Genomic DNA, 60,948 nt, shown 5'->3' with positions numbered 1-60,948 from the left:
AGTATATGTCATGTAAAATTACATGTCAGTGTTCTTTATAAATTAAATTTTGTAAGCAAAAAGACATTTTAAATGATTCTACAATATTATTTGTATACCCTAAAAAGATAATATTATGCTCATTATTGGCTGACACGCTATTGGTGAATATAGCATGCAAAAGACTTGCTGTCCTGAAAAGTGTGTTGAATTTAAATATATACATTCACAGGCATGCACACAGACACACATACACACACACATACATACACCATACATAAGTACACACATTGCATTCCCTGTAGTAGTTTTTTCGCCAAAAATATGCTAAGAAAATTAGAAGTCAGACTCAGGCCAGTAAGAAGACTCAGGTGGTAAAGGTGCTCACCACCAGTCCCAACAGAGGAATCGTATCCTCAGGCTCCACACAGTAGAATCATAGGATGAACTTCTGCTGGTAGTCCTCTGACCTCCACAATGGCATGTGTACACACACACACACACACACACACACACACACACACACACACACACTCACAAAACACAATTAAAAAGCAATGAAGCCAGACTCTCCTACTCTTAGAGTGACAGTTTTGTGGCATTGAGTAGTAACTGTCTTGCCTCATGTTTTGTAACTTTGATTTATTACAGAACGTTTAGTTCCCACTTTTATCTACTTGAGGACGGGTCAGTTTGCATTTAAATGTATAAAGCAAACAATTCTGTTAAAGATCACAGACTTTATGCTTTTCCTGTTACATAAGATTATGAAAACATCAATTTTTGAAAAGTAAGTAGTTGGACAAATTAAAAATAGCTTTCTTATAAAAGAAGTTTGAATTTCAAGCATAAAAATGCCTAATCCATCAGTAGGGGAATACGACTGTGGAAGACGGATCAATAGACACTTATTGGAGGGAGCCTTTGGGAATAAGAGAAAAATAATGACTCCATTCCACATTTGACCTGTAACTCCCCTACATAAAATAAATAATTGATCTTTCCTCTCTATTACCACAATCATAATTCCCTACATCCCACTTGAAAATCTGTCAATACCTATAGATATTGTGCATCATGGTTAAGCACATCATTCTCACATCCATCTTTTATGCAATTGTGGTGATTTATATTAGCTGCAATTACAATCCAATTATTAAACAAAAATGGAATCACTATACAAAGAGGATAAAAAATAGGATTTTTAAGGTCTCTTTTATGACCTAAATGTAGAATTATTTATTTCTTCAAAACATGCTTTACAATATATAGTGGATTTATCCACTTTTTATTTTGTTGACAAGAGATTACTTCTACAGTAAATTCTCAGAAATGGATGCTTATTGTAACATTATATGTAAAATACTATAGAAATTGCCCTAGAATTGATGATTTCAGAGTATGTATGCTCAACATCATGGAACCTATGAGTTTGCCCCATGGTGTTTTGAAAATAGGATATTGAAGGTGTGGAAAGGCTGTAGAAATCCCAGAAGGCTGCACAACTGATCATTAGGAAGAGTCAGGACACAAACCATGAGGTTTCACAAGTGGTATTCATCAGGAGATGGCTACCTGGAAAAACTGGCAATGCTCAGGAAGCAGAGAAATCAGGGGTGAGATCAAAACTTTGGGCTCCAGTTACACAATCATCTAGGACCAAGTATGCGAACTTACTTAATACATGCTGAATTCTCTTTGAAGATGAAATCAGTGTCAGAAGTATCAGCAAGCTGCTTTCTAGATAATATTATAAGCTAAAAGAAACATAGCTTTCTGTATAAAAAGGGGATTTGATAAGAAGCAAATTCCTGAGATACTCTTGTAAAACTCGAGAAAATAAAATTTAATTAAGACATGTAGCATTACTTTTATCTTTGGAGCCTAATCTTGATTTTAAGAAGAGCTTCCACTATGGGTATATGAACATAGCATTCATTATAACAGTTTCTAATCACAAAAATAATATATATCTTTGTGATCAAGCAATGTTGATACTACCAGCTAACTTGGAAAAGAGAGTGAATATGTTTCTTAAAGTACAATAAAGCTCTTAATAGTAAACTACCAAGCTAAAGGTAGGAAAATGGAAGACCAAGAACTTGATTCATAAAATTAAAAAAAAATCAGTGGAGTAAGGCCTCAATTTTAACAGGGGACGAGAAAAATTAAGAGGACAAATGCAACCTGGATCTCAGAGGTGCAAGACCAAATGGGAAGATAAATTGAAGTGAAACCAAATTTGCTACAGGTGAGAAACTAAAGCAGCACGGAGATATTTCAGGCCAGCAGAAATGAGGACAGGAGCAGCTGCAGACAGCACCAAGGACAGTTAGTTACCAAGAGTAAGTGGGTAAGTAGGAGACAGCGGGAGAGGTGGTGGAGGGGAACACCTCCGGTGGTACTGCCATTGAAAACCAAGGATGCTTTTTCTATGCCTGTCTGTAACCTGCCTAATACACCAGCAAAGTCAGACTTGAGGGTCTGCTGGAGAAGGAAGGAATTCTTCAAATGAACGTTGACAGAACTAGCTGCTTGGTCTTCAATATCACAAAGGGGCAAAGATATTCATTTAATAACCATGGATTGTAGAGTACAGTACGGCTTCTTTAACTTGCATTGTTAGTAACCTTGGATTGTAGAGTATTGCCTCCTTAACTTGTATTACTGTAAAAATTTAAATTATTTTATGTATTTACTTTTGTGTGTTTATATAACATAGTCGCCACCCAACACCTCAGTTCAAGATTAATTCAAACTTGCCATTTGTCTTTGGTGTTAAAATACTTTATTTTGATTATTTTCTAAGCTAGCAGATGAGCTTTATTCAGTTGATTTTGATTTCACAGAAAATCCCCCAACTGTGAAGGTAACAAAATTTCCTAATTTCTTCTTTGTGACCTTCAAAACCAGCTGTTTTCGGTGGCTCTGCGTTACTTGTCTTCTCATTCCAGAGTCCAGCCATGAGGAGGAGCACTCTATCTGAGGCCTCAGCAAAAGTCATCACAGAAGCACCTTATGCAGCCCTCAGTTTGGTTTCTCCTCAGATATGTCTGTATGTTATGTTTCCTAGCACAGGGTTACCAAAGTTTGTCATGTCAAGATCAGCGTCAGTAAGACAGTTAAACTGTGGCTCCTTTGGGAGTTTCTTGGCTTCCTACATATCAGTAAATGAGTCAGGAAAAAAAGAGAAAAAAAAGGAAGGCGGGGAGAAGAAAAAGGAAAACCCAGATTTAAGCCTGAAAAGTATAATACAATAACTTCGCCCCATTAGATAGAAATATAGATTCAAAAATAAAAGGCCACAGTGAAATAAAGGCATGGTAAGTGATATTTGCTAGAGAAGAAGGGTCACAGACCCAGTCTACAGCATCCATTGAGATACAAGATTTAAGAGGACAAAACTAGTTTATAAACTCTTTAGAAAATATAAAAAAGCAAATAGAGTGGGAACATCACTGTTGGAAAGGAGGATCAGTTGCTTTGTATGTTTAACCTCCCCTGTCCAGAACACCAAACAGATAAAAACAATGGCAAAAATTCATAATCTAGTGTCTCACCAGCATATCCATGGACTCAGTTGTACCATTTTTATCATCATTTACAAGTATTTTACATACCCAAGGAGAAGCTTGCATTACTTAACACACACAGTGAGTAGCTTTTCTTATTCACCTCAGCATGTGGGTACATATGCAAGGCACATCATCTGCTTGAGAGCTAAGATCCCTTTTCATAAAGAGAGCAAATACAACTGTTCTTTGTTCTAAAGCAGTGGTTCTAATCCTTCCTAATGCTGCTACAGTTTAACACAGTTCCTCATGTGGTAGTGACCACCACCCCTCAATTGTTGATATGTTCATTGTTAGTTCATAATTGTAATTTTACTACTGATATGAATCATAATGTAAATATGTGATATGCAGGATATCTGAGACGTGACCCCCAAAAAAGTCACAATCCAAAGACCGAGAATGGATGCTCCAGAGTTTCTGTTTTAATTTTAATCCTTCCTCATTAGCACATTTGTTCTTTAGAATAATCTGGGTGTACCATTTCTTTGTAACTTCTTGACTCTTTCCTATATCTTGGCGTTTTTTTGCTCTTATTTCTCAAGTGTTTATTTGAGGAAACAACCACTGTTGGCACTGATTTCTAGACGGAGTGTTTCCTTCCTAGGACTTTGAGAGAACAAAACCAGCACAAAGGCTGTCCTGGAGTCTTTTACTTAGTCACATACCCTCATTAAATTAGTAACATTTTTTTTGTGTGGGAAATATTCTTCAGAAGTTTTCAGCATCAAATCAAGGACCCCAAATATCTCACTGATCAAATAGAAAAACTTAAACAGAGAGAAATTAGCTGTGAGCCCTCAGGTGTCCAAAAGCCAGAAGAACCAACTTATTCTCACTGTCTACTCAGAAAAGTAACTAATAACTTTTACTTTCATTTATGTAACTAACATTTAGTGGATATTTGCAATACATTCATCTTTAAGTATGTTTGGAGACTTAAATAACTTATATAATGTATATTTGCAAAGGATTAGGAGGTGTGGCCTTGCTGGGAAGAGGTGTGTCATTCTGGGCAGGCTGCGGGTTTATGAGATACTCAACCACATCTAATGCTCTCTTTCTGTCTCGTGGTTGTAGATTAAGATGTGAGTTCTCAATTAGTCCTTCACTCAGCCCTTGTGAACTCTGTAACCGTAAGCCGAACTTAACATTTTCTTTTATAAGGTGCCTTGGCCATGGTGAAAGGAGTTCTAACCATGCCTCACCATGGCCGAGCATGCCCTGGGGAGACACCTAGTCATTTCTGGGCTGTACATCCTAGTAATCCGTGAGCTGCATGGTCACGTAATTTGGGCTCAGCGTGATCTCTGTAATCTATGCACATGTCTGGTGTAGCCACGTGGGCCCATATGCGCATTCGTGGGGAGTATATGTGCATGTGCATGCACAGGGGTAGTCCATAAAAGGCGGATCCCATGCACCCTCCCCATCTCTGAATGTGTCTTTCAAATAGGCCTCATCACGCTCTTTTCTGTCTCTCCCTCCTCCTAACAAAACTTTCATAGTTGGTTTTGTTAGGCCTCCTGACTTTTCCTCGCAAGCTAAAGGCATTGCATAAAACCAGCACATGGTGTTTTATTTACCACAGCAACAGAAGAGCAACCAACACAGAAGTGTATTTATTTATGTGTATCAGTGTTTTATTTGTTTGTATGTGCATTACCTGAATGCCTGGTACATGCACAGGACAATACAAGGTAACAGACCTCCTGGAACTACAACAAACACATACTACTACGTGTGCAAACCATACTTGGCAATACTTGGCTGGTTTTTATTTTACGCATACGATTTTGAAAAAAAAATTTTAAATTTTGTCTTTCCTGAAATATTTGTCAGTATTGTTTGGATATTGGACTTAAGTAAAATCATAAAAATAATTTTCAAAATAATCTCTCTGATTTTTAAGAAAATAATTTAATAAAGGTATTTTTTGTATATATTGAATATCATTCACCATTTTACTTGTAGAAACATTTCAAACTAATCATTTTATGGAGCCACTAATGATAATATGGAGCCACAGCCAATATTTGTGGATTTTTGAATCTATTTTATTTTGCAAAGAATTTGTTAATTTCATATGTAGAGTCACATTGTTACAAAGTTGTATTTATTATGTTCTTACTACCTACCTGCCTTTTTTGGCATCCTATTTAATTTATTGGCTAATTGTAGAACGTAAGTATCTACAGCTTTAAATTTCTTTTTATACATTGCATTACAGTTTTTATGTGTAATTTTGTTTTGGTTTTGCTTAACTTGGTTTATTTTTTAGATAAAATCATGCTATGTAACCCAAGCTGGATGTATAAATGTTCAATTATAAACATCTATCACAATATCTAGCTGATGTTTTGTTTTGATTCCAATTTTGCTAGTAATGCATCATAGGCATACAGTTCTGCCTCCACTATATTAATCTTTATACATATTATGAGACTTGGATAATGTCAGTGTTTAGTGTGCCATGATTAGTGTTTAATCATGTACTTGAAAAAGTTGTGCACCCTTTAGTTATATGAAAGTGTGTATGTTTTCTGTACCCTGTAGGTTAAGTAGACAGTTTGCATTGATCTGTTTCTTCTGTTGGTTTTGTTCTACAGTGTCTGACATGGATCTGGAACTGACCTAGACACCTATAAAGCCAGGCTTAACTGACTGAAGCTAGAGGATCATAATTTGAATGCTGCATGGGATATATAGTAAGACCTTTTCTAAATCAATCCATCCATCAACAAACCAGCCAATCAATCAAACAGGCTAATGTTAACAGAGACAATCATTACTGGTAACTTGGCACCTGTTCCGTTACTCTCTTACGTGTTATTTTTTTTCCTAAACATACTTTAAAGTCTAATCTAGAAGGCATGAGAATCTTTATTTTTCTGTTCCTATTAGGTATCTCATTATTACTTATTTATTTTATTTTAATTTTAATTTAATTTTATTTTATAATTTAATTTAATTTTATTTTATTTATCAGCCATGGATTCCTCTGTCCTCCCTCCTCCTGCCCTCCCCCCAGCACGCCCCTCCCCATACCCATCTCCTCCAGGGCAAGAACTCCCCTGGGGATTCAGCTCAGCCTGGTAGATTCAGTTAAGGCAGCTCCAGTCCCCTCATCCCTTCACCAGGCTGAGCAAAGTGTCCTTGCATAGGGCCCAGGCTCCAAACAGCCAGCTCATGCACTAAAGACAGGTCTGGGTTCCACTGCCTGGGGGCCTCCCAAACAGTTCAAGCTAATCGATTGTCTCACTTATCCAGACGGCCTGATCCAGTTGGGGGCTCCTCAAAAGCTATTGATTCATAGTTCATGTGTTTCCACTAGTTTGGTTATTTGTCCCTGTGCTTTTTCCAATCACGGTCTCAACAATTTTCGCTCATACAATCCCTCCTCTTTCTCACTGATTGGACTCCCGGATCTCCACCTGGGGCCTGGCTGTGGATCTCTTCATCCGCTTCCATCAGTCATTGGATGAGAGTTATACCACGACAGTTAGGGTGTTTGGCCATCCGATCACCAGAGTAGGTCAGTTTGGGCTTTCTCTCGACCATTGCCAGTAGTCTATTGTGGAGGTATCTTTTGTGGATTTCTGGGGAACTGTCTAGCACTTTGCTTCTTCCTAATCCCATGGGGTCTTCATTTATCATGGTCTCTTTTCCCTTGTTCTCCCTCTCTGTTCTTGATCCAGCTGGGATCTCCCGCTCTCCAAGCTCTCTTTCCCCCAACCCTTGCCCGTCCAGTTTGCTCATGTAGATCTCGTCCATTTCTCTGTCGTTGGGTGATCCCTGTGTCTTTCTTAGGGTCCTCTTTTCTAGGTAGCCTCCCTGGAGTTGGGAATAGCAGTCTAGTTAGTCATCCTTTGTTTTACAACTAGTATCCACCTAGGAGTGAGTACATACCATGTTTGTATTTCTGAGTCTGGGTTACCTCACTCAGGATGATTTTTTTCTAGTTCCATCCATTTGCCTGCAAACCCCATTGATGTCATTGTTATTCTCTCAAAGCCAGCCTCCAAAGTGACACATTTTCTCCAACTAAACCACACCTACTCCCATAAGGCCACACTTCCCAGTAGTGCCACTCCCTTTGAGCATCATTTTCTCTCAATTCACCACATCAACCTTCTCTAGAAACTGATTCCTGAGCTAGAAACTCCTTTTTCCTTGGAATTTTAGTTCATGGACATTATAAGATGCCATAGATGCTCTTTCAATTTTTTACTTTAGCTCCAGTGATGATTAATCACATATACTTTTTTTTAATGATTATCTGTGATGTTGCTCAGTAGTAATATATAATTTGATTTCCGTTAGCCCCTAAAAGATAGAGAGAATGTAAATTTGGCATTCATTCACTTGTACCAGCATACCATCACAACTCCAAACAAGTGATAGTGTTAATAACTGCCCTCCTATAAATCCAGTTTTTACCTTCTGCTAATTATGGCATTTTCCTTGTCAACAAACCATCCTTCTAATATCATAGAAAAATGTGCTAACTTTGACGATCATACCAATGGGGTAGCCAAATTCATCAATTCTTTTCACTGGAAACTTCATGGTTGGAAGAATGTTTATCAGCACTTTCAAAACCAACATTGTTAGATCTTAATTCCTAGATTAGAGAAATATAAAAAGCTTAACCTTAAAGCAGTCACAAAGATGGCTCCTGTAGTTGCATAGCAAGTGTGCAGAATCATCTATCTTGTCTGAAGACAAGACAGCTATACCAGTAAACTCTAATTCAGAAAATGAGTAGGCTTTCATGATTTGAGGGACTTTGATTCAAGTGTTGATGATCTTTTAAGGTCAAGAAAATATCAAGACAGGGCCTGAACTCCTGACAGTTCCTTAAGGCAGGCAGAAGAGTTTCTCAATGGGAGGAGGTTGGTTTTTATACCATATTATCCATCATATAGAGTTATTGTATATAACACAATATTGCTTATGCCTCAAAATCATGCTTATAACAACTTCAGGGTCTTTTATTTCATATTCTCCACATAACTGTCTGAGGGATGTGGACTGAGCCGTTCCTTATACGTTCCTCCATTGTCATTAATGGAGACACACATGATGGATATTTTCAGACAATATAGGATTCTGTTATTTTCATTTCTTTGAGAGGTACATTATTTTAAGAAATCCACAACTCCATGGCAAAAAGAATTTCAGTCATGTTTCTAGCACCTAACTTCAGGATATTGAACATCACTGAAGTCTTTAGGAAAATAAGTGTGCTGAAGTGATTCTTGTAGGCTTATAGGAAAATAAATGAACTAGAAGAATAACAAAAATCACTAGGAATTTTTATTGAAAAAATTATTTTTATACAATATATTCTGATCACAGTTCCCCCTACCTCAACTCCCTGGTCCTCTCTGCCTCCCAACCTATAGAGCTGCATACTCTTACTTTTTCTCTCTCTTTAAAAAAACTAAACAAACAGGAAAACAAAAAAACAAACAAACCAGAATAAACATCGAGGAAAAACACAAAGTAAATGTATGCATGTACACACATATACCATAGAAATACAAAATTGGAAAAAATAATATACAAACGACATATCAGTTAGACTAAAAATGCCCAAACAGAGCAATATAAAATCAAAAATAAGTATGCAAAAGTACCACTGAGTTCATTTTGTGCTGGCCATCTACTGATGTGCATAAGGCCTACCCTTAAATGTGGTTAATACACCTGGTGAGACTGCACTGGAAAAAACTAATTATTCCTTTATAAGCAGTTGTCCGTTGGAGATAGCTTCTTGGCTAGGAATGGGATCTTGTGCCCACTTCCCCCTCTCAGTGCTGGTACAACATCTGTCTTGAAATTTGGCAAGCCTTATACATGCTGTCATAGTCTCTCTGAGTTCATATGTGTGTCCCGTTTTGTCTGGAAGACATTGTTTCTTTGGTGTTGTCCATCACCTCTGGATCTTACAATATTTCTACCTCCTCCTGCACATAGTTTCTTGAACTTTGAAGGGTGGTGTTTGCTGGAGACATACCATTTGCGACTGAATGTCCCAGGGTCTCTTACTTTCTCTATATTGTCCAGCTGTGGGTCTTTGTGTTAGCTCCCATCTACTGTGAGAGGAAGCTTCTCTTATTATGGCTAAGTGAGCAATCTATAGGTATAGTAGAATATCATTGGGGATCATTTTGTATCTATGTTCTTTTAGCAGAACAATATGATTTGTTTTTCCCCTCGATAGGTCCATGACCTATCTAGTCATAGGTTCTTAGCTACCCAAGCAGTATCAGACATGTGTTCCTTCTCATGGAGTAGGCTTCAAATCCTCTCAGAGAGTGATTGCTTATTCCCAGAATGCTTGTGCCTGCATTTCATCAGCTTATCATGCAGGAAGGCCATCATTGTAGATCACAGGATCTGAAGCTGGCTTGATGGTCATCTTTCTCTTCTGGTAGCCTGCAGAGTAACTTCCAGTCCTGTGAACATGAGTCCATAGGGTTCTAGGTATGAACCAGCTGAACTTTTCTATATTCAGTGAGTTACATGAGTGTTGTCTTCAGCAGCAGAGCCTTACGTCAGTTTGTGGAGAGCAAACTATAGCCTGAAATGTTCAGAAGTTTCCATGAGGTCCCTTTATCTAATGAATCAACTACATGTAACCTATTTCTGGCACTGGAGGTTTCATTTGATGTTGAAAAATGCCCTGTTGGGGCATTATTTTCTGAACTATTTGGTGACTCCATTTAGATTTCCTTCATATATGTTTATATTTAAGAGGTTTCTACAGTAGTAGATTTTCATATGACCATTCAAATGGCCTTTAGTGTTAGTTGTCCCTCCAAGTATTCCCTACATACTCCTGTCTTCCATCTGCCTCCCCATTTAATCCTCCTGCTCCAGTCTCCCCCATGTCTCTCCATAACTCTAGATTTTATTTCTCATGTCCTTGGAGATCCTCCCCTGCCCACTATGCCTTTACTCTTTACATAACCTCTGTAGCTATATAGATTGTAAGCTTGCCCATTGAAGGCTTGGAATCTAACATCCACATAAAAGAGAATACATATTAAATTTGTTATTTAGGGTCTTGATAACCTCATTTGGTATGATTTTTTTCTAACTCCAATCACTTACCTGCAAATTTCATGATTCCATTTTTAAACAGCAAGATAACATTTCATTGTATGAATTCACCACATTTTTCTTATCCACTCATCTCTTGATGAGATCTAGACTATTTCCAATTTCTGGCTATTATGAAGAAAACTGCAATGAACATGGATAAGCAAACGTCTCTATAGAAGGATTCAGAGTCCTTAGGATATATGCCCAAGAATGGAATAGCTGGATCTTGAACTAGATCTACTCCTAGCTTCCTGAGGAAATATCACACTGATTTACATAGATGCTGTAAAAGTTTTTACTACCTCCAGCAATGAATGAGTGTTCCTCTTTTCCCACATCCTTGCCAATGTGTGCTATCATTTGCTTTATTGATCTTGGCCATTCTGACTGCAGTAAGATGAAATCTCAAACTAGTTTTAATTTGCATTTCGCTGCTGACTAAGGATGTTGAATATTTCTTTAAGTGTTTCTCATCCATTTGTGTCTCATCTTTTGAGATCTCTCTGCTTAGTTCTGTACCATACTTTTAATTGGGTTTCTACTTTTCTTGATGTCCAGTTTTTTAGTTCTTTATATATTTTGGATATTAACCCTCTATAAGATGTATAATTTTCTAGATCATTTTCCATTCTGTAGCCTGCCTGAATGATGGTGTCCTTTGCCATATGTAATTTTTTAGTTCCATAAGGTTCTAGCTATTAATAGTTGTTTTAGTGCATGTGCTATTGATGTCCTAGTCAGAAAGTTTTCTTCATGCCTGTTGATTAAAGACTACTTACTGTAGCAGGAATCGTTAGAAGGTCTTATTAATAAGAGCAAACCTGGAGCCAGGTATTAGGGTGAATTGGAAGATCAGAGAGGCAGAACAAGCCACAGCTAACCTCACCTGGCCAACTTCTCAGCTGATCTCGTTTCCTCAGACTGGAAGCCTCTGTGTCCTCATATCCGAATGGCTCTCAGCTGAACTGTGCTGCTCAAAACCTAAAAGCTTAACCAGCCAAATGCTTAACTAGCCAAATGCTTCTAGTTCCTGGTCCTCACTCCTTATATATCTTTCTGCCTTCTACCATCACTCCCTGGGATTAAAGGCTCACTCCCTGGGATTAAAGGCGTGTGTCACCATGCCTGGCTGTTTCCAATGTGGCCTTGAACTCACAGAGATCCCAAATGGATTTCTGCCTCTGGAATGCTAGGATTAAAGGCGTGAATGTCAGCATTTTCTAGCCTAAGTATCTCTCTGCTTTCTGTATTTATCAGACTCAGTGTATCTGGCCTTATATTGAGGTCCTTGATCCATTAGATTTCAGTTTCGTGGAGGGTCATAAATATAGATCTGATTGCATTCTTCTACACACAGCCATCCAGTTTCACAAGCACTTTGTTGAAAATGCTGTTTTATCCAGTTTGTAGTCGGAAATTTTTCTCCAGCCCCACCAAGCCCTGGCAGTCCCATGGCCCACTTATAAAATAATCACTCAGAAGCTTATTTAATTATAACTGCTTGGCCATTATCTCAGGCTTATTACTGTCTAACTATTACACTTAAATTAACCCATAATTCTTTCTATGTTTAGCCATGTGGCTTGGTACCTTTTCTCAGTTCTGCCTTGACATCTTGCTTCCTCTGTGTCTGGCGGGAGACTCCTCACTCAGCCCTCCCTCTTCCCCAAATTCTTCTCATCTGCTCACCCTGCCTATACTTCCTGACTGGCTGCTGGCCAATCAGCATTATACTTATCAATCAATCAGAGCAACATATATTCACAGCATACAAAATGACATCCCACAGCACCAGTTTGTAGTTTTGACTTCTTTATATATAAAAAAAGTGATCTTAGGTGTGTTGAATCATATTAATGTCTTTAATTCAATTCTATTGATTAATATGCCTGATTTTAGTCAATACCATGATGTTTTAATACTGTAGCTTGCTAGTACAACTTGGAAGTAGGATGACGATACCTCCAGCAACTCATTTATTATTCAAGATTATTTTAGCTATCCTTCAATAGCAATTTTAAGTGAAATTTTGTTTATCTTTTTGTTGGAAACATGTCTCTGTTCATTTGGACTTGTTATGGAATTTAACTTTAAGATCTCCTTGAATGTCAGTGATATTTGCTGTCTGGATGGAACAATCCAAGTAAGAATATTTGTCTTCAAGCAAGCATCCCTGTTCTACTAATTTCTATGAAATGGGTAATAAAGCCCAGCTCCACTTACCAGTATGTAAGAGCATCACATGGCTTATAGCACACTATCCTGAAGATGATGTGCAGAATCACACAGTAATAGGAATATTTAATAGCTCCATAGTAAGTTAATGTATAACATGATGATTGGAAAAAGGAATACTTTTAGTGAGAGATTGCACAAGGAGACATATTGAATGTTCAATATGGCATTTATTTGCATGAGCAATGAGGAATTCATATAAATATTCACAAATGATCACATGGATGCACATAATAGCATTCAGTGGCACTTACCTGAATGTTTCCACATTGCTCTGAGACACATTCATACAGCAAGCCTGAAAGCACATATTAGAATCTAAGAGAAATGTAAATAGGTCCTGTTTATAGTATTCCAGGATCATCTACCAGTGTAATTTTGTGTGGGACTCTCTATTGTCTTTAAAAAACACAAAATGTGAAATGAGAGCTTTAAGACTATTTTACAGGTCTATCCTGAAGATTTATGAAACAAAAACATAAAGGACTCAGCAGTCATGTTAGTATTTTTCCTAGTTTAATGAACTATAATAATAGACTTTTATTTAATGTTTTAGAAATTTGTAGAAACAGACATGACTCATTTACCTTGAAGTATCTGGAGAGTGCCAGTTATGTGCTGTGCTTGGCATGAAACACAAGTTCTGATTCCTTGTTCCCTCCATTCCACACATGCAGCCTCCTCCTTGGGACAAAGTACTCCTGTCACTGAGTGCAACCCTCAGGTGCTATGTGGAGGATGGCCATAACCAAGGGAGCACAGAAATTCCTGAAAAGAATCCTGCCGAGAAAAGAGAATTCCTCAAAAAAAAAAAAAGCAAAACAAACAAACAAAAGAAAAAAACACTTTACTTTGTTTTTTTCAGCTTTATTCATTATTTAAGTCTGTAATTTGTCAAGTAAACATGTTTATCATCTCATATGTTTATCATTTGTGTGTGTGTGAAAAAGCACTTAGAACAACCATTTTAACAAATTTCAAGTGTAAAATACAGTCAACTATGAGTAAAAGGCTCTATATTTTACCCCAGGATACATTCTTTTGCAGCTAAAACATCCCTCTTAACCACAACTACCACTCAACTCATTGCCCCTATGAATTTGTATATTTGAGATTTCACACAGATTTGGAATTATTCAGTTTTCTATGTCTACTTTATTTTTTAGTACAATGCTTTCCAAGTTCATACAAATAGTTTCTTGGCAACTTCTAAAGCTGAACAGTGCTTCACTGTACACACACGCATACACATACACTTAAACTTATTCCACATATCACATTTTCTTTATATTCAATTATCAATAATCAGGCAGATTGTTCTGTATCTTAGAAATTATGAATGATTTTGTTCTCTGTGACTCTTTACATACCTCTTTGGCATGCTGTTTTTGTCCTCTTTAGATATGTAGGTTTCTGAATCACCTGCACATATAAGAAACCCTGCTGTGGGATGTTCTGTATGGCAAATGTGTTGCTAATTAGTCAATAAATAAAACACTGATTGGCCATTGGCTAGGCAGGAAGTGTAGGCGGGACAAGGAGGAGAATAAAGCTGGGAAGTGGAAGGCTGAGGCAGAGAGACACTGCCAGCCGCCATGATGAGAAACAGCATGTGAAGATGCCGGTAAGCCACGAGCCATGTGGCAAGGTATAGATTAATGGAAATGGATTAATTTAAGCTGTAAGAACAGTTAGCAAGAAGCCTGCCACGGCCAAACAGTTTGTAACCAATATAAGTCTCTGTGTTTACTTGGTCGGGTCTGAGTGGCTGTGGGACTAGCAGGTGAGAGAGATTTACCCTGACTGTGGGCCAGGCAGGAAAACTTTAGCTACAAAACCCTCATTTTTTTTCCTTTATGAGTGGTATCAATTTATATACCCATCCACAGCATACAAAAATTCCTTTTTTGTCTGTGTCTTCACCAACATTTGTTATCTTTCACCTGCTTTGATTACAAACTCATTCTGAAAAGTGTGAGGTGATATCTCACCTGGATTAATTAACTTTCATTTCTCTGATGATACTGATCACTTTTCCATGTACTCGGTCATTTGTATGTCTCTTCTTCTAGAGACATCTGTTCAGGTTCCTTGCCCATGCCACCACATTCCATGATGCTAAAATATAATCACAGCAGCAAAGTGCTATCAATTCAAACAGACACAAAGTGCTGGAAAGTTGAGTCAACAGTGAAGAGCACTTGATGCTCTGGCAGAGGACCCATATTAAGTTCCCAGCACCCACATGGTGACTCATAACCATCCATGGCTCTAGTTTCATATGATTTGATGACTTCTTCTGACCTTTGTGGACACAACGCAAGCATGTGGTGCACTTACATATACATAGGCAAAACACTCACGGCCATAAAATGAAATTTAAAATTAGTTTTAAACAGATACATAAAATAATGAAAAAAAACTGAGTCCCCAAATAGATTCATATTTCTATGGATACCTGATATTGCTAAGGTTGGTGCCCCTCTCCAAAAAAAAAAAAAAAAAAAAAAAAAAAAAAAAAAAAAAAAAAAAACACTTGGGGAAAAGATAACCTGTTCAACAAAAGTTGGAGAAATTTTAATAGGTAGGAGGAAATTATAAACCTATCTTTTACCATATGCAGAAATCAACACAAGACAGATTAAAGACTTAAATGTATGCTTTGTAACTATCAAACAATTAACATGGAGGGAAAGTCTTTTTGAAATTGTGCTGGGCAATGATTTTTTTGATACAGTAGCAAAAATAGGCTGGTGAGATTCCCTCCAGACAAAAAGACTTCTGTATAGCATAAGATGGATAAATATTGTTAAAAAAAAAAAAAAAAAAGCCATGTGCGGAATGAGAATGGACTTGTGAATTATATATCTGAGAAGTAATTATTTTCCCAAAGATGTAAGAAAGTCATACAATGTAGTATCAAGAAGCAAGAAATGTATATTTTTAAAAGAACACTTATTCATTGATGCTTACTCTAAGGATGAATGAGAGATGGCTGGGTGGTTCAGAGCAATTGCTGACCTCACAGAGAACCTCAGTTTACTTCCCAGTTTACTCATATTCTGCAGCTCCTAATCTCCTCTAACTCCAGCTCCAGGGATTCTTCCAACCTCTTTTGACCTCTATGGTCAACTGCACACATGTGATACAGATACATATTTGCAAGTACTCACATATATACATAAAATTAAAAATAAATAAATTAAAGGTACTTAGGAGGCAGAGTCTGGTGGATCTCTGAGCCAGCCGAATCTACAGAGCTGGTTCCAGGAAAGCCAGAACTACACAGAGAAAGCCTCTCTTGAATGTCCCCGTACACATTTATAAATGATAGAAGAGTTTCAGGATAGATAAATAAATGAATAGGCAAATAAGATTTATCCATCTTTGGGCAGTAATACAAGATTGCATTTCATAGAGTACAATTGTTTAATTACTGTTGTATATAGTGTTGTTTTTTTTTTTGAGTGATGTTTACATCAAAATGTTTAATTTTTTCTTATTTTTATATAATTATAACTGTTAGGGAATTAACATATGCATTGTAGGGATTTCACCCATTTTTCTTTGAAATACCAGGAATTTGTGCTCCCGATGCTGTGGAATAATCCTTCTGTACACTGTAAAGATTCATTACTCTCATTTTTAATTAATAGTTGATTGGCCAATAGCTAGGCAGGTGGAGATGAGCCTGGAGAGCCAAACTGAGAGGAAGAAGAAGTGAGGAGTCAGGGGGTTGTCATCCAGCTGCAGAAGCATGTATGAAATGAGGTAACAAGCCATGAGCCATGTGGCAGCACATAAATAGATTGAAATGAGTTCATTTAAGTTGTAAAAGCTAGTTAGTAACAAGTCTTAGCTGTTGACCGAGCATTTATAATTAATAAAAAGTCTCTGTGTGGTTATTTGGGAGCCAGCTGGCAGGACCAAAAAACTTTGCCTACATCCCAACACTTACATTCTCACTGATAAAAGGCCTCTGGGACAGCAACAAGTAGTCCTGAGATTTACTAACAGAACACAGGGATTTTACCCTTGATTTTATTATCACAGCCTCTACCATACTTCACATTTTAATGCATTTCATCTAGTATTTTTCTTCCTTATCACCACCATCGCTTCTTCATTTAGCCTTATAATTTTTTTTTGTTTTACTGGTCACATCTTTTGTAATTTTAATATTATTTGACTATTTTAGTTATTAATAAAGAAATACAAATGTTATTTTTAAGGTAAATTTCTCAATTTAAGTGTGTCAGTTTAAAAGGTGACTTTGGATGAGGGTAACATTGAAGTTAGTTACCTTGGGAAGCATAGAGTGCACTCTCTAATGTAGTGGGCTTCATCATGAGCACTGAATAACTAAGCATAACAGAATCCAGGCCTTGGGAGCAGAAGGGATTCAGCAGCAGGAGCCTTTGCACTGTACCCATCCTGGATCTGAAGAGTTTCTATGTTGCTGGCTTTTGATTGGAGCTATATTATTGTCTCATCTAGGTCTCAGCTCTCCCAGTTCACATTATAAATTTTAGGTTTAGTCGCTTCAATAATAACCACACGAAGTAATGCCTTAGGATAGGTTAATCTATATCTCTATATACAATTATTTTATTGGTTCTTTTTTCCTGGAAATTGTGAGAGCTATCATATAAAACTTAGATGTTCACATTGAATTGGAAATTTGTCTATGATCAGATTGTTATCTTGTCTCTTTGCCTGTTTCCTAGGTCCTTTGCAGAGAGCATATATTTTGTAACTGAAAGACTAAGACTTACCTTGCCAGGAGAGGATTATTATTATATACAGACCATAGTTCTCAAAAATGGCAATGAAATCTATTTGTTTTATATTTGAAATCCCAGAGTACAAAAGTATCAATTGGAAAATGGAATAAAAAGATGACTAGAATGATAAGTAATATTACCTGTTTTAGGAAAAGGAGAACATGTGTGATTATAGAATGTCTAGATAAGGCAAAATCTCAGAAAGTCCCTGCTAAAACTTGACTCTCCCATCCCCCAAAATCTACTTAACATTGTTTACCTGGAGAATTATACATGCAACACAATTTTGAATTTAGTAACTTTTTAATATGACTTTAATCTCTAATGAGTAAATACAAACAATAGGCAAGAACATTTCATTAAAGAATTATTCTCAAGATTCTCTCAAAAGTAGAACATCATAATCTTAAAATATCAAAATCTTCACATACCATTGCCACTTTGTAAATGGTGCAAAGGAATGGTAATATAAATATGCTAATGTTTTAGCTGTATCTAAAGTTTTCCTCAGGAAAAATTGTATATATAATTAGTTTCATGAGAAAATGTTTCATCTTTAAAATTACATAGGAGACTTTGACTGTTAGGTAAAGTCTTATTTCATTTCATTATTAATTTGAAATTGAGATCAAATTTTTCTTTAGGCAGATTATATAGTGAAGGGGAAAAAAATCTCTAAGATTGCTCTAAATTCCAGAGTAGGGATGCCCAGTGCACAAGAGCTATAATAAATATTTTGACTTGAGATACTAGAATTTAGCATATGAAAATGTTGTACTGGAGGGAGGTATCTGAGCGCTTATCACTAATGAGGGGAGGTAAGAGAAGAGCTCTATAAATCTTTGCAGGGAGACCATGGCATCTTCAATTGATCATTAGTTTTCACATCAAAGTCAAATTCAATGAAGGCCATGCAAAGAAAAAAAATTGAAGGAAAAAACAATTTTTCAATACACATAAGCCAAATAATTCCTGCACCTCAAACTGTGCCTTGGCACTTTTATGTCCCTGCAAACAATGTAGAACAACTTTATTACACATGTGAGCATTAACAGAGAGACAAGAAACATCACATAATAACTAGACTATGCACTAATGTGGTGATATATTGTGTCCCCCAATAGATTGTGCATCCTAATAAACTTATCTGGGGTCAGAGGACAGAAGAGCCACTAGATAGACATAGAGGTCAGAAAATGGTGGCAACACACGCCTTTAATCCTATCACTTGGGAGACAGAGATCCATTCGATCTCTGTGAGTTTAAAGCCACACTGGAAACAGCCAGGTATGGTGACCCATGCCTTTAATCCCGGGAAGTGATGGCAGAAAGCAGAAAGGTATATAAAGCGAGAAAACCAGGAACTAGAGCTGGTTAAGTTTTTAGGCTTTTGAGCAGCAGTTCAGCTTAGATTCACTCAGAGGTTTCCAGTCTGAGGAAACAGGATCAGCTGAGGAATTGTAGAGGTGAGGAAGCTGTGGCTTGTCCTGCTTCTCTGATCTTCCAGCATTCACCCCAATACCTGGCCCCAGGTTTGTTTTTATTAATAAGACCTTTTAAGATTCATGCTACACACTAATCAAGTAAAAAGTAAAAAAAAAAGTAAGGCTACACAAAATGGATGCAACACAAGTTCAGGGCCTTAAAATTTTGAGGAGTTGAATATTTTTGAAATACCACATTATAAAACAATATGTAATCTTTAAAAAATGAAACAATTAAACCAGTTATAGCTTTGCTACAAATGCTAATACGATGTAGTTCATTGCATTACCACTTTGATTGTTAAGATTATGCAATTGGCTCTCTATGATTTACGGGTTCTATATCTCAGAAGTCTACTCACATAGCTTCATTCATGGACTGTATTCTGACAGGAAATCTTAAAACCAATCCTTCAGTGGATTTAATCTACATTTTTTTTTGAGGATATAAAATGACCACATTGGATTGGAAGATTTCTCTTTTGGGTTCTATGATGGTTTGTATGACAATGACTTCCATTGACTGATATATTTGAATATGTGGTCCTCATTAGGTGGAACTGTTTGGGAAGGGTTAGAAGGCATAGATTTGTTGGCAGAAATATGTTACTAGGGATGAGACATTGAGGTTTCCAAAGCCCAGGCAATTCCCCAGTTAGTTATGTCTCGCTCAGCCTCGTTTTTGTTGTATCTCAAGATATAAGGTCTCACCTATTGCTCCAGTGGCATGCCTACCTTCCTGCCGCCGTGCTCACCATCATGATGATCATGATCTCAACCACTCACCACCATGATGACCATGGACTCAACCCTTGGAACTCTAAGCCCACAATAACCTCATTATTATATAAATTGTGTTTGTCATGTGTTTCCACAGCAAAAAAAACATAACTGAGGCTCCATTTAATGATGTTGGTTCTATTGATTGTCTTATGTGATTGTGTGTGTTCTTTAATCAAGCGACATTCTAAAATAGTCGATTATAATGATTTAGTATTGGTTTCTTGTCATAATGTTGCTTAACTCCTTTCCCACACAGCAGTTATAAATTGCATAATGTCCAGTGGGTTGTATTTCTGGGTAGATATTAAATGCTATACTGTTTAGAGCATTATTTCTTTAAGCGAATGATGTCTGTTCTTTAGAAAATGTATCCCTGGAAGACTTTGGAGATTATTAGTCCATATGTTCCTTAAATATAATTAATATTTCTCCCCATAGACTACTACAAAAAAATTCACTTGACCTAACCAAAAGTCAAGAGTCTCCATTATGGCCATGTAGAAGATATATAAATAAAAACAATTAGTAATAAACAACATAAAAGTATTACAATGCGTAGTATAATATCAGTCTTTGAGAGCTGAGGAAAGATAAAATCTATGTCTAAAATACTCATTAAATCAGAATCTAAAAAGGGATGAGTGAGCATCATCTGTTTCCTACAAGGCTAGGATTTACTTGTTGGTAGGCTGTTTCCTGAGCTAATTGTGTATTTTTATGTAGAAATTTAAAATGCCATTATCTAACAAACTTCTTTTTGTTTAATGTTGCCAACATCAGCAATTAAAATTTGCAAGTAAAGAATTTTAAGTAATTAAAAAGAAACAGATAACATTAAAAATAAATAATATATGATATATAGAGGTTGGAAAATTTTGTGTGAGGTGTAGGCTCAAAAAAAAATGACTCCTCTTCAGTCTTTGTCATTTTCCTGTGCTTCCTACATGGCCATGTAGAGCTACACAAACACAAATTTCTAAATTTGGGACTTTAGCTTAATCATGACAATCATGACAGTAGTCAGAAGTTTAGACTACTTCCTGCTTCAGTACCCTCTACTTTCTCCTAAAGGGTAAAGAACTCCTCATGTCCTATTTCCACAACCAGTTCTATTTGTAGTTAACTTATTGACTTTACCAAAGTCTGTGGCCTGTGCCTATCAATTAAAATTTAACAAACCGGAACTGAACAGGTGACCAATAAAAAGTTTCACTGCTCCTAACTACTGTTCATGGTGCTGGTAGGTAATTTGCTCACCACCAGAGAAGAAAAGTAATAATCTATTTCATCTTGCTATAAGACCTAAGACATACGAAAGAAACTGCATGTAAGATATGCAGCCCTGGAGGCACAAGTGCTGTGGAAGTAACCAACTACTTTTTAAAAATTAGATATAAGGCCCAGTCCATGAGGCTGCGAATATAACCTAGAACCGAACAAAGACTGGATAGATCTTGGACCTAAGGAAAAAGCTACTACTATTATTCTACAATTATATATATATATATATATATATATATATATATATATATATAATAATTCCTAATGACACACTGGTATATCCATAGAACAGCATTGTTCTGTCCTAATCAAAGAAGCTTCTTCTTGCAGTAGATGGCAATTAACAAGGGGGTCTACCATAGGAATATGTGCAGACAGTGAGAGCTTTGGAGCGCTTAGGAACACTCATCCCTAAACATATATGTATTCATCGTACCCCTCCTCTAAAAGTGAAGGGACCACTGAGGAAAAGGAGGTAGAAATATTGTAAGAAACATAAGTGGTGGATGACTCCAAGAAAGCAGTGTCTTCAAGACACAACAGGACAGATACACATATAAACTCACGAAAACCATGGCAACATGGCCAAGACATGTTCAGGTTCAAATCAGACAAACTACCAACAATGAAAAGGGGAAGTGGGCACTGTTATATCAGGATTGATTGAGGCAATGTGAAAATAAAAGAAAGAATCCACCAACAGTAGCAAATTGTCCTTTAATCAGAACAATTCAGGGTGACATTCTCTCTGTTGGAATAGAGACTGTATGCATGTGGCACAGGGGCTTGGAGATTTTATAGGGCAGGAAAATAAGCTTTGAGGATGGATGATTCCATCTGCAGGTCAGTTCCCCTGTCAAAGTGTTAAATACCACAGAAGTTGGTGTGCATCCTCTTATCAGACACTTCCAGGATCTTGATAGCCCACAGGTGTTACCAGTGAGTCAATATTCCTGTCTGGAGTTTCTCAACCTGCCTGTGATTTTCAGTTCATTAACACATTATTCCAGAAACTGAGGAAAGATAAACAGAAGGAGGCAATGTATTCTTTCATTGGCTGCTTCCTATGAGGAGGGGAAACTGGGCCTCTCACAGACTTGTGGAACCTTAAAGCCTATCCCCACTGACACACCTCCTCCAAAATGGTCATACCTCCTAATCCTTTCTAAACAGCCCTCCAATTGGAAACCAAACAATCAAGTATATGAGACTATGGGGGCCATTCTCATTCAAGTCACCATTTATTTATGAATGAAATACTTAGTTCTAGGTTTTTGAAAGTTTTACATGTCAAGTACTACTTATCTGTACTGATTTATCCGTCGTCAGTTATTGAAATCCCTTACTGATCTCTTAGAGGCCAGCTTCATTTTGTCAAAATTCTTGCAATAAGTTTCCACTTGTGCCATTATACCTTCCTTCTATTTTCTTGAAAGAACATTCTTGTAACTTACAAAGTTAGTTCATAAGCTAATGATTTTATTATGATTAAATAATTTTGAATAACTACATGCCAAAACCAAACATTCCTTGATTTGCATCACTACTTTTCCTCTTATGCTGGAAATTTTATGTTCACACCATTAGAGTTGTTACTGGGATTCTTAAGAAAAGAATTTGCAGATTTAGACACACTGAATTAGTACTTTTTTTTTTTAGATTTCCTGAATTTTATGATATTTGTTCATATTTGTATACCTCAAAGTAGTTAAAATATTTTTGGAAGACTATGATACTCATTAATTTGTCAGAAAAGTCAGGCTTTATATATTTTTAATATCTACTTTATTGGCATCACAGCCAGTTTAAATTCAATGACTCTAATGCTATGCTCATCTTACACAATACTATTACTAAGTGAATTAACATGGAATATTACTATTAACATTAATTAATAGTAATTAATATTAATACAGAATGCCTATTGAATAGACATTTCACTTAAAGATTCTTTCCCTCTTTCTAAGACATATGGTAATGAAAATACAATACTTTAATTAAATATTATAATTTTACTTTTAGATAATGTATAGATTACCCACTAACATGAGTCATTGTATTTATATTTACTACAACATTCAATGTTTTTCCTAGATTATATAAGTCATGTCTGTTATCGGAAATGGTTACTACTGATATATAAACCTCTAACTTGCTCTTATCAAAGTTTTGTATCTTAAATTAATGTCATTTAACTTCAAGAGGATATATTATAATTATTTAATTATCATAATTAATTAAATTACTAATATATTTAAATTAAGTTCTAATATTTAGTTTGAGCAACAATGTAAATTATATCATTGTGATGATTTCTTTGATCTACTAAAGTACTAAGAAGCGTCATAATGCTAATTATGCCAGGTGGTTCTCTTATAATAAAAAGGCTTATCACTACACTGAATGAGTTTACTATAAAGAATGCTAGCAATTCCTGTCTAGTGAGTCATTAGTGTTTAAATTCCCTATGTTAATATGCTTTTAGTTTTAATCAATGGTGCTAAGGTGCCATCCAGAATTAAATGTTTAAGTGATACTGTGCATTTCTTCATTAAATGGAAGATTTAAAGAAGGCAAAAGAAACAATATCTAACAAATGTTCAGTCACATGAAAATTGGTGTTAGGGAAGTCAGTGTATATTCCATCTTGTAGAAATTGAAGAAATTGCTGAATTTCTTTAATAATACAAAATTGAACTCACCAAAATATAAGCAGTACTAATGACCACATGTTTAAATATCTCCCATTTTAGTATGCTAATTGTGTTCTAGGATATTTTCTACCTCAGTATCTCCTTACATACTGAGGAGTAGGCTGAAGAAATATAATCATGTTGCTCAAAATGTATTGTCATATATTGTTCAGTAACTGGGTTTGAGGAAAACTGCCCAAGATATAACACAAAATAAGTGTTTGAAGCATTCTCCCAATGCACCAAAAGCAGTACTTCATCAATTAAACACATTATGGCAGCATTTAAAACTTAAACTTATTTTCAAAATTTTTCTATGTGACCATTATGATAAAAACATGAAAGTATTTATTATTCAAGATAAAATAGTCATTACTTAATACATGCCACAATGGTAATAACTTCTTTCAGTAGAGGTTAGTTTTATTTATTTATTTATTTCTGAGATCAAACATTGCTATTTATCAGTCAGTATCTTATGTCTATCTGCTTCAACCTTCTACAGGCTCGTTATTTATCTTCAGGACCAGAACACTGTTTTTACTTTTACTTATTATTTCTTTTCATAGCATCTACTCTTGGTAAACTCATAAAGGAATATGAAATCTCTTAGGAGGACCCTAGGAGACACTAAATTTATCTAGAATGAAGATGCTGGCATCCGAATTGTTCTTCGACAAATGCCTTTGACTAAGAGGAGTTGGACCACCAATGATCAGGTAACACCTTCCAAAAGGGAAAATGATCCAGAGAATGTTAATGTGGGATTGAAGGAACCAGAGGACACGAATTTCCTTGCTGCACTTTAGATATTCTATGGGGTTCCCTGATGTTTCCATTCCCACTCTGTCCAAATTCTCTCCTTTCTCTTCTTAATACTGCTCTTGTATTCCCTTGCAGATATTGTGTCTCTAGATATAACTCAATATAGTACTTTTATATAAATCTATCTATTCATCCCTGTCTGCTCTGCAGAAAACAATAGTACTGTACAAAACTATTTCAAGCTTATCTTGCAAGAGACTGTCTATTTGGATTACATAAGAAATGCTAAGACCCAATATATGGTGCAGAATTCAATTTCAGTTTTAAACCCAGATAAAGGAAATATGTCTCTTGACATCACACTTAGCAAAGCAGGACCAGGAAGGAAGTGGGCAATTTCAAGTATAAAATATGTGCTTAACAGGCAAGCATACATACTGCTGTGGAAAATTACTGAAGTCAGTCAGTCAATCAGCATACTGCACAGAACTTCAGAGGGATGCAAATTCTCCTTGTAAATCAATTGATCTACATTTCCTGCAGGTTTATTTTTATGATTTCAAAGGCTAAGTATCTAGAGGTAATGGCTCATCATATCATTGTTAGAAGGAAGTGGATTACTGAAGTTGGAAAATTTGCTCAAACTTAATTAAAAACATAGTAAGTTCTTGCTATATTTTTAACACTACTCTACAAAGAAGCAAATTAATGTGATTTTCAAATGAAAACTCCACGGTTTCAAGTCAAACATCATGGGGTCATGTCTCCAGTCCCTTCTGAGAAAGCAGAATGTTTGAAAGCCGACTGGTAAACACAAAAAGACTCTGTTTCAAGAAAAGAAAAAAACAAAGACAAAAAAAAAGTTACGTTTCATTATGGATAATAAACATTAAAAAAAAAGAAGTAACTCTGGGTAGAATTCATGATTTAATTAGGGTTTTAAAAAAGGAATAGGTGGCATGCAAACGTGAATAAGAATTCCTGAAAAAAAGCTGTGTCTACAGAGCCTGACTGATTAAAACTTCAATGACCATGGAGAGGCTGGAACGGTGCTGGTTTAGATGCCTAATAATTTCTTTTAAGATATCTTTAGTTCCACAAATAGCCATTCCTTGCCGAGACTTAACATCCAGATAAACAGATGAAACCTTTGAAAGCTTTGATTTAACGAAACTCTGGTCTCTGCTAAAAGCTAGGAGTACTATCCAGTAATATCTGTAGTTGAGATCCCCTCATCCACTTGCTTCCAACAAAGTAAAATGCCTTGATAGGTACATTTATTGTTTCTGTTATTATAAAACTGCTTCCATGTTGGAAAACACGGAAATAGACTAAGCTAAATTTCTTTTCCACAACCATGATCGATCACTCAAATTCGTGCTCCAGAAGAAACTAGCTCTCTCTTACTCACTTTGAGTTGAGCTATTGTGTTGACATGAGCTATCATGTCGATAGTGTGATAGAGTGATGTCTACCACTAGATGTTATTTCATTTTGTTTGTGTACATACATTTGAATGAGTTCCAATTTTAGCAATTTTAAGTTAACTTGGTTTGAATATTCTTTTAGAAGTTTTGAGTTAACTGTATGACTACAGTTTTCCTTGTGACATATGTAGAAATAGACTAGTTGAACTCATACTGAAAATTAAAAATGAAATTATTAAAATAATGAAATGGGGACTTTTAGGAATACTAGTGTGAAACTTCCTAGTGATATGGAATGGAGAGTCTCTTATCTGTTTACTCCTTATCTATCTGTCATTTTGGGAACCCTTCACTTTCTTAGCTTATATCATAGCTAGCAATTGGGTAGACCTACCTTTCATGCCGATTTTTCAAATTTAATAATTAAATTTAAGTGCTATTTTTTGTCCACACTATTCTATTATATAATTGTGCAGAAAGATAAATCCAACTTCTTCATAATAATGTGGTTTCATTGTTCAATATATCTTGTAAAGTTGAATGTCTTATTCTGTACTTTTTAAAGTGTGTTTCTTTACTTTGTGTCATTACTTATATTCTCTTCATCTTATCTCCTAACTTTAGACACTATCCATCATTCCAGTAAAATTCTCTTTTCCAAAGTTGACTAGTATATACAATCTTCAAATATATAAGATTGCTTTCTTTACAACACAGGCATTAAAAATATCCTTATTTTTGTGTGTATCTTTGATAACTTTCATTGTCATATATTTATCCATTATTGGTTATTTCAAGTTTGTTTGTTTACATGCAATTGGGTAGTCTCAACTTTAGTGATACAAATTATTTTGGTATAAATATTCTTGTATAATTTTTATCTCAATAAACATTAGACTCTGTGTTCTTGATATCATTTGATCTTGTCAGTATTTCAACTCTCCTAATAAATATACAGTTGCATCTTATTATGGTTTAGTTTTCATTTCCCTGATTATTAATGATGTTCATTAGTTTTCATTGTTCATAGTCATTTATCTTTCTCTAGCAACTTACTTGTTCAAGTCTTCTGCCTATCTTAAAAATAATGAGCAACTTGCTTTTACATTATTAAGAATTTTTCCAGCTTTTTTGGGATATAAATATATATGTATATATATGAACACATACATGTGATGACTTAATATAGATATGAATTAGGAAACCATTGCCTTAGACAAAGCAATTTACATATGTGTTACCATAGTGGTTTACTAACATGGGTATAAGAAATTGAGACACTTAATATTTCCTTCCTTAGCAAATTTCAAGGAAACAGTACAGTGCTGACAACTAGTATCCATGCTGCACATACCCCTTTGTATCTGTGAAACACATTTCAACTGTTTGTCTGCTAATGTTTGCTTAAGTATATGAATATCTTGGATACTTTGTTACAGTGAACGTAAGAGTTGGCATACCTCTTCAACCATCTGGTTCCATGTCTAATTCCCTTGTCTATATAACTAGCCATGGGGCTGCTAGATGGAATGGTAGTGTTTTAAAGTCTTCATATAAACTACCTATTATTTTGTAAAGTACCTGTCATTACGGTTTAAATATAAAATGTCTTCCAAGAAGGCTCATGTATGAAAAAATTAGTCTCCAGTTGGTAGTGCTATTGAGAGTAAACTGGATAATGGGGGTTGTGGTAATTTGGCTAAGAAATGTCCCCTATAGGTTCAGGCGTCTGTCATTTGCTTGTTTGGTAAAGTCATGTGGCCTTTCTAGAAGAAGTCATGGCACTGTTTTGTAAAATCATGTAGCCTTTCTAGAAGAAATATGTCAAGGGGGCAGGCTTTGAGAGTTCGTAGCCTCATCCCACTGCCAGTTTGATCTCTCTACTCTGTGTTTGCAGCTGAATACATATACATATGTATATGACTATATGGTCAGTCCACTTCCTTCTTTGCCACCTCCTATCATCCTCTCTCACCGTTGTGGAGTCTCCTTCTAGAACTATCAGCCAAATAAACCGAACCTTCCTTGGGTTGCCTTTGGTCATGGCATTTTCTCATAGCAAGAGAAAAGGTAACTAACCCTGAAGTTGGCATCAAGAATTGGCTGTTACAGTAAGGAACCTGACAATGTGGGGCTTTGGAAGAATGTAAAAGACATTGAACTAGAAAAGCAGTTGAGTGCTGTTAAGAGAGCTTGATGGGTCTTTCTTAGAGGAGCCTAAAAGGCAGTAGTGTTGAGAGTAATATGGATGGTAAAGGTCAAACTCATGAGGTTTATAGAGGAAGCAAAGATTTTAACAGAAATTGAGCTAGAATCACACCTGCGATATTGTGACAAAAAAAAAAGAAATGGTTACCTTTGGTCTGTGTCCTAAAAACTTGCCTGAGGCTAAATTTCAAAGTAATAGCTAATTCCTTTGGCAGAGGGAATTTCAAGGTTTCATAATGTTGAGTCCCTGGTATGGTTATTACTGATTTATTTTCTGCAGATCCACAAAGAAAAAGAGCAAATGGGGTAGAAAAAAATGAATAAATATGCAGTTTGGAGAGAAAGAAGAGCACTAGGAAGCCATGTGTGCTTTGAAAGAGGCTGTAACTGTAGGGATCTATGCCTTTAAGGGGATCCTCCCGCTCAGCATTGGAAAGATAAGAAAAGGTGCCCAAAGGCAAGACCACATCCAAAAAAACTTCCTGTCACCTGGCTCTAGAAGTCAAAATCCTTATCAACTAATTCCAACCTCAGGTCCTATGGAGTTTAGTACCAGTTGATAATAGCCTGTCCTCTTGAGAGAGGAGCTTTATCACTTTACTTATATATTTTTACATTATTGTTTAACTTTACTTTGCATATTCTGAGGATCTTATCAAGAAACTTAAGTCACTCGGGTGTGGTGGATCATCCAGCACTCAGGAGGCAGGCAGATCCAGTTCCATATCGGCTTAATCTACATACTGGTTTTCTGGCCAGCTAGGACTACTAAGGGAGATCCTGGTTAAAATAAACAAACAAAAAACAGAAACAGAAGGCTTAATTAAATCTTGTGGAAATTTTTTCACGTAGAACCTTATAGTGGAGTTTGAGTATAAATAAACACCCAAACTTCTATGCAGGGACTGAACAGTACTTCTTCTAGTCCCTGTGTTTCATTTGCTGAACGTATTCTGGCTACAGTAATCCGTGTAGAGAAAAGAACCTTTGGGGGCTGGTAGCAGTCTTCTGTGCTGTGACAGCCACTATCCTGTGGCGTACAGACTACAGTTTGAGATCTTTCTAGGGTGGAAGCTCAAGGAGAGAAAATGTCTCTGCCAAGCCTAGAAAGACCAAGTTCTCCATCCTGCAGGGTCTTTCTCCGATGCAACAAAACACACCTTCACTGCTGTTTGATCTAATTAAAAGTTCGAAAGCTAAGAGATTCACCGCTGCTAGATGACAGGGATATTATCATTCCTTTTCTGGTCTTAAACTTCAGTAGGATTCTCACACCCCAAACAAACAACAACAACAACAAACATCTATCATTGCTGACCTGGGAAATTCCAGGAAGGATATAACATTTACATTGACCTATAGTATTTACAGTTGGACAAAAAGGACTTAAAGCTGCCCAAGCTTCCCTATCAAGGAGTCAGTACAATGATTGGTCAGTGGTGTTTGCTGTGTGTGAGGACAAGGAGAGCTCTTCTGTATGGAGATGCCACTACCTCTGCATAAATCACAGTGGATTTAGCAGTAATGAGATAACAGTGTCCTCAATGAGACCAGTTTCCAAGAACACAGGGATGAAAGCCAGGAAGAACACAATGGTTTCAGGAGTTTTAAAAAGAGCAATCAAAACAGAAAATATTTAGATGACTCTCCAGGAAAGTTTATTACTTAAAAATGATTCACAAAAGTAGCAAAATGGAGAAGAAAAGATTAGACTGAAGTTTTGTGTTTGTGAGATGAAAAGAAAAGTTTTAAAAGATTACAAGAAAGAACTGGGAAACAAGAAGACTTCTAATTCATAATTTAGGTTTCCTGCTGAGAAACAGGGTAGTGAATTCTGGAGCTCAGAATTCATGATGAACCTGAATGTAAGTGGCTGTGCAGATTCACTAGAAATTTTAAAATATCTAGTCAAAGAGTTTGTTCACTGGTGATTTTTGGTTTCCTCATAAAATGGTCTCCAATTCAGATATCGCTCAAGAGATGAGAGAATATTAATTTATCCTGAAGGGTCCTAAATATAGAAATACAAAATTGTAAACCTAAAAAAAAATAATAAACTGACTGTCATCAGCTCCATCAGCTACTAAAGGTTAACTTTTAACAACAGCCAGCTCCTCTATCGATAGCCAGGGGTTAACTTTTAACCCCCTTATCCCTTATAGCCCACAACTGCCATGGACCAAAGTTAACTTTTAATAGTTGTTTCTACATGACTCCTAGTATGCATTCCATGCCTGATGCTTACTTTTCGATATAAAAGGGGCTTGGAACCCACCCACTTGACCACAGCTTCAGAATCCCAGACTATGACTGTGGTCCCATTTAATTGGTAAGCTTTTTTGAAACAGTGAGTGAGAAGCCTTGTTGAGTTTGTATCAAGGTGCCCCACAGGGGGTGAGACACACCATGAAGGCATGGTTGCTGGTGTAGTGGAAGTTACTCACATGGCAGGAGAGAGAGAGAGGGGGGGGGAGGGAGGGAGGGAGAGGGAGAGGGAGAGGGAAAGGGAGAGGGGAGGGAGAGGGAGAGGGAGAGGGAGAGGGAGAGGGAGAGGGAGAGGGAGAGGGAGAGGGAGAGGGAGAGGGAGAGGTGAGCACTACCTCTGGCGAGAGCAAGGAAAGAAAGAGAGAGAGAGCAAAGGGTGAGTTTTCTTTCCTAAAGGGAATATGGTGATTTTTTTAAAAGATTTATTTATTATGCATACCATGTTCTGCCTGCATGTACACCTGCAGGCCAGAAGAGGGCACCAGATCTCATTACAGATGGTTGTGAGCCACCATGTGGTTGCTGGGAATTGAACTCAGGACCTCCGGAAGAGCAGCCAGTGCTCTTAACCACTGAGCCATCTCTCCAGTCCCGTGGTAATATTTTATTTATGCTGAAATGTGATTTTATTTCTATGATAATAAATAAAGTTGCCTGGGGATCAGAGCTAAAAGCAAGCCATTTAGCAGAAGTCCGTCTGGCGGTGGTGGCGCATACCCTTAATCCAATCACATGGCAGGCAGAGTCTCTGTGTGTTCAAGGACACAGCCAAGCGGTGACCCGAACCTTTAATCTCAGTACCAACCATAGAGACCTGGAGGTCTGTATAGATAGGCAGTGACAAGGAAATCATGTGGTTGGGTTTAGAGCCAATGAGAAGGTAGAACAGAAAGGCAATAAAAAGACAGGTCACAGGAAGAAGGACTCTCTCTCAGGGGAAGGACGGCAGTGAGTGGTAAGCTAAAGGCTGTTTGCTAGTGCTCTGATCTCTTGGGCTTTTAACTCTGTATTTGGCTGTGTTTCTTATTTAATAAGACCTTTTAGAATTTCGTCTACAAGGGAAATTTACATAAATTAACACCAGGGTGCTGGACAGGTCCCCAAGTGGTGGTACATAATACTTACATTCCTCTGTTTTGATTATTATAAAAAAGTGAGTTATAGATAATCGCAAGTGGGGATGAATGAGGGCACCAAAGTCTTGAGACTGTTTCCTGCGGACAAGGGCCAAAGTGGGGTGGGGGAAGTTAGGAGCCATGCACAAGGGGAGGTGTGAGTGAAGAAGCAGCTGTCATTGTGGAGATCTCAAGCATGGAGATTTTAGGCATCTGTTCCTTGAGGGAGCTGAGAAGGCAGGTCGCAGCAGTGACGTTTGAGGAGATTGGGGCAATGGCACACTAAGTCAGGAATACAGGAGCTGTCACTTCTGCTGTTTCTCTGGAAGTGGAAATGCTTCTATTCATCCTGTAAAAGGTGTCAATGAATTAGGAGATAACAGTTTTTATGAGTGGGCATATGGGTGAAGTTAACCTGCCAGTATTCACCCAGATGGAGTCCTTGGTTGGTGGTTGGGAACTTTGGAGCTGATGCAGAGGCTGGTGTATCTGGAGGAACCCTTGTGGATTGGCCTTGGCACAAGTCTGGCAGTGGAGGTGGATCTGTGTCAGGACCTGTAAGTGTCTATAAAGCAACTGGAACAGGTTTACATCATCTTGGTGTCATAGGAAAAGCTATGGCTTTGGGTTAAAGGTATGAACATTTCCTGACTTCAGCCCAATGCAATGTATCTTTAAATCTATAACCAGAGGAAATTTACTGAATGGAAGTGGTTGAGTGAGTGAAGGAGGAGAGAGGCTTCTCTAAACATCATCAGATCTGAGAAGGATATGTAAGTGAACAGAAGTGAGACAGCTTTCTTTTCTTCATATAAACAAACAAACCTTAAAGCTGTTTATTTTTATCTAATTTACCAGAGGATACCGAGAGCAGTCAATAGTAAAAAGTTACATTGAAATCTGTTCTGTGAGTTTATCTAATCTGGTAACAAGGTAAACTGTGTCCAGACCTAGCAGTAGCTCTAGGATAGGGAGACCTGTGACTTGAATTTTACACATAAAAAGAACTGAGAAGGCAGTTGAAGCCTTAGTTGCTGCCATTGAAAGGACAAAGCCTGGTTGTCAAGCAATATCAGATCAGAGATCTGAGAACAATCATTTTTTTTTTTTTTATGTCAGAGCTGAGGACCGAACCCAGGGCCTTGTGCTTGCTAGGCAAGCGCTCTACCACTGAGCTAAATCCCCAACCCACGATAAATTTTAACTGAGTTCGCAACTGAAAGTTGTTGTTCAAATTTCTAATTGTCTTATAACAAAAAACCTGGAGCCAGATATTGGAGTGAAAACTGAAAGATCAGAAAAGTAGAGCAAGCCACATCCAACCTCACCTCGTCAACTTTTCAGCCTATTCTGTTTCCATTAAACCTCAGATTGAAAGCCTTTGACTCCTCACCTGAAAAGGTCTCATCTGAATTGCCTTAGATACCTTTGTCTGCCCAGCCATGTCACTTTCTGGGATTAAAGGCATGTGTGCTTCCCAGTACTTGGATTAAAGGTGTGTGCCACCACTTCCTGGCTCTGTTTCCAGTGTGACCTTAAACTCACAGAGATCCAGACAGATCTCTGCCCCCCAAGTGATAGGATTAAGGGTGTGTGCCACCACTGCCAGACCTCTGTGTCTAATCTAGTGGCTGGTTCTGTCCTCTGATCCTCAGGCAAGTTTATTAGGGTACACAATAGATCACCACAGAAAGTGACAGAGGCTTAATTGCTGGATACCTAGGCTGCCACCCCAGGGTCCTCTTTGGTCATTGGGGCATAGTTCTCAGGGCAACAACATCAGCTTTTGCCTGCAAGGCCTAGACCTGGCAGGCCTCAGAAGATCCAACAGTTACGGGGTAGGAACTTGTGGGAAGTACCAGCCTACGTTGTCTAGGCAAAAGTGAGGCAATGGGTTCCCAGACTCCTGTTGTCCATGGTCTGAAGAAGGCCCTGACAGCAGACTAGGTCCTTCTGTGTCCATCTCAGTGGCTGGTGCTCCTCCCTCCCTCATGTCTTCCCAGTCCCTCCCCATAACTTCCTTCCCCCATCCACTCCTCCTTCTTTCTCTTCAGAAAAGGGCAGGCCTCCCATGTATATCAGCCAGCCATGGCATGTCAAGCTGCAGTAAGACTAGGCACCTCCTCTCCTATTAAGGCGGGATGAGGCAACCCAGTAGGAGAAAAGGGTCACAAAAGCAGGCAACAAGAGTCAAAGGCAGGCCCTGCTCCCACTGTTAGGAGTTCCATAAGAATACTAAGCTATACAACTGTCAGGTATATGCAGAGGACTCAAGTTTATCCCGTGCAAGCTTTCTGGTTGGTGGTTCAGTCTCTGTGAATCCTTATGATCCCAGGTTAGTTAATTCTGTGGGTTTTCTTGTCTTTGCCAACCCAAAGTCCCAAAGTCCTTTCACAGTCCTCCCTTAAAAATTTTTCAGGTCTATCACAGCACTAACCCATGAACCTTGTACCCATTTCTCTCTTAGTGTTTCTGTAGCTAGGCTAAGGCACCATGACTGAAGTAAATTGAGGATGAAAAGTTTGTCTCATCTGACAACTCGGATCTGAAGCAAATCAAGACAGAAACTCAAGGCAAGAACCTAGTGGCAGAAACTGAGAGGCCATGGAGGAATACCACTTACTGACTTGCTCCCAAAGCCTGGCTTAGCCTGCTTTCTTATACCATCCAGGACTATCTGCCCAGGGTAGAACCACACACAATGATTTGGACCCTAGAAAATAAATCAAGAAAATTCTCTACATTGTTTCCTCCTGGGCAATCTTTTGGAGGCATTTTTTTCAATTCCAGATATGTTTAAGTTTTTGTCAAATTAACAAAGTCTAACCACTGTCATTGATAAATTCCACCCAGAGGCCTTTTCTTCTTTCATTTTTCTGTCTTTGAGATTTTATGTGAGTGAAAAGAGGATTGTTTACATTTGACATATGAATTATGCTCATATGTATTCTCTAGATCATGTGTCTCGAGATTTTCCCTTCCTAGCAGAAAATTCTTCCTTTATCTACTTTTCTATTCTCAGTCACATTTTCTAGGGTATAGAATATGTGATATTCTCCCACACTGACATAGATCCAAAGGAAAGAAAAGATACGAAGATATGAAGAAAATGAAGTTTTTGTTGATGTTGTTTCTTTTATTTTGCTCTATATTTGTCTCAGTTTTAGTTCCCCAAATTTCACTTAGTATAGAGTACAGACTTTTTTCACTGTGGAACTGTTTATGTATCTCTGGCCTCCTGAATCTGCAGCTCCAAGAACTCCAATGGCTGGAGATACACATTTGTTTTTTTCTGTGTATATTTGGCTTGATCCTTAATCTTCTGTCTTTTATCAAGCATTATTGTCTTCTTGGGATGGAAGAATGGTATTAAATCATAAAAAAAACCCTCTATACTAAGATTTATAGGAAAAATATACTTAATGTGTTGAATCGTCCTGTTCTGAGTGGCCTGAGTGATAGCCATATTCTCATATTACCACTTTGGTTCCTAAGAGCTCCAGGCAATTCTTAGTGCATAGTTCATGAGTATGACTTCTTATTCAAGCTTCAGAAACTGACTTTTAATGCTGCCCAACAGTCAGAAAATACAGAACATGAAATAGATATTTATAGAATTAATTTTTCTTCTATGATATGACATTGTGTTCTGATCTTAAGTTAGAGACTGACATATCAGTAAGAATCAAGATATTTGTCTCTTGGTATGGCTTTTTATTTTGCTTTGTTTTGTTTTAGGAAGAAGTTTTAGACTAATTTTTAGAATATTAGATTCATTTTATGTTAGCAACCTATAATGAATTTCATTATCACAAACACAGGGGCATACAATGTATAGTAGCCTTTATTTATGTATAAATCAAAGAATTATCCAGTAGTTTACTTTTCCTATGAAAAATAAAAGTATCTCATTAGTTCCCAAGCATGCACTACATTTTGAAAATTAAGTACAGTAATGTTTTTTAAAGTAAACTTTCCATTATATTTCATTAGTTATGCTTGTTTAAATACTAGCTTTGCACACATTTATTTAAAATACATCCTTTGAACTTAATATACTGTAAAATACACTGCTATTTCTGTTACTCAAAGTCACTCTGCTTTCTTGTGCTTCGATATGTTTGTCTGTGTTGGAGTTTCAAATATGCTCTGGCTTTGGTTAAGTTCAATGTGATGTTTCAAAAGAAAGAATTCTTATATTCCATAGTGATTTAAAAAACTTAACTTCTATATATATTTCTGAAAAATGTTGAAAGATAAACACTGTTAATTTCTCTAATTATTTCAGAAAAAAAAATGTTCTTATTTACAATTCCCTAGTCTCCCCACACACCCTGACCCAGAGAAACTATATAGCCATCATATCGTAACATCATAATACTGGCCTTCAGAGCTCAAAGGACACCTGTTTATATAGCTTATATTATTCATATAACATCTTACTGTTGTGCTTATTTCAGCCTATACTTATAAGATACTGAAACCGTAGTGCCCCCTAAAGAGAAAACTTCAGGCATGCAAGGCATTAGCTCTTCTGATAAAGCCAGAACAAAGCTGTTACAATATATTTTCAAAGTAATACTTTTCTTTTGAAACAAAATACCACATTCAAATTAGCACATTACTGAATAATTGTCATGGTGGATGATGGGTCCAGATGTTTCATTTCCAATATAATTCTCAGTTGTTTACATTATTTTTTCATATGTGAGAAACAGACAAGATTGGTTGTGTTACAACATTTCACTAATGATTTCAATAAGCTTTTTTATTTTAGTGGAAAATTTTAATCATGTTTTTAGCTACTCGATACATAATTTAAAAAAAGAGAGGGATAATATTACTACATTATTTTTTTACTAGTTAATCTTATAATTTATCCAAATACTAGTCAATATTCAGAATATTACTGGACCCATATCAGGTCCTTTATTAAAAGCCTCCATTACATTTAAGATTTCCATTTAAAGTTTAATTTTCATTTTCATTTATATGCATATGTGACTGAGTGCCCTGTGAGTTACGGTGTTCAGGGTTGCCAGAAGTAGACCTGTATCCTCACAAGCTGGAGTTACATGCAGTTGTGAACCATCCAAATAAGCTATGAACTGAAATCTAGCCCTCTGGAAACACAAGAAGCACTCTTAACCTCTGAGCCATATGTCCAATCTTCATATTTTAGGTTTCAAATCATAAAAATATAATCATCTATAAGAACAGTTTTATAATGTCAACAGCTTTTTAACTCTATTTACTGACCCTTCAGTAAATCTAATTTGATTGCCTGCTACTATCACTTATTGGGTCTTATCACTCAGGAGTCTATGTCAGTGATATCTTCTGATAAAGTCTGTCATATCTACCAAGTTACTATTACATTCTCTTCCTCTCATGATTAATGGAATTTTCCCTACATCTTCATCGCAAGGGACCAATTCCACTGATAAGCAAGTGGCATCTCATCTTGCCTACTGACATCTTTGCACAGGATAATAAACATCCTTAAAGCTTTATGAGTAGCTTCTGTGCTTTCCTATGAGATCCAAATGTCCCAAGCTCCCAGGAAACAACACTTCTAAAACCCACAGTAGCCAGAGAACCAACTCTAGAAAGTGCAAAATTTGTCAATGGGAAGGACGATAAATAAAATGCACTAGACTGGGAATTCATGCTTAGGATCTTGGCCCCCTTCCTGACATCTATGAATATGTTATTTTACAAGACAAACAAGAATTAGAGTTACAGAGAAAAGTAAATTCCTAACATGATGATCTTTCAATGAGAAATCTTAGATAAACTTGGATGTTAAACATAACCATGGAATTTTTAAAGAACAAAGCATCAGCCCTGAAAACAAGCAACATTATGTGGAATGAACAGATTATATTTAGGAATATATGTTCATATGTATATGAATGTAATAATTAATAATTAGTGAAAAAAGAGACCATGAATTTGAAGAAGAGCATGGATGGATTTATGTGAGGGCTTGGAGGGAGAAAGTTAGGAGAGAAATGTTGCAATTGCATTATAATCTTAGAAAAAAGGAATTAAAAAGGCAGAACACTCAGAGAAGTGATGATTGACGAAGACTGAGACACCTACCAGGAGCTGAGGAGGACTCTACACTGTAGCTGACTGAAGATGGAAGAAGTAGGACATGAGATGAGGTAAGCATGACGTCTAAAATCTTGTTCACTGCCAGCAAAACTTCAGGCTTGAAAACACAAGGCTCTGAACTTTGTTGACTACTCAAAGGAGCAGCAAAAGGGACTGTCCCCTAGATTCTGGAGCCTAGTATTTCTAGAGAGAAATGCGGCTCTAATTTCTTCTAGAGTGTAGCCCCATGAGAATCTTCCCAACTTTGCAGCACGTGAAGATAACAGTGAGAGCTGGCAAGGACCACTGAATTGTGGTGGTCCTTCACTGCTGAAGGAACAGGTCTCACTTCTGAACAGGAATATGACTGTACGCTCCAGTAGTAACAGTTGACCATACAGAAAAACCGCGACAATGTTCCCTTTGATTCCAAACCCTCTTTTCTCTCCCTTTCACAAGGTCATCAATTTTCAGTTTTCATTTTTCCCAAGGATACAATGCTCCTAATTATTACCATTTTCTTCACATGGGATTTACAAGCTATCTCTTAGTCTATTGATATATGTTAATAGATACTCGGCTTTGTTTTCTGAAAGTTAATTTGTAACTTTGGAAGACTGCTTTCAAGAGAAACTTTTATGTGCACACTGAAGGCATGTTTTTATTTTTATTTTTTTTATTTCTTATGGCACCTATTTAAATGGGTCAATTTCATTTTTAAATTCATGACATATTACCACAGTTATATTAATTCTTACTTTAAAAATGATTTTATTTTAGATTTGGTTGGAATATGTTAATTTTACACATTAGTTGGGATTTAATGTGATATTTTAACACATGCACACAATGAGAAATAAAATCTGATCTATTATCTGTGTTCTGCCATTACATAATCATTTGTAACTTCTAGTTACTACATTTTAGTCTTTACATAGAAAAAATATATGTGGTATTTATCATTTTATATAAGGTTTACTTCTAGTCATATTTCCTATAGTTCCAGCTACCACACAAGTAACAAAATTTACTCTTCTTTATGGTTATCCAGCATTCTTTTGGGTAAATATACATTCATTCATTCATTCATTCATTCATTATCTCTTCATGAACATGTAGGTTGCTATTATGAATAAACAAGACAAAGATGGTGCACATTAAAATGTCTTTTTGCTATGCTTATTTTATTTCCTTTACACATAGAAAGACCATACTAAGCATTTGATGAATGGGGAAATGCTAGAAACATTTCAAGATCTAGAAAGAGACAAGGTGTCTATTTTCACTGTTTTAATTGTGTGAATGGCTAGAAGTGTAGCTGCAGCAATTAGGCAAGAAATAAATTAAAATTAAAACACCTCCAGATACAGGAGGAGGAAGTCAAATTATCCCTTTTTGTATGTGATAAGATTATATCTGGAGAAAAACCTAAAGATTGCATTCAATAGGATAAGCAAATTCAGTAAAGTTTCAGAATATGAAAATCAACATGCAAAATCCAGTAGCACGTTTATATATCAATAATGGATTTGCTGAGGAGGAAATAACAAGAATAATCCTATCACAAAAGCTAAAACCAAAACAAGGCCTAAAATACATGAGATATATTTAATAAACAAGTAAAGGACCACTGCAATGAGTATTATAAAATGCTCATGAGTAAAATTTTAATTGATGCATAAAAATACATAAACTTCCAAAATTAATGAATCAGAAAAGTAAGCATCCACACTACCCAAAGCCATTAATAGGCTCACTGAAGTCCACACTGGTATTTCTCACAGAACTAGAAAATTGTTGCATTCCTATTTATTTATTTTTTCTCATTTTCCTTTCCCTAGTTCTGTTCTTTCCCATGATCCATGTGAATAATCTTAGGAATGTCATTAAAATGACTTTTAGTAAGAATGTTTGTGAAAATACAGTTTTGCTTACAGTGTTACATGATATGCTGTTTTTTTTCCATCTTGCATCATGATTGTTTCCATGATATGTTTTGTCAGTATTGCTAGAAGGTATTTTTATCCATGACTTCAACTTTCTGCATAATGCACAAAACTTCTTCATCTGCACATTTCACTTTCTTTTGTCAATTCTTTGTATGATATTGTCTTCTCTTTTTTTCCTCATACTCATAGGCACACAAACACAGGAGAGTTTTACCTGCTCTTAGCTACAGCTACATTCCCCCTGGCTGAAAGTTTCTCCAAAAACAGTGTATTAACTTGTAATCTTCACAATGGGGAAAAAAGTGTACTTTTCCTCCTATTTAATAACACTGTATATTTTTTGACTTTATAGTTTTGATAAGCATATTTATAATCCAGTTATATTCTCTAACATATTTGTCTTTGCTTTTTTTGAGTTTTGAAAGTTTTTATTTAATTAATTAATTTATTTTTTCTTCATTAACAATTTTTTTATTCATTTTACATACCAACTACAGATCCCCCTCGCTTCCCTCCTCCCACTCCTTCCTACCCCCCCACAGCCTCCGCCCCCCAATCCATACTCCATTACCTCCTCCAAAAAGGTAAGGCCTCCCATGGGGAGTCAGCAAAGCCTGGTACATTCAGTTGAGGCTGTCCAAGTCCATCCCCCTGCATCAAGGCTGTGTGTTGTGGATATTGCTCTGTATAAATAAAACACTGGTTGGCCAGTAGCCAGACAGGAAGTATAGGTGGGACTAACAGAGAAGAGAATTGAGGGAACAGGAAGGCAGAGAGAGAGACACTGACAGCCGCCGCCAGGACAAGCAGCATGTGAAGATGCCCGTAAGCCACGAGCCATGTGGCAAGGTATAGATTTATAGAAATGGGTTAATTTAAGATATAAGAACAGTTAGCAGAAGCCTGCCACGGCCATACAGTTTATAAGCAGTATAAGTTTCTGTGTTTACTTGGTTGGGTCTGAGCGGCTGTGGGACTGGCGGGTGATAGAGATTTGTCCTGACTGTGGGCCAGGCAGGAAAACTCTAGCTACAGCTGTGCAAGGTGTCCCACCATAGATAATGGGCTCCAAAAAGGCAGCTCATGCACCAGGAACAGGTCCTGATCCTACGGCCAGGGGCCCTTTAAGCAGACCAAGTTACACAACTGTCTTGCTTATGCAGAGGGCCTAGTCCAGTCCCACGCAGGCTCCACAGCTATAGCAATAGTGGAGAGAGTGCCTGAGTGCTTCCCCTGGTAATCAGATTGGTGAATACCCTAACTGTCATCATAGAGCCTTCATCCAGTAACTAAGGGAAGCAGATGCTGAGATCCGAAGTCAAGCACCAGGCCGAGCTCCAGGAGTCCAGTTGAAGAGAGGGAAAAGGAATTCTATGAGCAAGGGGCATCAAGATCATGAACCTACAGAGACAATCAAACCAAACTAAGGGGAACTCATGAACTTTAGTTTTTTTAATATGAAGTTTTCATTGAACACGGTTTTACAGATATTTTCTCCTAGTTTGTAGCCCCTCATTTCAATCTTGTAACTATCTTTTATAGAACAAGGTTTTTTTTTTTTTTTTAGCTTTGATGAAATACAATTAATCAGTTTTTCTTTTAATATTTTTGGTATGGATCATGATTTTTGTCTGTTTTCTTTTGGAAGACATGTTACCCATGCTTCTATGATACATTTTAGTGTTTTGTAAAGTGAGAGATATAAGCTCAGGTGTTTTGTGTTGGTTTGCTCATTTCTTTCTTTCACGTAGCTGAGTAATTCTTTTGGTCTTATTCATTGTAAGAACGATCTTTTCTTGATGTTTGATACACAAAAGAGATTTTTTTTTTCTAGGTACACTCTCTTTAGGTAGCCCTTGTTAGCCTGGAATGTAGACTAGATTTGCCTCAAAGTCACAGAAATGTAACTGCATCTGTCACCCAAGTACTAGGATTAAAAGTATATGCCACCATCCCTTGCTATAAAACTTACTATGTTAGGATAATGAAAAACTGTCTTATATCCAATACAATTATGCATAAATTTTCTGATTTTGGTTAACTTTTTATAGAAATTTAAAAATTATTTTTTACAATCTCAGATATATTGGAATACCTGTAAGTTTTTCTTATGTTTAGCATATATTTAGATTTTAATTTCATTGTATTATTTGAATTTAGAGTAAATTTTTATGAATACCGTGAGGTATAAAATCTTTCTTTTCAACAATATATATTATTCTCAAAAGATGGTGTCTGTTCTCCTTGTCTCTTTCTATTTATAAAATAAAGGACTACTGTTCTTTTCTTGATCATTTCCTACTTACCAAGTTCAAATAAACTATTTAAATGTCTCTGAATAGCTACAATATGTTAATAGCAGTAGAAAATCATAGTTTGTTTCTTTATTATTAATGTATAAAATCAGCTTAGTATATATGATCTAAATTTAAAGTTTGTCAAAACTTTCTGTAATTTTGGTAGTGCCTTCCCAATAAACAGCCTGGTATCTTAAATACATGTTTTAAAAATGTATTCATGGTAACCAAACTCTACAACTATTTCCTCTTTGAGCTGTTTTGTAATTTAATAAAAACTTTAAATTCTAAGTCACAAGGAGAGTGACCTTACCTCTCATGTCACTGGGTTTCACCTCTGTTACTTCCTTAACTTATCATGATGTCCTCAGTGAGATTCCTCACTACTCTGCAATGGAGGCAAAGTAGGACTCTCATCTTGGTTCCTAGTAAGGCTAGTTAAATTTTTTACTCACAGCTAAAGATTAGATGCTGCCACAGGACAGCCCCTCAGAGAAAGGCTCGGTGTAGTGGCACAGATGATGTATACTCTATATTTGAGTTTACCTATCAGTCCTTAGTACATATCAATTTGATATATGAATATTTTAATTATCTGTCCTAATGAAATTTAATCTTCAGGAGAATACTATCATTAAATTATGAGATTCTCATTCAATACTGAATTTAATGAACAATTAGCTGTAGAATAATTCTGTGTAAGTAAAAATTAATGTATATGCAGACAATTTATTCATGAACACATAAGAGATTATACCTCCAAAAATATATGACTCGAAGATTTCTTTCTATGGACAGTACAAACATTTTAAACTCTTGTGTGCATATTTTGAGAAAATTTAGGCGGTAGCTTATACATAGTATGTACAGATCCTTCTTTGCTTTAAATAAGAAAATATTTTATAGTGAAAAAATGAGTAGATGTGGGAAAATAAATAGTAGATTTGGAAATAGGGGAAGGATAATAGCATGGAGATGTAAAAAGCAAAACCTGAATTTTATATCTTAAAAATTGAAACCAAGGTTGCTTATTAAAGAAACCCACACAATTTTTGAGCAGGAGAGTTAAGAGCACAATCTGTCATTTGACCTCTTTGCTACTTCCAAAAAAGTATTACAGCATGGTAATTGCAAATAGTAACACTCATTTGAATGTGTCATAACTGTTCAGTTTGTATAAATATATCTTCATGATCTCATGTTGAAGCAAATAACCTAATTCCCTAAGGATTTTTTTTGCCTTTCCAGAATTCCTTATCTATCTTTATTTATCATGCAAATCATACCACTAGTATCTTAGACAAAAGTAATTTGCTACATAGAATGCTGGAATAATTGAAAATTGATGAGTCAGAGGATGTGGTCATGCTACTCTGAAACACGTTGTGTTATTAATGATTGTATATGTTTGTTTCTTCGGTAGTTTATTTTCAAGCTCTAAACACAGAATATGGAGAGGCAAAAGCAGAAGGTAGTGAAAACTATTCCAGTTCATTCTTGAGGCTGGTGTGCTCTGTGACCAAGAATCTGTGGTGGTGTTCTTGATAAGCATGTCTTGTTTTAGACAGATACAAATGTATAGATTATTCATTACCAGAAAGAACTATCCAGGTTTCCTTATTTACATAAGCTTTTTTTTGTGTTGGGGAGTATTCTTTCTCAGCATATTTCCAATACAGATGTTATAAATTAGTAGAAAATTCTTTATGGCCCTTCCTAACCAATACAATAGTTTCAGATTCCTGTGACAGAGATAAATGTGGGTTTGGAAAGCGAGTTTTCAGAGTCATTCTAAATTCTTCATGCCAGTGTTTCACCCCACCCACTCTGTATTTACTACTCTATATACTTAGTGAAAATTGGTCATTGAGAACATTTAAAAACCTGAGTCTTGGGATCCTAGGTGTGTAGAAACAGCTGGGTGAGCAGCAGAAAGTGTTGCTCTGTAAGGAGGAAAACAAACATAAATAATCCATAATTAAAGATGATAAGGAACAGTTGCTATTGTTTCTTTTGTTTGGCAATTAGTAATCACATGAAATGAAAATTGTTTCCTTTCAGGCAGCTTTCGCATCATTTTTTTGTGTGGATTCACGTGCAGAGTTATTGATATATCATTGAGATCTTTTTAGGTCACTGTATTATCTTCAGTAAACCACACCTTTATGTAACTAAATGATCAGTGAAGGTCTTCAAGATGCAATACCTCAACATAAATGATAAAGAACAGAACATGTTAATTTTACTCTTACCTCATTATGTTTACTTTTGAGGGAGTGAAGTGATAAATCACATAAATGCATCCACTCTAATCCCAGAAATTCTGTAAAGCTGAAATGACATTCATTTCAAATCATAACAAAACACGTTCTGTGCTCTGTTGACAGCTCATTGCAGTTGACCCCTCCCTTGCACTACTCTACATTTTCACAATCGCTTTAGGACAAAGCACCTCATTTGCTTGTTTTGTTTTCCAAGTGCTTAAATAGGTCATAGTGGTCAACACCTATATAATGCACTGAGGAATCTAAGGTAAGAAGACCCTAAGTTTGAGGTCCCAGAAAGCTTGGGAAACCTAGCAAGACCTTCTTTCAATAAAAGAAAAAGAAACAAATGAAAATAAAATCAGGAATAATGTGCATTTATTGTCACTGTCACACATGGTAATATGTGAGTCCCTAGCTTCAAAATTCAGCAGCTAAAAGAAGAAAATGCTTCAGCGGTGAAAGTGTTCAAAGTCCTGATGTACTCTCAGCCTGGAGTGATCACTAAACCATTTGAGAAACATTATAGATGAATACATATAAATGAAGATTATTTGTGAAATTAAGATCAACATTTTACTATTGTATTTAAGCTTGAAAAACATTTGTACCAACACTTGTGGTTTTACTATGTTGATTTGTAAACAGACGTGATTAAAACTTATGTCATGTTTGGTACAAACACCAGTATTAAAATAGTTATAATAAGGCTGGAAACATAGCTTTGTGGTTAAGAGTGTGTACTGCTCCTGTAGATGACCAACACACATGTCAGGCACCCCCCCGCCAATGCCTGTAACTCCAGTTCTAGGGGATCCAGTGCCTGCTTTTCAACTCCACTGGCAGCTATGTAAATGGATGTTTCTCTCCTGCCTACCTATTCTCAAATACCAGCAGCAGCTTCCCAAATAATTGACTGGGAGGCTTAATACTACTTATAAATGCTTGGCCAATAGCTCAGGTTTGGTATTAGCAAATGCTTACTTTTAAATTAACCCATATTTCTATTTACAATCTGCCATGTGGTGATACCTTTACTAGCATGGTATGTTGTTTGTCTCTTGCTCCCTCTGCCTCTGGCTGGTGACTTCTCACTCTTCCCTTCTCCTTCTCAGTGTTCTCAGTTTGCCTCTCCTGCCTAACTATATTCTGTTCAGTGATTGGTCAGTCAGCTTGTTTATTAAACCAATCACAGTGACAAATCTTCACAGTGTACAAAGGGATTTTCCACAGCACAACTACACTCACATGTGCAAATATCCCCACCTAGACACACATATAAACATAAAGTATAGTAATACATCTTTAAATATTGCTATGATAATCAATCAAATAAATTTTATAATTTCCAAAACCTGTAATTAACTCTATGTGGTAAGGAAAGAACTTTAACAATACATAGGTCATATATTTCTATGAAATGGTCATGTGGAAAATCTTTTTCAATTTCAGTTCCACAATGCTTATTGCAATTATGTCTAATGTGATGTCAAATTTAAAATATTTTTTTCAAATAACTGCCAGGGATGGCATATAAGATGGCTGACGTGCTGCCAGCAGAGACTGGAGAAAAGGGGACCCAAGATTATAGACCATCAACCCTCCATTTGTTCCCCTCTGGATCTTCTGCTTAGCATGTCTGTAGAGGGCCAAGGCAAAAATGCCTATGTGTCCCAAGGTCATGCTTTATGGCATATACATGTCATGTCCTCCTCCATATAAATATTTCTTGTAATACTAGTCTTTTTCATCTCTCTGATCTTCAAGTTCTGTGTTCCTAGGTCAAGGAGTGAAGTAAATTTCACAGGAAATTATACAGAAATGATCACTCAGGCTGGGGCTAAGGCAGTTATGCGGTTCATGGGAAAGAACCTGCAGCCTGGGGAAGCTTTTGAGGCTTGGATAAAATGTACCAAATATGTGGTCAACTATAGCACATGGTATGATGTGTATCAACACACTGGACTTAAATTGGCCATGATGAATAATTCAGTTTCTGAGGATATTCCAAGGACATTGTGTAAAACTCGAGACCCTACGGGGTATTGGCTGAAGACTATGAATAGAGTAACATATAGAAAGGATGACAAACTAAAAGTGTGGGAACCTAGAATAGGAGAAAAATAGTGGCCTCCACTAAGAAAGATATATGGCAACTTTAATTCAGATACTTTTTACTCCTCCAGAAGGAATGTGGAAATAATTTGGCAATTGATGGAATGATTGCTCCAAGCTTTATTGGGTTCCAAGATTGAAAAGAGCTGCCAAGAAAGATGAACTTCCTTTCATAGAAGCTCTATAAATTAGATTAGGTCTTCCTTGAAATTGTTGGATATAGAAGGACAGAAGTTGCTGACTTGCAGGGACAGATTTCTTGTCTGAGGTCATTGTAGCCTACCAGTCATGGGGCTTAGTGTTTACAGAGGGCTGAGGAGGATCTTAGGCGGCTACAGGCGTCTTGAGGTTGGAGCAGACTGTGTGAGAAGGAAATGACTGGTACATTGACTTATTTTTACCTTTTTTGCGAAATTGCATGTTGCTAGCCTTTGGGTCAAGTGCTCAAAAAATTGTATAATCATTATTAATAAAAATAGATTATGCTTGCTTTGGTGTTAAGTCTGGGATAGTTCCTGTGTTTAGTAAAAGATAATGAAGAATATATTGGTGATTTTCTAAGAATAATTTTTGGAATCATGAGAACATTTTATATTGGGTGATTTCCCCTTTTCTTTCTGTTCCTCCTTTACTTATGATAATAAAAGACTGAGGTCACCAGGGCAAACGCAGAAGCTAAAGTAAGAGAAGTTATAGAAGTAGCTAAGAGAAGTTAGAGAACCTAAGAGAAGCTAAGAGAAGCCAGGGAAGCAAAAGAAACTTAGCAACTGCAAAAGCCCGAAGTGACCTGTCAGCTTGCACGAACATTGTCTCTGAGTCGTTATTGCACCTTCCAGGTATCCCATTCTTCAGACCTCCGAAACTGCTGAGGCTGGTCCCCGGCAATCAACATTAAAGACAGTTGAATGATGTATGTAGTTTATTAATTTCATATATTTATTCAAAATTTAGATATTAATGTACATTCATGCATGTGCATATATTACTCAATTTATTTTACAATATAATCACACTTTCAATAAAATTTGCTTTCAAAGAATGATCTCAACATCAGAGTTTCAGATTACACCTCTCAAGAAAACATTGATTTAAGGGCTAGAGAGACAGTTCAGCAATTAGGAGCACTGACTGCTTTTTCAGAGGACCCAGATTCAATTCTCAGGACCTACATGGTAGCTTACAACCATCTGTAACTCCACTTGCAAGAGATACCATGGCCTTTTCTGGCCTCCCCCAACACTGGGCAAGCATTTAGTGCACAGACATTCAGGCAGGAAGACCATCCATACACATAAAATAAAATAAAATAATTTTAAAAATAAAATGTTGATCTTACTGTTCTTAAATACAGTAATATTAAGCTGTTATATTGTTTATATAATCTTTTAAAATTAATAGAGTATTTGTTTTTGATGTTTGGGATTGAACTCAAGGTCTTTCACATGATAATCATACATTATATTATAGACTATAATCTAGCCATTCATTATCCCTAACTGATAAATATAAACCTAAAAGTAATTCATATTCATGGGCCATCACATGATGGTCTAACCCATGTCTCCTTTGTGCAGTATTTAAATTAGATTACATAGGTATTTCCTTGGACATTTATTATTCCATTATAATGTATCACTTTAAGCTTCTTTGTTTTAGTTTTTAGAGATGTATAGTAATCATTGTTACTATCATTTTTCTTCTGTGCATTACACACAGAAATATCTTAGACTAGCTTTTTATAACTTAGTAGTATTCATTTAGCATTTCCCAATCTGTTCTTCTTTTTACTCTCTCTGTCTTCAGACAATGACAACTCCATGAAGCTCCTTTGTGAGAACTCCTTCACACTTGTGCATGAGTGAGCTCATGCACCATCTGCTATCCTGAGCCTCAAAATATGGTGTCTTCACGCATATGTGAATGTTAGCTGTTAAGTCAATGATAACCAAGCTACAATCTGTAGAACTACAGAGGTTAATTATAGAGGAAGGGACTAGATAGGGGTGATAGATAGATCTCCCTGGGGAAGGGAAATAGAATAGATAGTTATGGATGGGGGTGGATTTGAATGGGATGATCAAATGGATAGAGAAGGGGAGAAGAATAAGAGAGGGAATGTAGCTGACATTTTCCTGTGCTTAACTGGCACCATGGTTCCACAGCCACTTATAAAATTCCTGTCTCCTACCTGGTCCTGTAACTGCTCAGACGCAAGAAAACACACAGAGGCTTATATTAATTAAAACTGCTCAGTCATTAGCTCAGGCTAACTACTGACTAGCTCTTATACTTAAACTCAGCCCATTTCTGTTAATCTATATGTCCCCACATGTTCTGTGGCTTTACCTGTATGCTATTACATGCTGCTCCCTGGACAGCGGGCTGGTGTCTCCTGACTCAGCCTTCCTCTTCCCAGAATTCTCCTTGTCTCCTTATCCTGCCTATACATCCTGCCTGGCTACTGGCCAATCAGCGTTTTATTAAACCAGTGTACAAAAGCATTATTCCACAGCAAGGGAATACAGGGAAATGCAGGGAATGCAGAGAATACAGCTAAAATTAAGGTCCATTAAAGGTTGGTATGGAAACTTAATACCACAGACACTTCTAAAACATATACATATAGGAAGGTAATCTAAATGAAATGAGCTAGACATCTCCTATTACCAAATAAAGCTTTCAGTACTGGGTACAGAGTACATCTAATTGAATTGTTTACCAATGGGTGCCCATGGAAAAGTCCAGACAACTTAGGCTTTTGCCAAGGCTGTTGTTTGCTCTCCACAAGCTGACATCAATGTTGTGTCACTGAAGATAGGACCTATACAACCCATTGAACACTGATTAGTCAAGCTGATTCCTACTTAAGCCTTAATCCCTACTGACTAATGTCCTTAGTATAGGAAGGTACTCTGCATACTACCAAAGGAGAAAACTAAACACTAATCCAACTAAAACCCTTTTGATCTACAATGGTGCCCTGCCTATAAGATATACTAGGGCAATGGTGCCTCAAGCTTGTGGAAGTAACCAACCAACATCTGATTTGACTTGAGGCCCACTCCATGATATGGAACCCATACCCCACAATGCTTGGATGACCAAGAACCTAAGACTAGATAGCCCAGGAACCTAGCGTAAGCCCAATTATTACTTCCAAAGAAATGTGGAATAAAATGACTCATAATGACATTCTGCTATACTAATAAATCAGTGCCTTACTCAGTCATTATCAGAGAACCTTCTTCCTGTAGCAGGTGAGAACAAATAGAGAGAGACCCACAGCCAGACAATATATAAACAGAGAACTAGGAACACTCAGCCATAAGTGGGATGTCTCCCCTCAGGGCTCAGGGAATGCTGTGGAAAAAAAGGCGTAAGGAGTTTAAGAGCCAGAGGGGATGGAGGACACCAAGGAAACAAGGCCTTTCAAACACAGCAGAAAGAATGCACATGTGAACTCACTGAGACTGAGGCTAGCATGAACAGGACCTGCAAAGATCTGCACTAGAGCAGAAGGGAAAATGAACATATGTCCCCATCCCTGACCGAGAAGCTATCTCCAATTGATAACCACTTGCATATGAAAATTTAACTTTCTCCAAGGCAGTCTTAGTGGAGAAATCAACTATTCTTAAGGTAGGCTGCATATCCAGAAAACAACTCACAGGCATCTTTGGAGGTTCCTTTTCTCATAGTGTCCTATCAGGGATTATTATTTTTTATTTCTTTCCTTTTAAAATTAATTTATCTCTTCTATTTATTGTACAGGTCCTTTGGATATATATTATGGCTTCCAGTTCTGTGTTTTTAATGGGGTTCTTGAGTGTTCAAATGATGATTCTCTGATCTCATATCTGATGTTTGTGCCTTTTCTTAGGTTCTTTACCTTCTGTTTGTTTTGTCTTGTGCTGATGTGTTTGTTTTTGTTTTGTCTTACTATATAATATTTTATTTTATTATTATCCCTCAAATGCCTGTTTGTTTTCTAAGGAGAGATCAAAAGTGGGTGGCTCTGGAAGGGAGGGGAGGTGGGAAGGAATTGGGTGGAGCAGAGGGAGAGGAAACAGTAATCAGGAAATATTATTTAAAAAAGTAGCCCAACTATTTTCAATAAAAGTAAACATCTGTCATAAAGCCTTAAACAGTAGCATTTCTTTAGAGTTAAAGAATCTAGGTTATACTGCGACCCTCCAATCACAATCTAAAGGATGACAAATGAGTCATTCTGTCATTATTGTGTCAGGAGGGGACTGAGCCTGTCCTAAACATCTCTGGCTAAAGCCGTAGATGTCAAAACTTACTGCATCCCTCTCACCGTACATGACGTTGAGATGCCCTATTAACACAGTCTCCTGAGTGTTTGTTTTTCCTCATCTCAGAAAAGCCCTTTGATACTTTGCCTCTCAACCTATTGATTTTGAGGAGTGGTGAGCAAGGGATGGAAGGCTTATTGGATAAACTCATATATATTCATACAAGAGGGACTTGTCATTAAATATAGAAGTGGGCACATTTCTGAGCATGCTGGGTTAAAGATCACCTGTCTCATTTAAAATAATGGCAAATCGAAAGGCTTCAGGTAGAAAATTTGTAATTACACAGGCAAAATGAAATCTAAGTCACCTAGTAAAAGCATGCATTTATAACTTCATTATTTGGGAGGGCTCTTTTAATTTCTCTGAAAGACTTTATCTAAAATAAAAACAACAAAAATAAGGCAACTTGTAAAGCCCATTGGCTCACTTAAAGTAGCAGCTAATTCCTACCATTCAGGGTACAAGCCTAAGCAGAGGATGACATTCATTCAAACCCATGAGGGACATTCGGTCAATCTAACATTTGCAATCATGGCAAAGCAATTTAGAAAATGATTCTTTTCTTTTTTTGTGTGTGTTTTTGAGACAGGGTTTCTCTGTGTAGCTTTTGCACCTTTCCTGGAACTCACTTTTCTTTATAACATTCTTTTCTTTTAATTCCTTGTGCAATACTAGAATATTTTTATTTTCCATATGCGTGCTTTTCATATTCTTTCCAATTCCCCATAAATTCTGGTTATTGTGTGACTAGTAAAATACTTATTTTAGTACTTAATATGGTTTTACTTATATTATTGGTAATGAGCCTAGCCTATAAGGTCTGAGCCATGTCTCCAGCAATCCCTGAGCCTGCATGGGTCAGCCGTAAGTTCTTTGCATATGTGTTGTGGTTGTTGACTTGGTGTTTTATGGGGACTCTTGACAGTGGGAGTAGGGGTGTCTCTGACTCTTTTGCCTGCCCTTGGGATCCTTTTCCTCCTAGTCGGTTGCCTCGCCCAGCCTTGATTTGAGAGTTTGTGTTTGGTTTTATTGTACCTTGTTGTGCCATATTTTGTTGATGTCCCTGGGAGGCCTTCTCTTTTCTGGGGGGAGGTTGGGGGTGGATCTAGGGAAGAGGGGACATCACAGTAGTGGGGGAGGTAAACTGGGAGGAATGGATGGAGGGGAAGCAGCTGTAGGGATGTATTGCATAACAGAGAAAAGAATCATGTAATGAAAAAACAAGCAAGAAAACAAACCAACAAAAACACTTTGAGGTGTATTTTCTTGAAACACTAGTTTGCTTTTAAACCGTTACTTCTAACTAAAAAAGCATTCTCATTTCTGATAAAGATCATGTGATCTAAATTTGTGTTTTAAGTATTACATTTAAAACGTTGAAAAAAGATAAAAATGTAAAACACATGAACTTATTCTCTCACACAATAGAAAGAAAATAATGAATGATTCAACATAAAAATAGTGGTTTTACTTTCTAGAGGAAAACTTTTTAGTATTTGATGAAGTGTTTTAACCCATAGTTAAATTTTTAAATTACCATATGACCACAATGTAGAATTATTATGTACTATCTAATAAATGTCACTGGTATATCAGAAACAAAGAAACTCATAATTGTTATTTTCATGTATCAATTAATTATCTAATATCTAAGAAAATTTCCTTCCTGTTCCTTTAAGTATAAATAATTATCAATAACATTTTTGCAGGGACAGTTTGTCCTCCATTTGCTTAACTTCCATTACTAAAATTGAATTGGGAAAACTACAAAGTTAACACAGAATTTGAACACATTAATTTTTAAAGCTTCCAATGATAATGATTAATAATAATCTATATGATGTGAATGTCAATAAAGTATTCCTTATCATACTTGAATATAGAACTCTATTTTGAAACTCTGAACATGTTAGCAATTACTGTTTAACTAACGTGTCCCTTAAATCTGCCATATTTTTAAAATATATGTGAGTATTCACAGATTTCTGACTATTGCTTATCAAGATAATATAGTATTAATTCTGTATGCAGTAACTGCACACTACACACATACACAGAATAAGTAAATGAATGTCATACCCCTCTTCCTTGATCTTTGGATTGGCAATGTATATTCTGTGCCTTTTTGTTAGAAGAATGTAATTTGCTTTTTGATTTCACCAGGGGTAACAGCTAGGAGCTTGGCTTGAGCCTCAGAAGACATGATAGTCTTTTAAATTTTTAATAGTGCTGAGACTGTGAAAGACTGTGACAGTTGTTGAAGTTTAACTAAATGCATTTTGTGTTATGAGGCCATGAGGCTATAGGCCAGGAGTGGGATGTGGTTGTTTGAATGAGAGATGTCTCCCATAGGCCCACATATTTGAATACTGGGTCCCCAGTCAAAGTGCTGGTGCTGTTGTGGAAGGAGAAACAGCCTTGACGAGGAGAACTGGGGCCCATAATCTCCTCCTCCTTCCAGCCCTCTCAGTACTTTCTGTCTCTGGTTGAAGACATGATCTCTCAGCTTCCTTCTCTTGCTGCCATGCCTGCTGCTTGCCACTGGTTTTCGCAGGCCTGATGGGCACTATTCCTCTGGAACAACATGCCAGAACAAACTCTTTCTTCCATAATTTGCTTTTGGTTACGGTGTTTTATGATAGCACTTGGAAAGTAACTAACATGTCAGGTATTGTTTGATTTCCATATTGCAGAATATGGAATTCCAGAACATTTTCTCTCTTACTTTGGAGCCTACATTAGTGGTAGTAATAATGGCACCAGCAGCAGTTTTTTCTTTGGTTATAAAAATTGAGTTCACACAGATAATTTCTCATGGAAACAATGAGTAGTTTCTGTTTGTTTACCTAAATATTAAGGGAACACACACACACTCCCACATTTGTACACCACACACACACACACACACAGATACATACAGACACACATACAGTCATAGAAATAAAATAAGTGCACTGGTTTGTAGAAGTAACCGTCTTATTCAATAAGATACAGAGCCAATACGGAGATGAAAGCCAAGAGGTCAGAGCAATAGCTAAGAGCTAAAAACCTTACCCTTCACTGTCGCTGTACCTCTCCAAAGAGACTTACTTCCTGTGTCTCTCTTTTTTATAGTGTTTCTGTTCTGCCTTTTCATTGGTTGTAAACCCAACCACATGACCTTCTAGTCACTGCCTGTTTGTACAGACCTCCAGGTCTTCTATGGTTGGTATTGAGATTAAAGGCGTGTGTCTCCAATGCTGGCTGTATCCTTGAACACACAGAGATCTACCTAGCTCTGCCTACCAAGTTCTGGGATTAAAGGCATGCACCACCACCGCCCAGCTTTCGCTATGGCTTGCTAATAGCTCTGACCCCCGGGCAACTTTATTTATTAACATACAAATAAAATCACATTTCAGTACAAATAAAATATCACCATACTGGTTTGCTTGCACTGTGTGTGTTTTGAATGTTTGTAGTCAGAGAGATATGGAATTGCAGCTGTGCACTAAGGACACACTTCTCACTTTCTTGCTGAAACACAATTTTCAATTTTTAGAAAACTGTATGTTATATCTCTGTAAGGATGAAAGTATAGAAAGTGCATAAAATCTCTGCTTCATATTACTGTCATAAATAAATTTTGTGACAGGCAGAAGGGGAACAGTTGCTATCATTATGTTAGCATTGAAATTAAGCAAGATGTTAATAACCCTCTTTATGTTTCTGTAAAAGTAATACTTTGTTTGTCTGACAAATTTAACTGAATCTTATGACATTCAGTAGATGGATTAAAAATAATGAAAACACAGATGTGTGATCTGGTTGAGTTCCTGAATATCATTTTGACAGGTAATAAATAAGCCGCAGACAGTAAACAGGAAGATGTACTTAAGTAAGTGCGGCTTTGAAAATGTGTTCACAAATGGCTTGAACCAATAGAAGGCAAACCACATTCAACAAGGATGCAATAAATGAAAACAATAAACACTGAATTCATGGAAATCAGACTAATTTTATGTAAATGATTTTATTTAGTAAGATAGAATCAAGAAATAGGTGCTATTCTGAGTAAATTAAATTGAGTCTAAATATTCAGTTTTTTGTAAATATGTGGTCTATTTGAAAAATGGGTATGATTTTTTAAATTTCAATTTTTTTTACTAAAAAAAATTCCTCTGTGCATAATCTACATACTTCCTTCAATTTCTTGATGAGATTTAAGAACACCTGCATGAATTATAATTCTCTGAGTTGATTTCAGTATAAACATATTATATTTTATAGGACAATCCATTTGTTCTTTTAAACATTTTATCTTTAGTGGACAGAAAAATTGAGTAAAAATTAGATGACAATTTAAAAATTACCTCAAGATCATTGAAACAAATGTGAATGTACATCCCTAAGCTGTACTATGGATATTATTTTTGATAATTTTAATGTGTGTTTATGCATAATTTGTTTATATCATGTGCACATGTATGTGATTACATGTGTCCATGAGAGTGTGTTTGTGAGTGTGTGCACTTGCCTGCCCCAGCATCCACATGGAAGACAAAGGATGCCCTCCCTTGTCACTTGACATTCTCTCCCTCCCTCCTTGTTTGGGGTGAGGCCTCATTCACTGCTATAGGCTCCTCAGCTCCCAAGTTTCTAGGTGTTGCCCTATCTCTGTCATCTATCTTGTCCCAGGCATGTTAGGATTACATGGATGTATGCTCCTCACCTGGCTTTGTGGAGGTTCTGAGACTGTCAGTCCGTCTGATGTAGAAAGTACTTTGTGCTCTGGTCCACCTCTCCAGCCCTGGTGATTTTTTTAATAAGCAGTTTGGAAACATTGTGATTTTAATAGAGTACTAGATTCAAAAGGACAACCAGCCAAGCTGCAGATAATAAGAGATGAGCAGAATGTTCATCCTTCAAGGGAATATGTATTCAACCCTCTGCCCCAAGGCTCAGGAGTAATCGCCGAAGACTGAGAAGAAAGAATGTAAGAGCCAGTGGTGGTGGAAAACCACAGGACACATTATCTTCTGTATGCAATGGGGTAGCTGTATATACAAATACAGAGCCTTTGAAGTAGCCAGCATAAAACTGGAGCAAGTCCAAACCAAACCAAATTCAAGCTGCAGAATAGACACACAATTGCACGTCCAGCCATGCAGATATCAGCCATTATTCACTGTGTTTTAGAGACAGACAGAAAGACAGACAGAGTTACAGAGACAGAAATGGAAAGCCATTTTGCTTTAAGAGTGTGACACCTGGTAAGTTTATCACTTTCCAGGGGAATATACAAATCTAATAACCTTTGGGCAGGACTGGTCTTGAAGATTCACAAAAGACACAAAGTTAGGTGGATACAGAAAGGGAAGTGGATCTGGGAAGAAACAAAATTAAGTGAAATGTCCCCCAGAATTATAAAAAGTTATTGTTAGAAAATAGTAGTACAAATAACTCATTTAACAAATTCCCCTGAATTAGAAAAATTAAAATTGGAAAAAAAATACAAAATTTTAATCAGGGCAATTAGTTATAAATGACATTATTCCTCAGATATTTTTAATATTATGCTTTTGAAAAATCTGTACTACCAAATCTTAATTTTTTGAATGGTATATTAATTCATGAATTAAGAGTTTGAGGATTTCCAAGTTTTGTTTTTGCCATGATGTTGATTCTATGGAAATATTCCTTATTCTAAAAATGTTGGATTTCCACACATAATTTGTCATCTATTTTAATCTTTGAAATTATTTTATTTCCATATTTTGCCAGGAGCCATCCCCAGTGGTGGTGGATGGGTCCTGCAGAGGGTGTAAGAAGTTGGCGGGGGAAGGAAATGAGCCAGGCCATGGTGGTCGGGAGAATCTTGCAGCCTGACTGACTAGCAGCCAGAGTGTTTATTTATTTATACAGAATTTAGTAAGCATGGATACATTCATGATGTTTCAAAACATAGATCATATCATTTTTGTTTTTGGACATGTGTTTTACTTTCTTTTGCTCATCTTTTAGTCATCATTGATAAACTATGACAGAACAGAATTATCATTTCCAATCATTTTCCCTCAAGTTTTGACAACACTGATAAACAGAGTTATCCTTCTTACTCATTAACCCCATAACCCAATTTTTGAGAATCTAGAGGCATATTACCACCTAGTCTCAGGCTGGTTGCTTTGTTTGTTTCAAGGACACTAGACCAAAACAAAATCTTCAACCACCCTGGGCATTTTGCCATGTCCCAAGCAGTGTATTATAAACTCTTAGTGGTCAGAGTGCCCAGAAAATATCCTCAGGCTAAAGTTGCTTCAGTTATTATTCAAGTTCTGGCATAATACAATGTTTATATTTTATATCTTTATAGAATTTGTCTATATGTCTAATCTTGGCATTCTGTTGTTCCTTGGTCATATGACATTATAGTGTCTCTTCATGAGCTAACTTCTAAGAGGGGGAGGTCCTAACACCTCATTTTTTTTAATTTATTTTAATTTATTTTGCAATACAATTCAGTTCTACATATCAGCCACGGATTCCCTTGTTCTCCCCCCTCCCGTCCCCCTCACCTTCCCCCCAACCCCCCCCCCCCCCCCATTCCCATCTCCTCCAGGGCAAAGCCTTCCCCACAGACTGAGGTCAACCTGGTAGACTCAGTCCAGGTAGGTCTAGTCCCCTCCTCCCAGGCCGAGCCAAACAATCCTGCATAGGCCCCAGGTTTCAAACAGCCAACTCATGCAATGAGCACAAGAACTGGTCCCACTGCCTGGATGCCTCCCAAACAGATCAAGCCAATCAACTGTCTTACCCATTCGGAGGGCCTGATCCAGTGGGGACCCCTCAGCCATTGGTTCATAGTTCATGTGTTTCCATTCATTTGGCTATTTGTCCCTGTGCTTTATCCAACCTTGGTCTCAACAATTCTCGCTCATATAACCCCTCCTCATTCTTGCTAATTGGACTCCCAGAGATCCACCTGGGGCCTAGTCATGGATCTCTGCATCCAGATCCCTCAGTAGTTGGATGAGGTTTCTAGCACAACAATTAGGGTGTTTGGCCATCCCATCACCAGAGTAGGTCAGTTCGGGCTGTCTCTCGACCATTGCCAGCAGTCTGTTGTGTGGGTATCTTTGTGGATTTCTGTGGGCCTCTCTAGCACTTTGCTTCTTCCTATTCTCATGTGGTCTTCATTTACCATGGTCTCCTATTCCTTGTTCTCCCTCTCTGTTGTTGATCCAGCTGGGATCTCCCGCTCCCCCAAGCTCTCTTTCCCTCAACCCTCGCCTTTCATTACCCCCACTCATGTCCAGGCTGTTCAAGTAGATCTCATTCCATTTCTCTGTCATTGGGCGATCCCTGTGTCTTTCTTGGGGTCCTGTTTTCCAGGTAGCCTCCCTGGTGATGTGAGTAGCAGACAAGTCATCCTTGTTTCATGTCTAGTATCCTGCTATGAGTGAGTACATACCATGTTTGTCTTTCTGAGTCTGGGTTACCTCACTCAGGATGATTTTTTGTAGATCCATCCATTTGTCTGCAAACCTCATGATGCCATTGTTTTTCTCTGCTGAGTAGTATTCCATTGTGTATATGTACCACATTTTGTTTATCCATTCTTCAGTTGAAGGGCATCTGGGTTGTTTCCATGTTCTGGCTATTACAAACAATGCTGATATGAACATAGCTGAACAAGTGCTCTTATGGTGTGGTTGAGCATTTCTTGGATATATGCCCAAGAGTGGTATAGCTGGATCTTGGGGGAGATTGATTCCCAATTTTCTAAGAAAGCGCCATATTGATTTCCAAAGTGGTTGTACAAGCTTGCATTCCCACCAGCAGTGGAGGAGAGTTCCCCTAGCTCCACATCCTCTCCAGCATAAGGTGTCTTCAGTGTTTTTGATCTTAGCCATTCTGACAGGCGTAAGGTGGTATCTCAGAGTTGTTTTGATTTGCATTTCCCTGATGATTAGGGATGTTGAGCAATTCCTTAAATGTCTTTCGGCCATTTGAGTTTCCTCTGTTGAGAATTCTCTGTTTAGTTCTATAGCCCATTTCTTAATTGGACTGTTGGGCATTTTGATGTCTAATTTCTTGAATTCCTTATATATTCTGGATATCAGTCCTCTGTCAGATGTGGGGTTGGTGAAGATCTTTTCCCATTCTGTAGGCTGTCGCTTTGCCTTGTTGACCGTATCCTTTGCTCTACAAAAGCTTCTCAGTTTCAAGAGGTCCCATTGATTGATTGTTTCTCTCAGAGTCTGTGCTACTGGTGTTCTATTTAGGAAGTAGTCTCCTATGCCAATGCGTTCAAGACTACTTCCTACTTTCTCTTCTAGCAGGTTCAGAGTAGCTGGATTTATGTTGAGGTCCTTGATCCACTTGGACTTAAGTTTTGTGCACGGTGATAGATATGGATCTATTTGCAGCCTTCTACATGTTGATATCCAGTTTTGCCAGCACCATTTGTTGAAGATGCTTTCTTTTTTCCATTGTGCACTTTTGGCTTCTTTGTCAAAAATTATATGTTCATAGGTGTGCGGATTAATGTCAGGGTCTTCAATTCAATTCCATTGGTCCACATGTCAGTTTTTATGCCAGTACCAAGCTGTTTTTATTACTGTAGCTCTATAGTAGAGCTTGAAGTCAGGGATCGTGATGCCTCCAGAAGTTGTGTTATTGTACAGGATTCCTTTGGCTATCCTGGGTTTTTTGTTTTTCCATATGAAGTTGAGTATTATTCTTTCCAGGTCTGTGAAGATTTGTGTTGGTATTTTTTTGGTTTTTCGAGACAGGGTTTCTCTGTGTAGCTTTGCGCCTTTCCTGGAACTCGCTTTGGAGACCAGGCTGGCCTCGAACTCACAGAGATCCGCCTGGCTCTGCCTCCCGAGTGCTGGGATTAAAGGCGTGCGCCACCACCGCCCGGCTGTGTTGGTATTTTGATGGGGATTGCATTGAATCTGTAGATTGCTTTTGGTAAGATTGCCATTTTTACTATGTTAGTCCTGCCTATCCATGAGCATGGGAGATCTTTCCATTTTCTGACATCTTCTTCAATTTCTTTTTTCAGGGACTTAAAGTTCTTGTCATATAGGTCCTTCACTTGCTTGGTTAGTGTTACCCCAAGGTATTTTATGTCATTTGTGGCTATAGTAAAGGGTGATGTATCTCTGATTTCCTTCTCCGCTTCTTTGTCCATTGTATATAGGAGGGCTACTGATTTTTTTGAGTTGATCTTGTATCCTGCTATGTTGCTGAAGGCTAACACCTCATTTTTATCATTTTTCCACTCCATAGTTTGCTCATCAATATGTTACTGTGTAGGACAGAGTTGTATGCCATATGTGAGTATACAGTGAGAAGAGCCTATGTCTGAGTGTACAGTGGGAAGAGACTTGCAATTTGAACTGTGGACAATTCCCCTAGTCCGCTGAATCTTGTTGACCTTTTTGATTTTACTTTGTTTTGAATATCTTGTTCCTGTGTAAGTACAGGGACAGATGTTTCAAGAATGTCTCATAGCCTCATGAAGAAACCTCTGGCTTCTTTATGTGTCACAACCTCCAAGGTGTAAGGAAGACCTTCAAGTAGATAAGGATATCTCCCTAAAGGTGGTGGGGGTAGGGAGAGGATGGAGGGGTGGGAGGGTAGGGGGGAATAGTATGTTCAGAGCTCTCCTGGGTAAGCTTAGAAGCAGCATTTTTTGAGAAGGCATAAATGATTCATCAGGAATTTTCCATCAATCCATTATCCTCAAATTATACAAATATTAAAGGTGCCTCAAGTATGTAACAGGTGGAGATGAAAACCAAAGGTGTCATGGCAGCCATCATGTGACTCAACTCAGCTGGATCTTTGTCAAGCAGCTGTGCTGGCTTTATGACTTCTGCCATTCCATTCAGATATGGCTGTGCCAATATTTGATAAATAAAACTGAATGTATTTATCCCAAACCATGTGTTTTCATGAGTTTTGAAATATATATGTCACATAAAGACCAACTCTAGCTATTTAACGTATTAATTACCTACATAGTTATTGACTTTGTGAGGACAACATTAACATCCAGAATACTATACTTTAACTGTATGGTAATCACCATAATAAAATGCTTAATAATAATGGAAATCTCCGTTTTTTACTTTGTATAGTATTAGTTTAAGTTTCATTCTGAAATTTGTAAACTGTATTTTGAATAGGTAGTTATAATTAAATCTTA

At 37.0% G+C, this 60,948-nt stretch overlaps 1 long non-coding RNA gene across 1 annotated transcript; it reads left to right on the top strand.

Annotated features, from left to right (window-relative positions):
* Nucleotides 1-4,630: 4,630 nt before the first annotated feature.
* Nucleotides 4,631-26,947, top strand: LOC128117376 (uncharacterized). The gene is made up of 3 exons (XR_008220800.1): nt 4,631-4,687; nt 6,161-6,259; nt 24,494-26,947. It is a non-coding gene; the product is annotated as an uncharacterized LOC128117376 (long non-coding RNA).
* The last annotated feature ends 34,001 nt before the right edge of the window (nt 26,948-60,948 follow it).

Source organism: Peromyscus californicus, unplaced genomic scaffold (assembly GCF_007827085.1).
Source record: "Peromyscus californicus insignis strain IS unplaced genomic scaffold, ASM782708v3 Scaffold_21__1_contigs__length_65335640, whole genome shotgun sequence".
NCBI classification, from domain to species: domain Eukaryota; kingdom Metazoa; phylum Chordata; class Mammalia; order Rodentia; family Cricetidae; genus Peromyscus; species Peromyscus californicus.
The sequence above is the reverse complement of the archived record's forward strand: the minus strand, read 5'-3'. Positions and strand labels throughout refer to the sequence as shown.